At 44.6% G+C, this 72,089-nt stretch overlaps 1 protein-coding gene across 3 annotated transcripts; it reads left to right on the top strand.

Moving 5' to 3' along the window:
- The first annotated feature begins 11,951 nt into the window (after positions 1-11,951).
- On the top strand, positions 11,952-31,694 carry LOC132828241 (uncharacterized). 3 transcript variants are annotated; one of them, XM_060845203.1, is made up of 6 exons: positions 11,952-12,207; positions 15,540-16,315; positions 22,100-22,246; positions 23,845-23,909; positions 26,221-26,481; positions 30,852-31,694. In XM_060845203.1, exons 2-6 carry the CDS (start codon positions 15,559-15,561, stop codon positions 30,894-30,896), a joined length of 1,275 nt encoding a protein of 424 aa, XP_060701186.1. In that variant the 5' UTR covers positions 11,952-12,207; positions 15,540-15,558; the 3' UTR covers positions 30,897-31,694. The 3 variants fall into 3 exon arrangements, with proteins under 3 accessions (XP_060701186.1, XP_060701187.1, XP_060701188.1); XM_060845204.1 differs by having other exon boundaries at positions 30,855-31,694; XM_060845205.1 differs by having other exon boundaries at positions 23,848-23,909.
- The last annotated feature ends 40,395 nt before the right edge of the window (positions 31,695-72,089 follow it).

The raw sequence follows: 72,089 nt of genomic DNA on the forward strand, positions 1-72,089 counted from the left end.
TACGATTGGAAGCAGTAAAATGTTGGGTAGCTGTAGAGTTCAGCAACAGGGAAACCGAATGTGGAACAAAAACCGTGCATGGATGACCCAGCACAAGGAGGGGTAGACTTTTGAACCATTACCAAGGCAGCTGCCACAGTGCGCAAACATGCCAGTATTCCCCTCACAACAGGTGGCAACTGGACAGAGTAAAAGGCTACAGGGCACCAGACATCCCCACGCATTTGTGTCAGAATTCCAGAGGCCCCCTCCCTCTCAGCAGCATTTAGTTGTAACAGCTGTGAATAATCCCAAAGACCCAAAGCAGGTGCAGAGCTCAGTATAGATTTCAAATGTTCAAACGCCTGTGTCATTTCAGGGTCCACATAATTTCGATGGCTTGTTAGATGAAGACGCTGCTCTCAAAGATGCATCAATCTCACAAAGAGCAGGAATCCAGTGATTCACCATCCCCAGAAATGACATAACTTGAGTATTGAATCGTGTATCGCTGGACATCGGAGTGCATCTGGGAATATTAACAAACAGTGAAATTCACAACTAATCTTGGAGGAACTGTTGGGTGAAGTTCACAGCACAGAATCAGGTAAGTTAATTGTTGTTCAAAGTTTGTGTGAAGATTTGTAGCTCGAGTGCTTGTTGTAGTGGTTCTGTTTGCCGAGCTGGGAGTTTTAGTTGCAAACGTTTCGTCCCCTGGCTAGGAGACATCATCAGTGCTGTGGAGCCTCCTGCGAAGCGCTTCTTTGATGTTTCTTCCGGTATTTATAGTGGTCTGTCCTTGCCGCTTCCGGGTGTCAGTTTCAGTTGTCCGCTGTAGTGGTTGGTATATTGGGTCCAGGTCGATGTGTTTGTTGATGGAGTTTGTGGATGAATGCCATGCCTCTAGGAATTCCCTGGCTGTTCTCTGTCTGGCTTGCCCTATGATAGTAGTGTTTTCCCAGTCGAATTCATGTTGCTTGTTGTCTGAGTGTGTGGCTACTAGGGATAGCTGGTCGTGTCGTTTCGTGGCTAGTTGGTGTTCATGTATGCGGATTGTTAGCTGTCTTCCTGTTTGTCCTATATAGTGTTTTGTGCAGTCCTTGCATGGTATTTTATAAACTACATTAGTTTTGCTCATGTTGGGTATTGGCTCCTTTGTTCTAGTAAGTTGTTGTCTGAGCGTGGCTATTGGTTTGTGTGCCGTTATGAGTCCTAAGGGTCGCAGTAGTCTGGCTGTCAGTTCTGAAATGCTCCTGATGTATGGTAGTGTGGCTAGTCCTTTTGGTTGTGGCATGTCCTCGTTCCGTGGTCTATCTCTTAGGCATCTGTTGATAAAGTTGCGCGGGTATCCGTTTTTGGCGAATACCTTGTATAGGTGTTCCTCTTCCTCTTTTCGCAGTTCTGGTGTACTGCAGTGTGTTGTAGCTCTTTTGAATAGTGTCCTGATGCAGCTTCGTTTGTGTGTGTTGGGGTGGTTACTTTCATAGTTTAGGACTTGGTCTGTGTGTGTTGTTTTCCTGTGTACCCTTGTGGTGAATTCTCCGTTCGGTGTTCTCTGTACTATCACGTCTAGGAGTGGGAGTTGGCTATCCTTTTCTACTTCTCTCGTGAATCGGATTCCTGTGAGTGTGGCGTTGATGATCCGGTGTGTTTTTTTCTATTTCCGTGTTTTTGATGATTACGATGTTTTGTGCCTCACTACACATTTTACATTCAACAATCAGATATACGAACAAATCAACGGAACACCCATGGGATCACCAATCTCGGGACTCTAGCAGAGGCAGTTATGCAAAGGTTAGAACAAACAGCCCTACCACAAATTCAACCCAAACTCTGGGTCAGATATGTCGATGACACGTTCGTAATCATCAAAAACACGGAAATAGAAAAAAACACACCGGATCATCAACGCCACACTCACAGGAATCCGATTCACGAGAGAAGTAGAAAAGGATAGCCAACTCCCATTCCTAGACGTGATAGTACAGAGAACACCGAATGGAGAATTCACCACAAGGGTACACAGGAAAACAACACACACAGACCAAGTCCTAAACTATGAAAGTAACCACCCCAACACACACAAACGAAGCTGCATCAGGACACTATTCAAAAAAGCTACAACACACTGCAGTACACCAGAACTGCGAAAAGAGGAAGAGGAACACCTATACAAGGTATTCGCCAAAAACGGATACCCGCGCAACTTTATCACCAGATGCCTAAGAGATAGACCACGGAACGAGGACATGCCACAACCAAAAGGACTAGCCACACTACCATACATCAGGAGCGTTTCAGAACTGACAGCCAGACTACTGCGACCCTTAGGACTCATAACGGCACACAAACCAACAGCCACGCTCAGACAACAACTTACTAGAACAAAGGAGCCAATACCCAACATGAGCAAAACTAATGTAGTTTATAAAATACCATGCAAGGACTGCACAAAACACTATATAGGACAAACAGGAAGACAGCTAACAATCCGCATACATGAACACCAACTAGCCACGAAACGACACGACCAGCTATCCCTAGTAGCCACACACTCAGACAACAAGCAACATGAATTCGACTGGGAAAACACTACTATCATAGGGCAAGCCAGACAGAGAACAGCCAGGGAATTCCTAGAGGCATGGCATTCATCCACAAACTCCATCAACAAACACATCGACCTGGACCCAATATACCAACCAGCGGACAGCTGAAACTGACACCCGGAAGCGGCAAGGACAGACCACTATAAATACCGGAAGAAACATTAAAGAAGCGCTTCGCAGGAGGCTCCACAGCACTGATGATGTCTCCTAGCCAGGGGACGAAACGTTTGCAACTAAAACTCCCAGCTTGGCGAACAGAACCACTACAAGTTAATTGTTGTTTTAAGTCTGTCCAATAGAAAGGCTGCAGTAGTGAGCATTGTGGATTCTTTCTTGATTATATGTTTTTGAAGATAAGTCTATTGATTAAACTTAAAATATAAGCCATAGCTATTAATTTAACCTGGGGCAGGGTTTTGTAGAGGAACAAGATGGTGTTATTTTCTGGGTCTGTAGATTGTGAAGGAGCAAATATGGCCTTTGCAGTGACATGTACTTCTTGTCAGATGTGGGAGTTTAAAGAGAGTTTAAGGGTTACTGCGGATTATATCTGCCATAAATGCTGTTGGATGCGAATCTTATCAGATCGAATGGATCAGTTAGAGAGACAGTTAGAAGCGATGTGGAATTTGCATCAGCAACAGTATGTGATGGATGGCAGTTATAGGAAGAGGGGAAAGTCTCAGATACAGTCACATGGATGTGCTAACTGCAGGAAGGGTAAGAGAGATAGGCAGTTAGTGCAGGAGTCTTTTGTGGATATACCCATTTCAAACAAGTATGCTGTTTTGGAAAATGTAGGGGGTGATAGATTTTCAGGGTAACGTAGCACGAACAGCCAAGTTTCTGGTATTGAGACTGGCTCTAATGCAACGAGAGGTACATCAGCTTCCAAGAGATCAATTGTATTAGGGGATTCTGTAGTCCAAGGTACAGACAGATGTTTCTGTGGCCAACAGAGAAAAAGCAGAATGGTGTGTTGTTTCCCTGGTGCCAGGATCAAGGATGTCTCAGAGAGGGTGCAGAATGTTCTCACGGGGGAGAGGGGCCAGCAGGAGGTCATTGTCCATATTGGAACCAACGACATTGGAAGGGATAAGGTTGAGACTCTGAAGGGAGATTACAGAGAGTGAGGCAGAAATTTAAAAAGGAGTCCTCAAGGGTAGTAATATCTGGATTACTCCCAATGCTACAAGCTCATGAGGGCAGGAATAGGAGGATAGAACAGATGAATGCATGGCTGAGGAGCTGGTGTATGGAAGAAGGATTCACATTTTTGGATCATTGGAATCTCTTTTGGGGTAGAAGTGACCTGTACAAGAAGGATGGATTGCACCTAAATTGGAAGGGGACTAATATACTGGCAGGGAAATTTGCTAGAACTGCTTGGGAGGATTTAAACTAGGAAGTTGGGGGTGGGTGGGATCCAGCGAGATAGTGAGGAAAGAGATGGATCTGAGACGGGTACAGCTGAGAATAGAAGTGAGACAAACAGTCAGGGCAGGCAGGGACAAGGTAAGACAAATAAATTAAACTGTATTTTTTTCAATGCAAGGGGCCTAACAGGGAAGGCAGATGAACTCAGGGCATGGTTAGGAACATGGAACTGGGATATCATAGCAATTACAGAAACATGGCTCAGGGATGGGCAGGACTGGCAGCTTAATGTTCCAGGATACAAATGCTACAGGAAGGATAGAAAGGGAGGCAAGAGAGTAGGGGGAGTGGCATTTTTGAAAAGGGATAGCATTACAGCTGTGCTGAGGGAGGATATTCCCAGAAATACATCCAGGGAAGTTATTTGGGTGGAACTGAGAAATAAGAAAGGGATGATCACCTTATTGGGATTGTTTTATGGACCCCCTAATAGTCAGAGGGAAATTGAGAAAAAAACTTAGAAGGAGATCTCAGCTATCTGTAAGAATAATAGGGTAGTTATGGTAGGGGATTTTAACTTTCCAAACATCGACTGGGACTGCCATTGTGACTGGGACTGCCATAGATGGAGAGGAATTTGTTAAATGTGTAGAAGACAATTTTCTGATTCAGTTTGTGGATGTACCTACTAGAGAAGGTGCAAAACGTGAGGAGAAAGTGAGGACTGCAGATGTTGGAGATCAGATCTGAAAATGTGTTGCTGGAAAAGCGCAGCAGGTCAGGCAGCATCCAAGGAGCAGGAGAATCGACGTTTCGGGCATGAGCCCTTCTTCAGGAATGAGGAAAGTGTGTTCAGCAGGCTAAGATAAAAGGTAGGGAGGAGGGACTTGGGGGAGGGGTGTTGGAAATGTGATGGGTGGAAGAAGGTCACAGTGAGGGTGATAGGCTGGAGTAGGGTGGGGGCGGAGAGGTCAGGAAGAAGATTGTAGGTTAGGAAGGTGGTGCTGAGTTCTAGGGATTTGACTGAGACAAGGTGGGGAGAGGGGAAATGAGGAAACTGAAGAAATCTAGGTTCATCCCTTGTGGTTGGAGGGTTCCTAGGCGGAAGATGAGTTGCTCTTCCTCCAGCCGTCGTGTTGTTATGGTCTGGCAGTGGAGGAGTCCAAGGACCTGCATGTCCTTGGCGGAGTGGGAGGGGGAATTGAAGTGTTGAGCCACGTGGTGGTTGGGTTGGTTGGTCCGGGTATCCCAGAGGTGTTCCCTGAAACATTCCGCAAGTAGGCGGCCTGTCTCCCCAATATAGAGGAGGCCACATCGGGTGCAGCGGATGCAGTAAATGATGTGTGTGGAGGTGCAGGTGAATTTGTGGCGGATATGGCAGGATCCCTTGGGGCCTTGGAGGGAAGTAAGGGGGGAGGTGTGGGCGCAAGTTTTGCATTTCTTGCGGTTGCAGGGGAAGGTGCCGGGAGTGGATGTTAGGTTGGTGGGGGGTGTGGACCTGACGAGGGAGTCACGGAGGGAGTGGTCTTTTCGGAACGCTGACAGGGGAGGGGTGGGAAATATATCCCTGGTGGTGGGGTCCGTTTGGAGGTGGTGGAAATGACGACAGATGATACGATGTATATGGAGGTTGGTGGGGTGGTAGGTGAGGACGAGTGGGGTTCTGTCCTGGTGGAGATTGAAGGGGCGGGGGCTCAAGGGAGGAGGAGCGGGAAGTGGAGGAGATGCGATGGAGGGCATCATCAATCACGTTTGGGGGGAAATTGCGGTCTTTGAAGAAGGAGGCCATTTGGGTTGTTCAGTATTGGAATTGGTCCTCCTGGGAGCAGATGCGGCGGAGACAAAGGAATTGGGAATACGGGGGCAGGGTGGGAGGAGGTGTAGTCTAGGTAGCTGTGGGACTGCGTAGGTTTATAGTAAATGTCCGTGTTGATTTGGTCGCCTGAGATAGAAATGTAAAGGTCTAGGAAGGGGAGGGAGGAGTCTGAGACGGTCCAGGTAAATTTGAGGTCCACCTCCACCTTCACCTCCTCCATGATTTTCACTTCCCTGGTCCTCCACCTCCTCCATGATTTTCGCTTCCCCGGTCCCCAACGCCTTATCTTCACCATGGACATCCAGTCCCTGTACACCTCCATCCCCCATCATGAAGGACTGAAAGCCCTCCGCTTCTTCCTTTCCCGCCGTACCAACCAATACCCTTCCACTGACACCCTCCTTCGACTGACTGAACTGGTCCTCACCCTGAACAACTTCTCTTTCCAATCCTCCCACTTCCTCCAAACCAAAGGAGCAGCCATGGGCACCCACATGGGCCCCAGCTACGCCTGCCTCTTCATAGGATATGTGGAACAGTCCCTCTTCCGCAGCTACACTGGCACCACCCCCCACCTTTTCCTCCGCTACATCGATGACTGTATCGGCGCTGCCTCGTGCTCCCTCGAGGAGGTTGAACAGTTCGTCCACTTTACCAACACCTTCCACCCCGACCCCCAAGTCCCTCCTCCCTACCTTTTATCTTAGCCTGCTGGACACACTTTCCTCATTCCTGAAGAAGGGCTCATGCCTAACACGTCGACTCTCCTGCTCCTTTGATGCTGCCTGACCTGCTGCGCTTTTCCAGCAACACATTTTCAGCTCACATAGTGTCTAGACAGTGCTAGTTAGTAGCTGATAAGCAAGTGTTAGTATTACAATAGATTCTTGTAAAAGAAGAACATTCCCATGCTGGGAAAGAGTTCACTGTCAAGTGTTAGTACAGCTACAAGATCGACCACCTCACTGAGCCTGGGAATGTACAAACTTAACAAACAGACACTAATATGAGATTTAAAATGGATTCCAAGCTTTTAGATTAGACTCCCTACAGTACAGGAACAGGCCCTTCAGCCCAACGAGTCCACACTGACCCTTTGAAGAGTAACCCACCCACACCCTACTCTGTATTTACCCCTGGCTAATGCACCTACCACTATGGACAAATTAGTATAGCTAATCCACCCTAACCTGCACATCTTTGGATTCTGGGAGGAAACTCACACAGACACGGGGGGAATGTGTAATCTCCACACAGACAGTTACCCGAGGTCGGAATTGAACCTGGGTCCCTGTCCCTGTGAGACAGCAGGGCTAACCACTGTGCCGCCCCAACTATGCCTTTTAATATGTGGCAAGATGACTGCTTTGATTATAACAATTCTCCCACACTTGGGTTTCAATTTCTGCCTTCAAATCTTTCAAAGTTTCTGGAGTCTCCTTTTCTGTAATACAGACAAAACTATTGAGGGCTGAATTTTGAAACAATCTCTTCCCAACAGTGATGGGTATGTAATTAAATGGATTAGCTGAAATTTCATAATTTTGCCATTACATATGTTCATATCTTTGATCAGCCCTGGGAGCTGAAAGGCTGCAGTCATTTCCTCTTGTTCAGTGTTTCAGCTGTGGCCTGTTCTTTTGTCCTTTGGTTGCTTGTCGTAGCTTCCACCCTCTGAATATTCCTGTCTGCTTGTCAGTAGTTGTACTTTATTACAGCTCTTCAGCACTCAATCACAGTTCCACTTCTGACACAATGGTTGGAATTTTATAGGACTCAGAGTGATATGGGCTAGGGGTGGGATTTGTGACAGAATTGGATGAGAAGTGGTAATGAGGTCCATCTCAATGTCAGAAGCAACTAGTACCATCGTTTCTGCTTTTCACAAGCAGTGTGGCTAGATTCCTGCTGGGCAATGACGATTGCTTGTCAAACGTCTTAAGATGGTAGAAATTGTTTCATCAATATTCAACTTCTTACCTTACCAAACTCATAAAATAAACGTTGGGAAACCTCAAACTGGAAACTAGAGTAAGTTCCTGGTGGATTAAGTTCTCCACAAAAACTTCTCATTGTTGTCTACAACCAACACCACAGCCCAGGGGATGATCCAGATGTACCAACTGCACCCATCCCTCTTCCATTGACATTGGCATGTGACAGTCGGTAAGCCCTCACAATTATCCTGGCACCTCATAGACTGGCAGGATGCTTAACAAGCACAGGTTTGCATTGTATGATGCACTGGTGACTGGCATTGAACTGAACTGAACTGAACTGAATTGAATTAGCTTTATTGTCAAATGAGTACAGTGAAAAGTTTACAAGTCACCACTTATGCTGCCATTTTAAGTACAAGGGTACCTAGGTACAGAATCTTCAGTACAAGCTCTTGGGGAAAAACATTAGGAAGTTTTAAAAAAAAGTCCAGCATTACAGATTGTAGGAATAAACTAGAAAATAGAGAAACAACATATTCAGACCATTCCTTCCAAACCACCCAGTCTGCACTGGGCCTTGTTTCCAGACCACCCTGGAATCACCTCGACACGGGGAGACAGCTCTAGAATCACCTTGACATGGGGAGACCGCTCTGGAATCACCTTGACACGGGGAGACAGCTCTGGAATCACCTCGACACGGGGAGACAGCTCTAGAATCACCTTGACACGGGGAGACAGCTCTGGAATCACCTTGACATGGGGAGACCGCTCTGGAATCACCTCGACACGGGGAGACAGCTCTGGAATCACCTTGACACGGGGAGACAGCTCTGGAATCATCTCAACATGGCGAGACCGCTCTGGAATCACCTCGACATGGCGAGACCGCTTTGGAATCACCTCAGCACGGGGAGACCGCTCTGGAATCACCTCGTGGTTGGAAGCCCACACTGAGGTCATGGGGAAGTATGGAATTCTGCAGCAGGGACACCGAGCACAGGGATAGGTAGCAGGCTCAGAGACTGGACCAGATTGTATTTCCATATTCTTTGTTTCCTCTCTTACTGTTCCCTCATTTAGTGCCTGCCTGCCTGCTCACAGTATCCCGGTCTTGCCTTATCATGTCAATGGGTGCTGTCACAGGAACAGGCAGTTTGCCTTGCTGCTGGGTATCCTCAGTCTATGGAGTAGTCTTCCTGCTATACAGCAATGTGCTACATCAATCTCACCCACTGCTCTGTGTGCCAGTAACTTACACACAAACACACTGTGGGCAGCAAGCAGTTAGCCATGTCTTAGTGAGATCTTTTTGCAGTCCATGCCTGTCAGTCAGGGGGTCCAGCCTCAGTACGTTATGGTCAGCCTTTGATACTAGTCCTGGAGATTGGCCACAGTCAGTTTGCTGGCTGCATAGTGCCCAGCCTGAGGGGAGGGCTAACCTCAGAGAGATATACAGACACCAGTCAGGGGGCTGGGTACATTCTATCTGGGGCTGTCAGGTCTTGTCAATCAAAGGTCCACAGTCCATTCATCTGGTCTATCCACAGAAAACAAGGTGAAAGAGGGAAGAGGATAGGACGGTCATTGAAATAGCATGAAGCCTTGGTAGCTTACTGTTCAGCACTGGGGTGTTCAGACTCTGGGGAAGGGCACAATACAATCGTGAAGACAGAGACAGCAGAATATGCAAGAGGTGTTCTGATAAGACCTGGCTGGGAAGGGGATAATGGGAGGGCTTGGAAGGGTTGCCCACACTCAGCAGCTGCCTGACTTCAGGGGAGTTTGTGGGTGGGAGAGGCCACTGAGAGACCACACCAGGCTTAGTCACCAGGCAAACACTGGGCAGGTGCAGCCTCGTGTAGACAAGTCAGGAGAAGACTTTGGGAAGTGGGTTTAATGGGATGGGTTTAATGAGTTCCTGGATGTTTGACAATGCCACCTCTCGATGTTGCCTGGCTTGCTGTGTTCTTCCAGCCTCCTGCTTTTCTTCAAAAAGAGACAAACAAATGTATGTGGGGTTAAAGGACAAACTTTTATAAATAAGCTGAGAGTCACATCCAAGCTATTGTCACCCGAGCCACAACAGAGTGTCCTGAATAAATCCCGGTCTTCCCCTCTCTCTCTTTCCTTTTCGTGTACGTACTCCCTGGTTCTGCCTTCAGATGGGGGGGCTCCTCAGCAGGTGGGGTTCTGGCCCTTGGGGGTTTGTCTTTGTGACCCATGGGGGGAAGGTGTGTCTGGCTAGGCCCCTCATGGCAAGGGCTACCTTGCCAGGGGCTGGTTGACTCTCTCAGCTGGGTGCCAACCAGCATTGCCCTTGTTCCTTGTGAAGAATGGGGACCTGAAACCTCAGCGTTCCCTGTCAGCCCTCTGTCCATCACCTTCACCCACCCCCCCCACCCCACCCCCCATCACCCACCCCCATGGCCAAACCTTCGGTTCTTGAGGGCTCCTAGTTGGAGTGTTGACATGTGCCCCTCTCCAGCAGACCTGAATGGGGGCTGGGACTGACTCTCCATGGCACTGCCAACCTGTCCATGAAAGCAATCAGACAGTCACCCAGCGTGCTGCAGCTTCTGGGCAATGAAGGCCATTTAGCCAGACATGTCTATCTGCTGCTCCTATCCCTCCCTGGCAAGTCCCTGATTACTGACCCCAAAGGGTCCTCTCCTACCTGCCACTGGGCAGGGTTCAGTCTCTGGCTATGCCAGCTGCCTGGGCCACACATTCCTGATGAAGAGCTAATACTAGAAGTGTTGACTCTCCTGCTCCTCAGATGCTGCCTGATTGACTGTGCTTTTCCAGCGCCACACTTATTGACTTAGTTTCTACCTTGTCCAGCCGTGGAGCTGTCACAGTGAGCGTTCACCAGACTGTTATCACACAATGTCTAAATGAGTCGCTCCCACCGAGGGGTCTGAGCTGGAGAGGTGCAGGAGATAGCCTTGGCAATGCTTCCTCTGAGGCTTCAATACTCTCGTCCTCAGAGAGTGCAGAGGGCAGTTCTGGGGGAGAAACAGGCCGAGAGAGAGAGGGCAGGTGCCACAGCCAGTTGGTGTGTAATGATTGAGAGTGACAGCACAGTTAATTAGAGAATCCCTACAGTGTGGAAACAGGCCATTCAGCCCATCAAGTCCACACCAACCTTCTGAAGAGCATCCCACCCAGACCAAGTACCCACCCACCCTATCCCTGTAACCCTGCATTTCCCACGGCCAATCCACCTAACCAGCACATCTTCGGATTGTAAGAGGAAACCAGAGCACCGGAGGAAACCCACACAGATACTGGGAGAATGTGCAAACTTCGTACAGTCGCCCAAGGATGGTATCCAACTCTGGGCCCTGGCACTGCGAGGCAGCAGTGCTAACCACTGAGCCATCGTGCCACCCTGTTTACTGTTTGACACACCTGGTCTGCTGTGTGTAGGTACATATTAAATGCCCCCTCAGCGTCCTGGTAACATGGGCTAGATCACCTGCTCCATTGCATGTGCTGACTTGAGAGGCAAATAAAATCTGCATTTCCAAGAAGAAAAATTTGACACGGATTCCTATCGGAAATATGGATGCTTCGAAATTCCGGTGCAGAGATTGGGTTTGGTTCTGTACATTCTGAATCACCAATGTTTGTTGCCATAGTAGTACCTTGTGTCAGGGACAAGAATGAACATGTTGGCACTGCCACCCAAGGAGTTGAACCAAGTTGTCCACCTTCAATCTTGAAACACACTGATTTCCTGTGTCTCAAGTCACAGTTCATGGGTGTCAAAGATCCGAACCTTATCTCCCAAGTGTCCTGCTCAATATTTACCCTTTGCCTCATGGATAAGGTAACAACCCAGTTTGTTACCACATTGCTCTCTGTGGGATCTTTCTGTGCACCAATTAACTGAATCAGATACAACAATGAGGAGCAGATGTAGGTCACTCAACCCCTCAAACCTGCTTGTTTCCAACATTAAACAGTGCCTGTATTTCAGCCAAGCAACATTGATTAGAAGTGCTCTGGGATTTCCTGAAGTTGTGAAATGAAGTTGTCCTTACGAAGGTTATAGAGTGGGTTAAGGAGGTGAGTTGTGCTGTGTAGCTGTGATATAGATTACACCCTCCCATTTTACTGTGGCCTGTCCCTTTAAGGCTTTCCCTCAGCTGCGAACGTGTTCTAAATCGCGAGGTGAAAAGAGACTGCTTCCTTGTTTGATAAACAGAGTCAAGAAATTCATGTCAGCTGATTTACAGGAGACCGAGTACAATACAGACTAGTCAGCTGAAAATGTAATTGAACCTTTACCTTGATTACATATTTATGACTAATCTTCATCAGTCCATTGAAGGGTGTAGTTTGGGCACACATTTGGAAGAACCCTTGTTTTATTGCCTGCACTTGATGGTGTATATATATCGTATGCAGCTCTAGGATACTGAGAACAGCTCTTCTACTTCCAAAGGCTTGTCCTGCACCTCTCTACTATTAACAGGTAAGCTTTAGTGATTTAATCTGCTCTGGGGACAGTTTGCAGTTACACTCATAGTGGGTACAGTTGCTCTGGTCAGTCAGTAAACCCGTCAGTATTTACACCTCCTTTTGCACCTCTCAGCCCTCTGGGAACATCCAATGGATTTTTACTCAATGATCCCAGCTGCAAATGTGACCAGAGGAAAAATAGAAATGGCGCTTTCTTTAAGTTTAAAAGTATTTTTCTCAGCAAGTGCTGACTTTCTCAAACTGGAAATAGAAAGAGAAAATAGAAGCAGGGGTAGGCCATTCATCCCTTTGAGCCTGTTCCATCATTCAGTATGGCTGATCATTCAACCTTGTTCTCACTTTCTCTCACACCTTTTGATACCTTTAGCCCTAAGAAATACTTCTAACTTCTTGGAAACATTCAACGTTTTATCCTCAACTGCCTTCTGTGGCAAAAACTTCCAAAGGTTCACCTGTATTTCTGAATGAAGAAATTTCTCATCTCAGTTCTACGTGGCCAGTCCTTATACTGTGACCCTTGTTCTGAACTCCCCAGTCATTGGGATCATTCATCCTCCTTTCACCCTGTCTAGTCCTGTTGTAATTTTACATGATTTTATGAGATCACTTCTCATTCTTCTAAACTCCAATGAATACTACCCTAACAGGTCCAGTTACTGTTCATGTGTCAGTCTGGTGCATTCCCTCCATGGATAGAGCATCCTTCCTCAAATAAAGGAGACCAGGAATGCACAAAATACTCCAGGTATGATCTCAGCAAAGCCCTGTACAAATGCAGAAAGATATCATTGCTCCTGTACTCAAATCCTGCAATAAATAACCAGCATTCCATGGGTGAACCAAATAAGCTTCGAAGTTATCCTGATGCACTCCTTGGTAGGATTAACATTCATCAATTGGATTGAGTTGGCTATGAACTGTTCAAAATGGCAACAACCTATTCAGCAAGTTCCACTATGCATTAAGTAACACCTTCTTAATGATGTAGCAGCACAGATCTAAAAGGAAAGGAAACAAATCCTGGTTTCCAGACCTCACTACCCTTTTAGGACATCCTGCTGTAAGATCTCTGGACAAAACCTGGCTTGTTCAGACACATTGATTATTGGCAGAAACTTACATTTCAGTGGAAATCTTCTCAAACTGAAAGACAGCCACCATCAATAACACAAGCTCCACTTTCTCTCCATTTATTGTACCTTTTCACATGCTTCATTTTCCCTCCCATCACCTCCCAACTTTCTCGTCTCCTGCCTCAGTCCAAGTATCCACTCTCTCAACCCGTTCAACACACATACAAGGATATCTGTGAACAAATACATTAGCAGCAAGACTTGGCTACTTGGCCCTCAAGCACGCTGTATGATTCAATGATCCTGTGTACCTAAGGTAACTATTCACCTCTTGATTATGAAGAAGCTATGTACCTCTGTTTAAAAAACAATTTATGACTGGCAAATGGACAGTGGAGACAGAAGCCCCTGAGCAGGGCATAAGGTGCGCTTTGACCCTGTGTTAAATTGTTTGGAAGTTATGGCCCAGATTTTAGTTTGAGAGGAATGATACTGTATTGTTCTGGAGTTAAACACAGGGATCTGAGGGCTGTCAGTGTAATGAACAGCAAGCATCATTCCTTCATCACTGACCACAACATCCAGGTCTTTATGTCCAAATGGTACATCAAGTTTATCAAACACTCACACAAAGCTTTTCAGTTGTTACAATGCACAATTATTCAGCCCATCGTGTTTCTGAACGCATATCTCCACCTGGCACCATTCACTTGCTTTCTCCAATTAATCCTGGACAAACTCCCCTCTCAGATAATAAGCCCGGTCCCTCTTGAATGCCTTGATTGGACTTGGCTGCAGCATTCTCTCAGGCAGCACATTCCAGACCCTAACCAGTCACCAGATTTCCAAAGATATCTATCATGTCACTTTTGCTTCTGCCAATTATTTCAATTCCTTTATCCCTCAATCTTGACCCTTTCCTGAGTGGGAACAGTTTCTGTCTATTTTGGTGGTATTTGTTTTGGTGAAAACTTTTGCCTGAGTGGTCAGCATAGAAACCAGTTTGTGTGTGTGTGTGTGTTATGGTAGGTTTAAGGGTCTAGAGGTTTGGTTCCCTTCATCGTATAAGTGAAAATTGCCTGAAATTGACCATGAACTAATGCAAAAAGTCAAGGAGGTTCAATGATAAATAATATCGTTGGCGGTTTGAGTTTCTGTGATGTTTTATACTTGTGCTGAAACTGGCTTGTCACCACACCACCCAGTCTAACTTTAACCATTCCAACAGCTGGCTCTTGCACCTGCCTACACTGGAGGAGCCTCATCATATTAAGCTGTTCCCTTGGTTCAAGGGCATGAATAAGCACATTTTAACCCTTTTTAAATGTTAAAAGTGTTTTAATATTCCAAGTAACTGCTTCCCGTACACAGCATCAACTAATAGTTCTGTTTAGTTCCTTTAAAACAGAAACAGAAATTGCTGGAGAAACTCAGCAGGTCTGACAGCACCTGTGGATAGAGAAAGCTTTGAGCCCAGTGACCTCTCTTCACAACAGTTGTTTCCAACTGTTTAAAATCAGGCTGTTCACAATCACCGCCTGGGCACACTGATTCAAATGCCTTGGTTTTGTGATGTACCCAGTTTTGCCTGTATTTAGTATTTCAGTGTAACAAGACATATTCTGCCTGCTTATACTGTGATGTGGATGTGCTGATATTGGACTGGGCTGGGCAAAGTTAACAATCACACAACACCAAGTCATAGTCTAAATGTTTATTTGGAAGCTCTAGCTTTCAGAGTGCTGCACCTTCATCAGGTAGCTGTGAAACAGGATCATAAGACACAGAATTTATAGCAAAGGTTTACAGTAAAATGCAACTGAAATGATACGTTGATTAAACCTAGATTGCTGTTAAGTCTTTCATCTTTTAGAATGGGTTGCAGGTTTCAGTTTATTAATATGTATATTCTAGAAATTCTTTAAAGTCCCATTCTTGAGATAAATTAAGGTTTATTAAAAAAAAGTGACATCTCAGTTCAGACAATGCATTAAAGGTGTGAGGTTAGAGTTTGTCTATATCCCAATCTTGAGTCAGACTGGTTCTATTTCCAAAGTAGGAATTTATAAAATATTACACAGCTTGCGCTGTCTTAAAGAAGCTATTGTGTCTGCAATTATTGATGGGAAACAGAAGAAAATATTGTTTCTGCAAAATTGATAGATTTTGAGCACTGTGTAGGTCTGGCTGATTGCCATGAAGCACATTTAAGAAATATTGTTCACATATGTTGTATTTTCATTTTACAAAGGATCCCTGACACTGAGCTAATGGAGCCAGTGCCTGAAGCTGGTGTCATTGGCTGCTCTGGTCACTCAGAGAATCTTCTCAGCGTGAATATGAATGGGTTGAAACCTCGCAGAGTGGTGGAAGTCCATATCATGCGCAGCTTGAGTCTAAGAGAAGCTGATTTGAGAGGGAAGGAGCTGAAGTGGAGATCACTTCCAACAAAGATGCCACAAGGAAGTCTCAGCCGCCCGGAAGGAGCTGGGTTGCGTGAGTCGGGGACAGTAGGCAGGAAGAGTGAAAGGAAGCAGGCTGAAACAGAAAGCCTAACACATCGAAATGACGGCCTCCCTCCAATCAATAACTCTTTGAGCACTGACACGGCTGTGGTGAAGGAAGCTGGCAAAGAAAGGAACAAGGACGCAAAAAGAGGGAGGAGGTCTCAAACGTTCTTCGGGAAGATCACCAGCCTCCTTTGGAGAAAAAAAGGTGATGAAAAGAAAGAGGATGGATGTACAAAATCCAAGGAGCTTGGTGCTCCTCAGGCAGAACATACTCCTGAAGAGAATGGGGAGCAGTTACTCAGTGAGAGCCAGAGGACACCAGGAGACCAGCAGATCAACCCTCACAAAACCAAGGTCCGGAGGAAAAGCAGCTTGCGCAGAGTTTTCTCTTTTAAGAAGAATAATTCAGAAGTGAAAGAATTTGGATGGGGAGGTCCAGGAGCCAGCAAGGTTAAAGCAGAACATCCCAAGCAACTGGCTCTGAAGGCTGTGTGCAGGCCCAGGCTGAATAAAACAGGTAGGACAGATTGACTGATTTTCCAGCTGGATAAATATCCTGGAGCCAGTTATCCCATTAAGCAAATCAGGCTTTTTTTCATAACTTCCTCCTGCAACATGAACATGTCTGTGCAAATCATTATCATTTGTTCTTCTTCATTCAAGCTCATTTCCCGACCTACTGTAAATGTCATTATTTGTTTTGTACCTGGCTCCTCAGGTATATCTCTATGATGGGAATTTTGACAGAATCAAAATTACTTTTAGATTAGATTACTTTAGATTAGCTTATTTACAGTGTGGAAACAGGCCCTTCGGCCCAACAAGTCCACAACAACCCGCCGAAGCGCAACCCACCCAAACCCATTCCCCTACATTTACCTCTTCACCTAACACTACGGGCAGTTTAACATGGCCAGTTCACCTCACCTGCACATTTTTGGATTGTGGGAGGAAACCGGAGCACCCGCAGGACACCCACGCAGACACGGGGTTTGAGAATGTGCAAACTCCACACAGAGAGTCGCCTGAGGCGGGGTATGATCCGGGTCTCTGGCGCTGTGAGGCAGCAGTGCTAACCACTGTGCCACCGTGCCGCCCATGAATTTTAGTTCCATACATTTCTGAAAAAAGTCAGTTTGATATTAGAAGCCAGCCATTCAGCCCCTTGAGCATGCTCTGCTACTCCATTCAATCATGGCTGATCTGCACCTTCTCTCGATTGGCTGGGTTCCATTAGTGCCCTTACCTGCTGAGGACTTATCCATCTGATTGACCTCATCGACCCACACTCTCCAGCCTTTATAGGAGTGGGGGCGTGGAGAAAGAGTTCCAGGTTTACATTACCATCTTTCAACTCATCTTTGCGGTGTCTGTCAATCTCTATCAAACCAGCCACACCTACTGCTGATGTCCCCCAGATGGAGGGGTTACTGATTGCCATCCAGGAAGGGGGAAGGATATACTTGTTACACACTAAGGTCTGTACAAGATGCTCTCTCAGTTTTGGTGATGTCAATCATATAATCAACCTGAGCCTTTGATGGGAGCTGGATTTCTGAGTAAGCCATAAATTGTTTGTATATTCACATGACCAGGTGTTAATTTGCCTCCAGCAGGGTATTTTACCTTGAATAATCCCTCATAATATAAGGCACTGGGCATGGATACCTTGGTATTCAAGAATCTAACAAATATTTGTCACAACGAGCAGATTATTGTATTACTTTCCTCAGGCATATAAGTTTCCAGGTTAACATTAAGTTATTGAGTTACACAGAGCCACATTCTTCCAGTAGAGTGTCATGCTTCAAGTGATCCAAGGTATGATGGAGTATGAGACTTCAAGTCATATGCCATGATGCAGTGGTGATGTCATATTTCTTATAGGTACATTGACTGTGAGACTTAATAGAACAGGGGCTAACAGCTTTAACAATATTATTCACTGCAGCTCAATCCTATCCTCATGGCTTTCACACATGCACGTCAAAATGTAGAGCAAATAAATACAAATCATCAAACTGTTTCTCCTGTGCAAGGGTGAATGCAAAGAAGCAATTTGATTCAACTCAATCAGCACACCCCTCTCTAGAGGTCTCAGTGTGTTCAGAAAGTATGTAAAATATTGATAGAATAATGTTCAAGATCCAATTGTCCTGAAGCTAGAACCCGAGTTTCTGTGGCCATTTGCTTTGGTAATCAGGATGCATTCTGGGTGACACCATCGACCCTTGGTCACCCCTTTGAATTCCAAAATTAGCAGCTACCTAGTAATGGACTGCAGCAGTCACAAACACACAAAATGCACGCATGTCTCAAAGTGCCTGGCAAAACACAATCATGGGCCAACTAATTGGGAAAAGTAACACCTGTAAATAGAATTGGTGGGGGACTCCTTCTCCATCCAGACTGTTTCTCTCCTGCATTTGCTGCTGACTGGCTCACTGAAGGGGGTCACAGGAAGAGGAGGCGATGAAAAGATGATGGGGAGAAACAGAGAACAGGATTTTACAGGCTATTAAAATAAATAACAAAATCCTGGCTATGTCCGGAAGTATGGAATCCAACAGAAAGGAGCTATTGATAATTAACAGAACCATCATTAGAGTGTATGATTTATCATCAGCAGTTTATAGGTACCACAAATTGAAAGGATGAAAAAGTAATGGCCAATGAGCAATGTAGGTTCATTGGAAAAGTAAGATGGACAGAGGGCAGACTAAGGAAGAGAAATTTCAGATGTTTAGGTTTTTTTCACCAAAGCTGAGGTGAGAGATGAAGGAAGGAAGTGTATGTGAGAGTGAGAGCAAGTGTGAGTGTGCGACTGCGTGTGTGTGAGAGTGACTGTGTGTGTGTATAACAGTGACTCTCTCTCACTCCCTGACACACAATGTCACTCACAGAGTGTGTGTGTGTACAACTGTTCACACTTTACTGTCATCCCCTCCTTCTCCAAAGACCTGGTGCAACATCGTGGGCCGAAGGGCCTGTCCTGTGCTGTAACGTTCTATACATTAGGCTGTGGAGGAAGCTCCAGCCAGAGGGGCAATCTGCTTTCTCACTAGTTTAGTAAGAAGTCCTCCAAAGCTAGCTCAGAGTGGGTGCCCTGGAGATGAACACAGGACCATGGATGTAGGTTTGCTTGCTGATCTGGAAGGTTAACTTTCAACTCAGCGAGCTAACCTACATCCAGAACCTCAATCTGAGCAATAAATCTTCTCAAAACTCGCTAACAAGGAGCTTTAAGGTCAGGCCTGATCTCCATTCCTTCACTTGGTGCCTAGGATTTGTCTTTAGCTTTACTTGTTGACTGGAAGAAGGAAAAAGGATTAGTAAGCTCTAGGACATGGTACTTTCTATAGGTCATTGATGACTGATTTACAAGTGATCAATTTGATGCAGTTTTTGTTCAGCAGGTTGTTCATGTTTTCTTCATCCATTCATGTTGAATGTTGTGCTAAACCAGCACTAACACAACAGCAGCTGAAGGAGACTAAGAAGCTCTTTAGAAAGTCCCTTGTACTTCTCAAAGGCTGGCCAGTGGGTTTAAAACAAAGCAGGAAATGTTGGAAATGCTCAGCCTGCCCAGCAGCGTCTGTGCAAACATGCACCGACGTCAGTGAAACTGTTTCTTTCCCCACAATGCCTGTTGAATTTGCTCTTTGCTTTTCAGATTTCCAGCCTCTGCAGTACTTTGCTCTGCTATTGTATGTTCGATACTGGGCATTGGCACATGTGGTCAGTTTTGGTTTAAGATAAGCAAATCCTTATCACTCAAATCAAAATGTGATCTTTCTGCTAACAAAGTCCACTTGTGTGAGTAGAAGCCACATGCTATGATAAGTGAATTGGTTGGTGCTAATTTACTGGAAGGTTTTGCTGTTATTAAACTCGAAAAGGAAACAAGGAGTCACGTACTCATTAAATATGCCACTGTTAGTTCAAGATATTCTCATTTGTAGATGAGGTTATTGTTTGCAGCACGTGTGCAGGTCAAGTGTATTGGTTGTTGCTGCTTGGATGTTACATAGGGCCAGCTTTGAGGAAATTGCATTATATGATTGACCAGGTAGTGTGTAATTATCTGAAGCAGTGGCTGTAAAGTTTATCATACTGAACCTGAGTTTTTGATGGACTTTATAAACATAGTTAAAAATCACACAACACCAGGTTATAGTCCAACAGGTTTAATTGGAAGCACTAGCTTTCGGAGCGCTGTTTCCTGTCCCTGCACTGTTACGGCTGGTTGTCCCCCAGGGATGTGGAGTCATAGAGATGTACAGCACAGAAACAGACCCTTCAGTCCAACTTATCCATTGCGACCAGATATCCTAACTTAATTTAGTCCCATTTGCTATCACTTGGCCCACCTAATGAAGGGGCAGCTCTGCGAAAGCTAGTGCTTCCAATTAAACTTGTTGCCAGCATCTCCAAATCTTTTATAAACAAAGACATTGGAAACAGAGATAAAGGGTTTTTGGCAAATCTGCAAAAAAAGGTTCAACACCAACTGAGACTCTGGTTCCCAATTCCTAACATCCAAGACTGTGAGGAGCAGTGAGAGTAAAAAATGAGGTCTGCAGATGCTGGAGATCACAGCTGCAAATGTGTTGCTGGTCAAAGCACAGCAGGTTAGGCAGCATCTCAGGAATAGAGAATTCGACGTTTCGATCCTGATGAAGGGCTTATGCTCGAAACGTCGAATTCTCTATTCCTGAGATGCTGCCTAACCTGCTGTGCTTTGACCAGCAACACATTTGCAGGAGCAGTGAGACCCATAATTTCACTTCCTGGCCCTTCTTTAGAGAAATAAACCTCCGGACTTAAGGGTAGAATGGATGAATGGAATTCATTGGATTGCTCTATAGAGAGCTGGCATTGACTTAATGGGCCATGGCCTTATTCTGTGTCCATTCTCAGAACTGCAGTGGTGCAGGAGAGCTCGGTATCATCACATGGAAACTTGTACTATCCTTTTGGACCAGGTTGCCAAGGGGCAGCATGTCATTGAGAGACAGGGTGGGGTGGCCAAGAAGATGACATGTTGCAGCTGTACAGGATATTGGTGAGGCCACTTTTGGAATACTGCGTTCAATCTGTGTGGAGAAAAGATTTACAAAGATATTGCCGGTATTGGAGGGTTTGAGTTATATGGAGAGGCTGAATAGGCTGGGGCTGTTTTCTCTGGAGCTTCTGAGACACATGGTTGATCTTTATAGGGGTTTATAAAATCCTGAGTGGCATAGATAGGGTGAACAGCCAAGGTCTTTTCCCCAGAGTAGAGAAGTTCAAACGTTTAAGGTGATAAGGGAAAAATATAAAAGGGACCAAAGGGTCAATGTTTTTACACAGAGATTGGTGTGTGTGTGGAGTGAGCTGCCAGAGAAATTGGTGGAAGCTGGTACAATTACAACATTTAAAAGGCATCTGGATGGAAATGTAAATAGGAAGGGTTTAGAGGGATCTGGGCCAAATGCTGGCAAATGGGACTCAGATTAATTTAGGATATCTGGTCAACATGAATGATTTGGACTGAAGGGTCTGTTTCTGTGCTGTACATCTGTATGACTCTATATCCCTGGGGGACAACAAGCAGTAACAGTGCAGGGACAGGAAACAAACATCTTTTGCTACAATTAGATAGCAAAGAATCAGACGAAAGCTGTCCCAAACTGCCGGATGGCAGTGGGCAGGTACTGGAAGGTGGGATGCTCAGCTCTGCTGGAGACAGATGGGGAAAGATAAGGAGGGAATGTTTTACCTTAATCACTGAAATGACTCGAAGAGAGCTGTCTAGACACTGGCAGCACCAGCAACTGAATCGAGCGCATTCAAACCTGGAATTCCAGGAAAGATGGGAATGGTTTAGGAGGCAACAACATATTTGGGACTTTGGAAAGGAAGTGGAATTCTGAGATAGGGCAGCAGTTTGAAAAAATAGTGATGGGGTCTGGATCATTATCACGTTCCACATTTATGTTGATGTGAATGAATGCTTTTATTTAAACTAAATCTCACAAAATCTGCTCTAAACTGTTCAAATCTCAGCTGCTCGCACATGTAATGAAACTAAACGCTTTCTGACATGAGAAAGCATAGATTTGAAATATTCAGCCATGTGCTGTACCTCTGTAAATGACAGTTTGTGTCTTTGCCTACCAGAGATGTCCAGTCTGACAGACAGCAGGAATTGTGCACTGAGCTCTCCTGCAGCTTGTAGTTGTGCCTTTCACACTGTCTTCGATCACTTTTGTGAAGTCACCTTGAGACCTGAGTGTACCCTCTGTGTGTTCTGTTCCAGCCCGCGACTCTGAGTCTGTGTACGAGCAGGTGTCCGAGGAAGTGGATCGGATAGTTCAGACTCTTGAGTCCAGTGGAGACAAAGAGAAGTGTCTGAAGGAAACACATGCAGTTGAAGAATTGGAAACAGATGGGCCAAGACAATCCGGTGAGTATTGACAGCCATCACAACAGGAGTTAGGCTATTGCTGCACAAACATCCCCTTGTACTGACTGGGTGATTCATTCACCAAAATGAACGACGTGGGCAAAGCCTCCCTCTGTGTAATATAGAATAGAATTGTAGCTGAAAATGTGTTGCTGGAAAAGCGCAGCAGGTCAGGCAGCATCCAAGGAACAGGAGATTCGATGTTTCGGGCATAAGCCCTTCTTCAGCTTATGCCCGAAACGTCGATTCTCCTGCTCCTTGGATGCTGCCTGACCTGCTGCGCTTTTCCAGCAACACATTTTCAGCTCTGATCTCCAGCATCTGCAGACCTCACTTTCTCCCAGAACAGAATTGTAATCAGCTTTAAATGGGATAACAATTCAGTGACACATTGCCAGGTAGTTTGTCCAAATACCGAATTATCTTCTGATTATGGCAAGAACAGGGGTAACAAAAGCTTTGAAAATGTGGACCGCTGCTCAGATTTGTGCATTGACTGCTCTCTGGCAGAGGACAAAAACCAAAGACCCTGGCGCTGCTCCTGACCCAGGCCCCGGCCCTGACCTGGTCGCGGTGGTCCCAAACCTACCCTAGCACAGGAGTCTCACATCCCACCTCAGCGCAAGGAGTCCTCTAAAGCTTCAGAATCCAGATATTGGGCCCCCAGTGTACCCCACCTCCCTCCATACCTGTTCCAGAGTCAAGGCATGTCATTAAAGGCACATCCAGCTGAAAGTCATATTTATTTCTACCCAGGCTATTGATAAAAATCAAATAGCAAACGCTTTCCCAGGTGCCACTGTGCTTTCAGTGCCTAGGTGAAAATATCCTTTCCTGTCAGTCTGTCATGTTCCTTTGCAGCATGTCTGTCTCACTTAATTATAACCTTTCAGTCGTGTGCTGTGAGTAGAACTCCAGTGTAATGCAGACGGAGGGCTGCACTATTGGAGGTGCCATCTTTTTGTTGAAATGTTAAATCAAGAACATTTGCCTGTTTGAGTGGATGCAATGTATCCCGAAGCACTATGTCGACAAGCTAGACCCTTAGTTTCGTGTCCTCTCCAATGTTTAACCTTCAACTAATATTCTACCTACATTTACAAAGAGAGAGAATATGTTGAGAGGGCCACAGAGCCCTCACCTTTATTCTGCTAATTTGAAAAATAATTGATAAAGGTGAACACAGACATCCTAAAACTGAAGGTATAATAAATAGTTGGGCTCCATTAGCTAACACAGTTACACCAGTTCAACATCTGCACTGCTGAGGTGTTCCCTGGGGCCTAGCTTCTTGGTTTGCCTCAAAAGTGATGATGGTACAGTCTTAGGAGTGTAACTCACTTTGTTGGCTAATATTTCAATCCTGGTACTCCATTACAACAGGAGATTTCATCTCCTTCAACTGTTAAATGAGATTTTCTATAAAAAGGGAATATAAGATAAGGAGATTTTCCATTAATTATTGGATAATATGGCTCACAATATGGATACTGGGCAGGATGGGAGTAAACAGGCCTGAGATTTTGGTCTAATTCTCTTTACCTGAATTCATCCCGAATGGTCTTAGTGACATCCTGCCTTTTTTCTCTTTCTAACAGTAGATAACTCCATTTCCAAAATTATTACAATACTCCAAAATGTCGGTGACCGTGTTGATACAGAGGTAAGAAGCAGGAATTTCTTCTGTTCATTTTCTGGGAGGGCTAGTATTTATTGCCCAGCACCATTTTCCTCTGGGAAAAGGCAGGAACTGTTCTTGTACTGTGGCAGTCCGTGTGGTGAAGATGCTCCCACTATGCTGTTTGGAAGGGAGTTCCAGGAATTGTGATTCAGTGGCAATGAAGCAATAGCAATTATATTGTGAAGTCAGGACAATGGGTGATGTGGAGGTGACAGTGATCTTAATGTACTTCCTATCCATGTCGATGTCAGGAGAGGTCATGAAAATGAGGGTTATTACTGAAGAAAGCTTTCATACAGTATTGACCTGCGGCACAGAAGCTGTGTTGACCTGCTACAAAGCAATGTATGATAAGGCCTTTCGATCAGAAATAGGCCATTCAGCCCATTGAGACTGTTTTGCCATTCAATCAGATCATAGCTAATCTGATAATCCTCAACCCCACTTTCCTGCCTTCTCCTCAGAAGTCTTGATTCCCTTACCGATTTATAAATTGTCTATCTTCGCCTTGAATATACTTAATGACCCAGCCTCAACAGCTCTCTGTTGTTTTAAGAAAAATCCATAAATTCACAACCCTCTGAAAGAAGAAATTCCTCCTCATCTCTTTCTTAACTGACCTCTTATTCAGAGATTATGACTCTCTCAGATGAGGAAACAACCTTTCCATACCTATCCTGTTCTTTCTTTGGGCTGATATCCTTTTTCCCAATCCATCCCAGGTCAAGTTCTGGCCCATCAAAGTCAATGGAGAAATCTTCCCAAACGTGGAACATTTCCCATACCTGGGAAACCTTAGTCATTTAAGGCAGATGCTGATGTGGAGATTTAACATCACGGCCAATCTGCAAGTGCTGCTTTTGGACATCTAAGAATGAGAGTCCTCAACAGTGACATCATGATCCTTGAGTATAAGCCAGTCATTCTTTATACTCTTATATATATCTCCAAAACATGAAACACATATAGACACCTTCTTAACACCCTGGAGAAATACCATCAACAGTGTTTGAGACAGATTCTCCACATTAGCTGGGAGGATAGGCATACTAACTTCACATCCCTGAAGCAGCCAATCGCATCTGTATATGATCATCCAAAACCAGCTTCGCTGGACCAACCATGTGCTTGATGCCTGAGTTCCAATTGCCAAAGCAAATCATCTTCAACCAGATCAAGGAAGGAACTCAAATAAAAGGAGGATGAAAGAAGTATTTCAAAGTCTTCCTGAAAATTCTCGTCAACATAGACATTAATGAATGGACACCCTCTTTCAGAAGAAACCAACTTGGAGGAAGCTCCTGTATGAAGGGCACTATTCTTTGAGAACATCCTGTCAGTAAGAGGATGGACGGAAAAGAAGCTGGCGAAAGGAATGTCAATGATCTCAGGGGTGTGGACCACTTCCACCTCCTGAGAACAGCTGCCAAATGAGCGTGTGGAGATGGAGCTGTTAGATTGGGCTCATCAAAGCCCACACCTAGAGACATAGAATTTCCTCAGTGGACAATCAGACTTGTTAGTGAGTGATTGCCAATGATGATCAAGCCTTTCAAGTCCTCTAACAATCTTAATTGCTTCAATGAAATCAATTCTCATTCGTTTATATTCCATGAGTAGACATCCCAATCTACTCAAACTCTCTTCTTATGGCTGTCCATCTGTACCTGGTCCCTGCCTGTAAACTTTGTTTGGACTGCTTCTGATGCCAGTATATCCTTCCTTACATAAGGCAACCAGTACTGTTAACAGCTGTACTCTTAGTTTTAGCAAAACCTCCCTATTTTTATACTCCATTCCCTTTCAAACAAAGACCAACATTCTATTTGCCTTCCCTATGAGCTGCTGAACTTAGATACTAATGTTTTGTGGTTCACAATTGAAAGCATAGATCTGATACGCACTGACCCTGGAAAATTCCTTGGCTGGGCTGAAAGGAAGTTTTTCCTCTTAAAGATGAAGTTGACCCAATATTTCCAAAGACGGTTTCCATTATCAGAGTGGACGGAGGAATGTGAGAAGAATTATACAAAAGATGTGATTGTGTCACAGCAACAGGTAGTAAAGATTGAATGACAGAAAATGTGCCAAAAGCTGATTTTTAAAAAATAATATATGGACACATTTGTATAACAGGAGAAATATTTTGTATTTGCCTGTCTTTTGCTGTATATGTAATTATTAATAACTTTGCTTTGATTAGCTTATTATAAATTAAGATTGTTCATGTAAAATCTGTAGTTTCAATCACAAAGTCTCACTGAGTTCCTGATTTCTCATTTATCGCTGACAGCTCCAAGGAGATGTGTTGCTTTCCACATTCTTCCAGACCATCAGCTACAATTCCTTCAAAGAACTGGCAGATCAATACATCCAAACTGAAGTGAGGAGCAAAGTGACCCAGGAGAACCCCGACCTGGTCAAGTTTGCTTTTACCCTCGATTTTACTGCGAAGGTAGCGGGGCTGTGTACCCATCAGATCAAACAGATTACCGGCTTCGGGAGCCAGTATCTCCGGGAGACTTGTTGGCACCTGCCCAGTTTTAGTGTGCAGGTGGGTGCTAACTACATCTTGCCCAGTCAGAAAGATGGAAGAGCTGTGATTATGAGGGGGCAAACCGTTCAAACTGGTTAGGGTCATGTTACTGAAGCCATTATGTATCATAAAGCTACTTAAAATGTAAAAGCAGGACATTCAATCCAATTGTTCTACTATAGAGAGAGAGTTCCTCAAAATTCCTTTTCACTGTAATTTCCTGTCCCCATCTCCGAAAGCTCCCAAACACTTCATTCCCTTTGTAAGTATCAGGCCTCTCCCTAAATGCATTAGCTACTCTTTGTGAAACAAACTCTCCGAAATATTCCCTGTCCTTTGTTGTTGGCAATCGTATGTTTATGTTTCATTTATCTTGAATTCCATCCTAAGTTTCCCCACATTCATTCTGTCAAACCTTTTTATAGCTTTAAAGATTTCTGCTCGATCACCAGTTTCCCAGAGACCACCTTCTCAACCTGTGTGATCTTTCTCAGTTCCCTGGGAATCTTTCCACATCTGTCCCCAGTGCTGCAGTTTCCTCTTTTGTTTGTGATGTAACAAATGGGATTGTGCAATATTCAAATCGGAGTCAGCCAATGTTCTGTGTAAATGCTATTACCTCCCGGTTTTGTGTCCTATTCCTCTCGGAATGAATCCCAGTATCTTTGTTTCGCTTTTGTGATCTTACCAATTTGTGTAAACACTTTTCACAATCCATGACTCTGTTTGAAGGTGTCCTCGCTCTACCATCATGTTTTATTTTATACCTTCCCAGGATGAAGTGATTATTAATAGCTCCCACCAACACAAACCATTTCATTCTGCTATACTGAACTTCCTTTGCAATGTCTTCACCCTTGTATAGACCAGTTTATAGTTCCTACATCTTTCTGTAGTCTCCCCACACTATTAGGTAAATCCCTGAATTGGTATTATCTACACATTTTGACATATGTCCAAATTGTGAGGTGTAATTTATCGTGTTAGTAATTTTGGTCGAATAACAATTACTCTTCAGGGACTGACCAATTCTGTGGGTTAGTTTATTTCAAACAGTAAAAGTTATAAAACAGACATTACAGCAAGCCAACTGATTTGTGTGTGTGAGCATAGAACATAGAGCAGTACAGACCCTTCAGCCCATGCTGTTGTGTCGATCATTTATCTTAATCTAAGATCAACCTAACCTACACACCCCTCAATTTACTGCTGTCCATGTGCTTGTCCAGCAGTCACTTACATGTCCCTAATGTCTCTTGACTCTACTACCACTGCTGGCAGTGCATTCCACACACCCACCACTCTCTGTGTAAAGAACCTCCCTCTGACATCTCCCCTAAACCTTCCTCCAATCACCTTAAAATACTGACCCCTCATGACAACCATTTCTCCCCTGGAGAAATGTCTCTGGCTATCTACACTATCTATGCCTCTCATTATCTTGTACACCTCTATCACGTCACCTCTCTTCCTCCTCTCCAGTGTGAAAAGCCTGAGCTTACTCAACCTCTCTTCATAAGACAAACCCTCCAATCCAGGCAGCATCCTGGTAAATCTCCTCTGCACCCCCATCTATATCCTTCCTATAATGAGGTGGCCAAAACTGGACACAATATTCCAAGTGTGTTCTAACCAGGGTTTTATAGAGCTGCAGCAAAACCTCGCAGCTCTTAAACTCAAACCCCTGTTAATGAAAACCAAAACACAATACGCCTTCTTAACAATCCTATCAACTTGGGTAGCAACTTTGAGGGATCTATGTACATGGATCCCAAGATCCCACTGTCCCTCCACACTGCCAAGAATCCTGTCTTTAACCCTGTATTCAGCATTCAAATTTAACCTTCCAAAATGAATCACTTCGCATTTATCCAGATTAAACTCCATCTGCCACTTCTCAGCCCAGCTCTGCATCCTGTCAATGTCTTGTTGTAGCCTGCAACAGACCTCGACACTACCTACAACATCACCAACCTTTGTGTCATCGGCAAACTTACTAACCCACCCTTCCACTTCTTCACCCAAGTCATTTATAAAAACTACAAAGAGCAGAGGCCCAAGAACAGATCCCAGCGGGATACCACTGGCTACCAACCTCCAGACGGAATACCGTCCATCCACTACCACTTGCTGTCCTCTTTCAGCCAGCCATTTCTGTATCCTAAGGCACATTTCCCTGTTCCCATACCTCCCAACTTTCTGAATGAGCCTACCATGGGGAACCTTACCAAGTGCTTTACTAAAATCCATATACATTATATCCATTGCTCAACCTTCGTCAATTTGTCTGCACACAGACAGACTCACAATAGGATAATCCCCCAGGCAGAGTCACAGCACTATATACGCTCATAGAGCACAGAGACACCTTTAAAAGTGAGCAGACGGCAGTGGTGAGTGAATTTCTTTGGAAGCTTTCTTTTCTGATGTCACTCCTGAAATAATTCAATGGAGGCCAGGATCCCGTCACCTAGTCAGCCTTTATTTATACATTCATAGTACTTAACACTGATCCTGAGTGTTAGCTCTGAGTGAACAGAATGTCTGACATTGCTGTTTATCTGTCAGCCAGGATGCCCTGATTGGGGCTGTTAATCTGGTCGAATCAGGGAATTCATTTTCTGAGGTCCACCTAGCTAACCTTGTTTGGATCACGGAACTACATCCACCTGATCAAGTTCCCTCAGGATCTTCTATGTTCCAACTGAAGTCACTTCTCACTCATCAGAAGAATACAGGCCTGGCCTGCCTAGCCTTTCTTCAGATGAACTCATTTTAGGTATTTGTCTGGTAGTGTTATTGATAAATAAGATTTGATAAGTATCCTGGGGAATGCTCTTTATTTCTTCTGATGCTGATCCATGTTCTGTGTGTTGAGATGCCACACAACAGACAAAGAACACTGATCGGAACTGTCCCACCTTCACATAATGACCCGATTTGATGTTTAACATCAGGGAAAATGTCCTTTTGAACAGATCTGTTCCTTGTTCAAATGAGAGGGTTGAGGCCTCAGGCCAGGCCTCAATTCCAGCTAAGAACACCTGCCAGTATCTCCAAAGGTCTCTAATCCACCCCAAACCTTGGCCCCAAACCCATTCCCTGCACTAGGCCCCAGACTTCACCCCAGGCACATGATCACCCTCAGGCCTGCAATCCTTCTCCCTGAGGCAAAGGCGAGCACTGCAGATGCTAGAGATTAAAGTTGAGAGTGTGATGCTGGAAAAGCACAATAGGTTAGGCAGCATCCAAGGAGCAGGAAAATCCATGTTTCAGGCAAAAGCCCTTCATCAGACCTACTCTGCGTTTCCAGCACATCACTCTCAACATCCTTCTCCCCTGAGCTTGGCCTTCCCCAGAATAAGCCTCTGGGATCATACTGTGAAAAGCTAGAGTTGTTTCTTTTGTTTTGGAACATGGTTGTTGTTAACATTTTCTGCCTCTTGCCTAGTGGTGATGGGTATTTTTCTGAAAATGTCAGTAACAGCTTTGATACAACTGAGTAGCTTGCCCGACCATTTCTGAGAGCAGTTTAAGAGCATGTGCCTCACTGAGGGACTGGTGTCACACATTGATTCAATAGGAGTTGGGAGGTTATGTTGAGTCTGTACAGGACATTAGTTAGGCCACTTTTGGAATATTGTGTGCAATTCTGGTCTCCCTCCTGAAGGAAGGGTTCAGAACTGATTTACATGGATGTTGCCAGGGTTGGAGGGTTTGAACTATAGAGAAAGATTCAACAGACTGGGGCTGTTTTCCCTGGAGCTTTGGAGGCTGAGGGGTGACCTTATAGAGGTTTATAAAATCATGAGGGACATAGATAGAGTAAACAGACAAGGTATTTTCCCTGGGTTACAGGAGTCCAGAACCAGAGGGCATAGGTTTAAGGTGAGAGGGGAAAGTTTTAAAAGGGACTAAAGGGGCAACTTTTTCGTGCAAAGGGTGTTGTGTCTATGGAATGAGCAGCCAGGGGAAGTGGTGGAGGCTAGTACAATTACAACATTTAAAAGGCATCTGGATGGGTACATGAATAGGAAGGGTTTAGAGGGATATGGGCCAAGTGCTGGCAAATAGGACTACATTAATTTAAGCTATCTGGTTGGCATGGATGAGTTGGACCGAAGGGTCTGTTTCTGTGCTGTGTATCTCTATGACTCTGTATAACTGGCTAATAATGAAAGTGTTAGTGAATCTGTCTCACCATTACTGAGATCAGCTTCTTACCTCCAAATGTTTAACATTGATTTCAGATTTCCAAATAACTGCAGTGGAATTTGAATTCCAACCTTCTCCAGATTATTAGCCTCATAAAGTATGTTCTGTAGATGGTTTTGTGACCACATCATATGACCACCAAACCCACTTTGTGCAATTTTCTACCTTTTCAGCAGGAAACAGCAAACAACACGGAGAAAATTCCAAGTCCAGATTGAAGAGCGAAGGTCAAATCAAAGACTGATTTTCTTGCCTGGGGATGGCCACCACTTCCTGAAGCTTTAGACTAAATCAGCACTCAAACATCCTGACTTAGAAATGTATCGCCGTTCCTTCACTGATATATTTTGTCGCTGAGTCAAGATCCAGGAAGTCCCTCCCTAACGGAATTGTGGGTGGTTCACCGCTACCTTCTGCAGGACGGTTGGGGATAGACAATAAATGCTGGGCTCACCAGTGACTCCTACATCCTGTTAATAAATCCCTCTTTAAAGAAACTATAGTTTTGGATAAGATTATCAGTCTTTTACTGTTACATTGGCAAGTGGAATCCACAGATGGGTGACAAAATGTCTGTACGAGGAGCTGCAGTTAGCCTGGTCTCTGCACTGCTGCCTTCCACTGAGGGAGCCAAGTGAATGGCCTTCCTGTGGTAGACTTGGCTGGGAACAGGTAGATCCCGGCTCCAGAATGTGTCTTTAATCTGAGAATAACCTTTGATTTGTTCTGAATGGATCATTGGTAGAGTCTTCCAACCAACCCTGACCCTCTGGGGATCAGAGCAGAAAGGAAGTGGTAGATATTGGCAGAATTACAATGTTTAAAAGGTTTGGAGGGATATGGGCCAGGAGCAGGCTGGTGGGACTAGTTTTGTTCAGCATGGACTGGTATGGTCCGAAGAGTCTGTTTCTGTGCTGTAAGAGTGTGACTCTCTGATCTGCAGAAGTTCCATCATTGAGTTTGTATAAAACAGACAACAATAGATTTCTAAGTGAAACGGAAATCAAAGGAATATGAGGATGCGGGTGTGGAATGGTGCTGAAGCAGGTCTGTTTGAATGATAGAGCAGGCCTGAGACTGATTGGCCTACTCCTGCTGCTATTACCACTGTTTTATCATTCCATCTCCATGCACGCTGTATTCTGAGGTTAGAAACCTTGCACTATAATGTTTCTGGTGAAATGTCTGTCTGTTCACGTAGTATCTGCTGTACACGTGTTATTGGTAGCTACACAGTTCCCAAAGCCAGCTGAGATATTTGACAGGCTGCTACCTGAGAGACTGCTCATGTGGAAGGATTAATTTACGCTGCAACACTATCCCAGAGCAGGTGGTATGCCTTTGTATGAAATATTGCAAGGTTTCCAAAGCACAGCAAACTGTGAAATACAGGGCAGTCCCATGAGCAAGCTGACCTGACCTGGTTCCTTATTTATTCAGTTAACCACAGGACATCCCAACTCTGTGACCAGTGCTGTTCTTTATTGTATGCACACAGGTGTTTTGGGAGCAACATAGGTTTCATATTTACTGATGTGCTTATATTGGGTTATTTATAGCGTTTGGAGGTTTTAAAGGATAATGTTAGAGTGCTGTTGGAGGTGTTACTGTGAGTGTCCGCAGGTACATGGCATGTTTGCAGAAGGAATTCAGACTTGAAGAGTTAATTCTGTTTCTATCTCTCCACAGATGCTGCCAGACCTGCTGAGTTTCTCCAGCAATTCCTGTGTTCATTTTATTTCAGATTTCCAGCATCTGTAGAATTTGGCTTTTAAGTGGTTAGTTTCCTTGTTCTGTTTGCAGTGAACAGACTCCTGTACCGGGGTAATTAACAATTAAGAGTGAGGGAAGAAATTGCAGTTGATTAAAATTTATGAACGGGTGCTTAGTAGATTGTGGGAAGACTTTTCGAGGAAGTATCGTGATTTTCTGAAGAATGGTCCTGTTCAAATATATGATTGATCAAGGTGGGAGGGCAGCTATTTCTGTTATTCAGCATTGATGCTTAAAAGCCTTCACATCTACTAAACCAAATAAAGGTTTTTTAAAAAAATCAGATTCAATTTTTAAAGCTTGAAATAATGTCAAACATCAATCCAATTCTAATGTTACCATCCTCAGCAAGAATAATATTTTAGCTCACTGCTAATGTACAGGGGCCTTCTGGAAACATAAACAGCAGTACAACTGAAACACCGATTTATTGTTGACTGCACTTTGAGGTAGCTCCCCATGAACTGGAACGTCAGGTACTGAACAGTTGAAAGTCCCAGTTTCAGTGAGATCCCAAATACTCCTATAATTTCAAAATGTAATGCAGTTTCAGGCACTTTTACACCCACCAGGCTGCTTCAGGAGCAGGCGGATGGGGATTTGTGGCATTAGATTTTCAACCTGTGGCAGAGCAATGATTGTGGGACGCAGCGTTCCGACAGTGCTGGCTATCCCATGATCCAAAGCACGACGTTGAGTTTCTGGCAAGGGTCTCAAGAGGCCAATTTTCAGATGTGCGAAGTCGATGACGGCCATTTCTGAGCTGGCTGTTGTTTTGCGGTTTGGGATAGCACGGGGATCAGAGGACTAGCAGCCTGGACAAATGGCTGAATGGTCATAGAAAAGGATCAGAGTGGCTCAGTATGGACACTCCTTTCAGGGCCAGCAATTGACCTCAAGAGCCACATCACTTGAAGAGTCCAACAGTGCTCCAGACTGCTGCCAAGTAACTAATGCCAGTCTCTTCACTTATCCTGACCTACAGCTTGTAAATCTCCTCCTAGTCTCTTCAGCCCATTAACAGTGGCTGTGTTGTTCACAACTTTCACCACAGCTACAAAGTCTGCACTGAGAGCTAGCCTGAGCAGAAGAAGGGTGTCACAGTTCGGGTTCCAGTGGAACCACTGACAATCATTGTGAAAGTCAGTGCACAAATATTTACTCAGAAAGCAAAACACTGGCAGAGCTGGAAGTCTGAATTAAATTTTAAAAATGCAGGTCATGCAGCTCCTGAACAAAGAGATTCAGAGTTAACGTTTCAGGTCACAATTTCTTTCATTTGGTGAGAGGTCATCAGGACCTAAAATGGTTTCGTTGACTGACCTGCTGAGCTTTAACAACAAGTTGTGGTTGATGTACATGAGTGATGAAGCCTGTGTAAAGTTTTGCAGGTCTGTAACTTATGCTGCTCCTTAGTTGCCAGCTCACTAATTATCTTTTCATAAACAAATGGAAACAGACTTTTTTCTGCTCATTTATGTCACTGTGGGATCTTGCTGTGTATTGATTGGCTATGGTATTTTCCTTCTGTTAAGTATTTAGCTGGCTGTGAATTAGAATTTACTCAATGAATGTTAAATATTTTGTAAAGCATGTCCCAGCTAAGAAATACGTTTTTCCCAGCAGCAGTGTCCCTGAAACAACTCTAGGATAAGAAGTTCATTTTAATTCATTTGCAGAATGTGTATGTCGCAGGCTGGGCCAGCATTTATTGCCCATCAGTTAAAAGTCTCCCACATTGCTGTGGGTCTGGAGTCAAGTGTAGGCCTGACCACAGAATGATAGCAGTTTCCTTCCCTAAAGGACATGAGTGAACCAGATGGGTTTTTACAACAATTGATACTGGTTACATGGTCATCATGGGTGGGATGCTCTTTGGAGGGTCATTGTGGATTTGATGGACTGAATGGCCTGCTTATACACTATAGGGAGTCAATGATTTTTAAAAAAGTTGAATCTGCCATGTGATATTTGAAGCCAAGACCCTAGAACATTAGCCTAGGGTTCTAGGTTAATAATCTAATAATATTACTATTACACCATCACCTCCTCACTATGTCACTTTCGGCTGGATGTGAAGGATGTGGTTCAGGCCTCCTCTCTGATTTATGGTTATTCAATTACCTACACTGTGTCAGCAGAACCAGTGTGGACCAATCAGGAGTGTTTATACCTCAGGACCTTGATATAGAGTAATAGAGATGTCCAGCATGGAAACAGACCCTTCTGTCACTGTGTCATCAAACAACACATTAATGATGTAACTGAGGCCTGAGTCATCCTGCATCCACAAATAGAACATCCCAGATTCACTTTACAAAGGGTTATTTTCCAGTATTATTTTTGACTGAATGTTTAAAGCCATTGGAAAAGTGAATAATTGGAATTCTCCCAATACAATTGCTAATTGTTCCCACCTTGGTGCTGGAATGAGCTTGATTTAAATTAGCTGCAGGAAGGAGCAGCAGAGCAGTGCCAAGGGAAGCAGCAATGATTGAGCTCTGCTTTCAACATTGTCAGTGATGGGAGCCAAATCTTTGACATACACCAAGCTTTCCAGTCAGTCTTCCTTCAAACCTAAAGGATACAGATAACTATCAGTGTCAGACCTGGCTCGGTTTGACTGCTCTCACCAACTGCCAAGCAATGCCTTCTCTTTCCTCTTCAGCACCATTACTTCTGGTGCCGTCACCAAATCCTTGCCCTCGCCCCTCTACTTGCTGCCCCTCACTGACATCACCTGAAGACAGTGTCAGTTTTCACATGAACACTGAGGGCACACTGTGTACCTCACCAACACTGCTGCCTTTCATCACTTTGCTCCTCAGACAGAGGAGTTATGGTCATGTTACTACTGTCTTGCCTTGACATTTAGTGCAGATACAAAGAAAGGAAGTTTGTCACGGCTGGCTGCAGGTCTCAGTCAAGTCAAGTGGAATTGCTTTTGCTCAGTGGTTTTCTACACAGTAAGTCAGGGGCAGCCTTCAGTATGCAGCCCTGTTGCTTGGACACGGTCAGTCAGCTGACTGCAAAGGCAGAATGCTCTCCTGATAAGGGGTGAGGAACTCAATGTAAGGCAGCCCTTCATCTTTCTGCCCTAATGGGCGCAGGTTTACTCCTGGAATGAGAGAGAAGAAGGTACTATGGGAGATAAAATTGGGAGGCCTGCCATTACTGTTGGGGCAAAAGGGGAGGGACCCCAGATGAGTGAGTGGGCAGCAGAGAGGGCATGCAGGGTTAGTGATGTCAAGGGTTGGTGGAAGTGAGAGTGAGTGAGGGAAGATGTTGCAGGTAATAGTGAGAGGGGTAGAGCCTAAGCCCTGGGGGGAAGTGAGTGCAAGGCCAGAAATAGAATGAGTGTGAGGTATTGAAGAGAAGATAGTGGCACTTACACTGTGGGAAGCCATTGACCGTCTTCCTACTGTGCTGATGACTCCAGATGGATGAAACTGCACTGACCAGGTAGTAATCATGACCAAGTTGGGTTCACTTGGTGTTGTGAATTCTTCTGCTGGTCCTGAGGGAGGACGTTAAACTTATGAGTCGGGGGAAGGGAAAGGGAAAGCAATAGGGAGTATGGAGTCAAGTCGAAAGATAAGCAGCAGGTTAGCACGTGTGTAGGGTTTAAGTTCAAGGCAGTCTAGGAATGAAGTAAAAAGGAAGGATGACTTAGGTAGAGATGATGAAAATCTTGAGGATAAGAAAATTAGCATTAAGGTGCTTTACCTGAATGCTCGAAGCATTTGAAACAAAGTAGATGAATTAACAGGTAAAAAATGAGGTCTGCAGATGCTGGAGATCACAGTTGAAAATGTGTTGCTGGTTAAAGCACAGCAGGTTAACCAGCAACACATTTTCAACTGTGTAACCTGCTGTGCTTTAACCAGCAACACATTTTCAACATAGATGAATTAACAGCACAAATCATCGTAAATGATTATGATGTGGTAGGCATCACGGAGACGTAGCGCAGGGGGTTCAGGACTGGCAGTTAAGCATCTAAGGATTTATAACTTATTGAAAAGACAGGGAGATGGGCAGAGGGGTGGGGGTGCCCTGTTAGTTAAAAATTAAATTAAACCTATGGTCTGAAATGATGTAGGGTCAGATGATGTGGAGTCTGTGAGGATGGAGTTGAGGAACCACAAAGGCAAAAAAACCATAATGGGAATTATGTACAGATCACCCAGCAGTGATCAGGACCAGGGGCACAAGATGTACCAGGAAATAGATAGGGCATGTCAGAAAGGCAAGGTCACGGTGATCATCGGGGAGTTCAATATGCAAATAGACTGGGTGAGTTATGTTGCTGGTGGATCCAAAACAAGGGAATTCATGGAATGCTTACAGGATGGCTTTTTGGAACAACTTGTGATGGAGCCCACAAGGGAGCAGGCTTTTCTAGACTTAGTGCTATGTAACGAGCCAGACTTTATAAAAGATCTTCAAGTCAGGGAAGACTTAGGAGGCAGTGATCATAATATGGTAGAGTTCAGTCTGCAGTTTGAAAGAGAGAAGGCAAAATTGGATGTAATGGTGTTACAGTTGAATAAAGGTAATTACAGAGGCACGAGAGAGGAACTGACAAAAATCAACTGGAAGCAGAACCTAGTGGGGAAGACAGTACAGCAACAATGGCAGGAGTTTCTAGGTGTAATAAGGACACATAGGTTCATCCCAAAGAAAAGAAAGATTACCTGGAGTGGGGGGTGGGAAGGGGGGGATGGTGATGGTGGCATTACGCATGGCTGATGGCTGATGAAGGAGCCTATAAAGTGACCAAGAGCACGGGGAAATCAGAAGATTGGGAAGACTACAAAAACAAACAGAGGCTAACAAAGAGAGAAATAAGGAAGGAGAGGATCAAATATGAAGGTAAGCTAGCCAGTAATATTAGAAATGTTAGTAAAAGTTTCTTTCAATACATAAGAAACAAACGAGAGGCAAAAGTAGAGATTGGCCTGCTCCAAATCGATGCAGGAAGGCTAGTGATGAGAGATAAGGAAATAGCTGAAGAACTTAATAAATGCTTTGTGTCAGTCTTCATAGTGGACGACATGAGTAATATCCCAACAATTAAGGAGAGCCAAGGGGCAGAGTTGAGTATGGTGGCCATTACAAAGGAGAAAGTACTTGATAAGCCAAAAGGTCTAAAAACTGAGAAATCTCTTGGCCCGGATGGGCTACATCCTAGAGTTCTGAGGGAGGTGGCTGAGGAAATAACGGAGGCATTTTTCAAAAATCACTGGCATCAGGGAAGGTCCCAGATGATCGGAAAATTGCTGTTGTAACTCCTTTGTTCAAGAAAGGATCAAGACAAAAGATGGAAAATTATAGCCTAACCTCGGTTGTAGGTAAAATTTGAGAATCCATTGTTAAGGATGAGATTTCTAAATTCTTGGAAGTGCAGGGTCAAATTAGAACAAGTCAGCATGGATTTAGTAAGGGGAGGTCGTGCTTGACAAACCTGTTGGAATTCTTTGAAGAGGTAACAAGTAGGTTAGACAAGGAAAACCGGGTGGACGTTATCTATCTAGTCTTCCAAAAGGCTTTGAATAAGGTACCTCGCGGGAGGCTGCTGAGTAAGGTGAGAGCCCTTGGTGTTCGAGATGAGATTGACGATTGGCTGTCTGACAGAAGGCAGAGAGTTGGGATATAGGGTTCTTTATTGGAATGGCAGCTGGTGACAAGTGGTGTCCCGCAGGGTTCAGTGTTGGGGCCCCAGCTGTTCACTTTATATATAAATGAACTGGATGAAGATCTGGGGGCATTCTGGCAAAGTTTGCCGATGATACAAAGTTAGGTGGACAGGCAGGCAGTTCTGAGGAGGTGGGGAGGCTACAGAAAGATTTAAACAATTTAGGAGAATGGTCAAGAAATCGCTGATGAAATTCAATGTGAGCAAATGCGAGGTCTTGCACTTTGGAAAAAATAACACAGGCATGGACTGTTTTATAAATGGTTAGAAAATTCATAAAGCCAAAGTACAAAGGGATCTGGGAGTGCTAGTACAGGACTCTCTAAAGGTTGACTTGCAGGTTGAGTCCATGGTTAAGAAAGCAATTGTAATGTTGTCATTTATTTCAAGACAGTTGGAATGTAAAAGCAGTGATGTGTTACTGAGACTTTATAAAGCTCTGGTCAGGCCCCATTTAGAATACTGTGTCCAGTTTTGGTCCCCACACCTCAGGAAGGGCATACTGGCACTGGAGCGTGTCCAGCTGAGATTCACACAGATGATCCCTGGAATGGTAGGTCTAACATATGAGGAACGGCTGAGGATCCTGGGATTGTATTTGTTAGAGTTCAGAGGGTTGAAGGGAGGTCTAATAGAAACTTCAAGATAATGCATGACTTAGAAAGGGTGGAGGTTGGGAATTTGTTTCCTCCAGGTGGGGATACTAGGACTTGTGGGCAGAGCCTTAGAATTCGAGGGGGTCAATTTTGAACAGAAATGAGGAGACATTTCTTCAGCCAGAGAGCGGTGGGCCTGTGGAATTCATTCCCATGGAGCGCAGTAGGGTCTGGGATGTTAAATATCTTCAAGGCAGAGATTGATGAATTCTTAATCTCGCAAGGAATTAAGGGATACGGGGAGAGTGCTGGTAAGTGGCATTGAAATGATTCAGCCATGATCGAATGATGGAGTGGGCTTGATGGGCCAAATGGCCTTACTTCCACTCCTATCTCTTATGATCTTATGGACATCCCAGGTCTGTGCCATTCTCTTTGGCAAGAACCTCCAGAACCTTGCCCACAAAGCAGGGGACTGATTTCCCCTCATCTGCTGTGTCTAGAACTAATTCCTGGGCAGGACAGCTCTGCACTGACAGTGCTTGTTCAAGAGCAAAACAGGATTTCGAAGATGGCACCAATGCCAGGGATACCCAGTGGATTTGGGATATTTGCCACGTGGGCAGTTTCTCTGGGAATGGCACATCGTAAAATGGATCTGGAGTTGGACTGATGTTGTCTTGGGGAATGGCAGGTAGTCAATGAAATGAGTTTGATAAAATACAACTCGAAAACTCACTGGACCTCACGGCAAAAGGCCCTCCGTAAAATTTGAAGCAATGCACTCTTGACCAAAGGAAAGGTAAGGTTCAGTCTCAAAGGCTCAGTTTTTCCATTTTGAGGTGAAGTATATTTTTGAATTAGATTCAAGTCCACCACTGTCATGGTGAATTTTCTGAAGCAGTAATCTGTCTGTCTCTCATTAATTGTGTAACCAGCCTGTGTGTGGTGTCCATCATGTGCAATCATGAAGGATGAGAGTCAGACATTGCCAATGTGGATGGGGCTTTGACACATTCACTTCACTGTTTAAAACCCCCGTCCACAGCACCCCAGATGCTGTAAACTTTCATACAGAGGTCTTGCATCTTCATTTCCAAGGAAACTGACCAGATAGGAAAGTTTGACTCACCAACAGGGACTTGAAGGTGCTGGTGGAGACAAGGACAGGGCTGTCTCTTTGGCAAAGGAGACTGTGCTACATGAACCAGTCAGCCTGGACTGAGATAGCTGCCCAAGGTCAGTGCAGTGGCCAGGGTGAGGCACAATGTACAGCAGAGCAGGAAGAAGGTCAATAACCTTCTGCACTCCACAAGAGTATGTGGCACCATCTTCTCTCTGCTTCTTCACACTCACAGCACCACCATTCGGTCAGACTCTGCCACTGCACACAAAGGCAACAATGCTCAGTATTGATCTTGTCCACTCACCAGCTCTCACCCACCTCATTCTCCCAGGTCACTCACCTTTCCCACTGTCTGTGCTTCCTACCCAGTCACTGGGGCCACCTCAGCTCCCCCTCCTGCATCACCATTGACTGCTGCTGCATCCACTTCTATCAGACTCATCTCATCCCTTTGTCCTATGGCAGGAGATGTCTCAATGCAGTCTGACTGACCTAGCTGTAATCTGTCAGACTGACTGGGGTCCAGTCCCTGCACTAGAAGGACACACACTCTGGAAGTACCTTAAAGTGGCCATCCCTGGGATTGAACAAGGCCTTAGCTGAGTGTAGTTCCCTCTTGACCCCACTAAAGCAGAACAAAACAAAGTTAGCACTGAGCTTCAACATGAAATCTTGAAGGACTGACATGTTGTGAGAGTTACTGAGGTTAGTGGCTTGCCGACGGGGAGATGTGGGAATGAAGGTTGGGGATAGACAGGGTTTCTGAATCTTAAAGGGAAATTGTGATGAAAACAGAGTGAGTTGGTGGCCCAGAGACACTGCCGTTGCCAGGTAACCATGCTGAGTTTCAATGTTGGGGATTGGCGCCATCTAGCTTCTTGTGGCAGAATAGGTGAATTGGAAGAAATTAATTGAGTTGAATCATTAACAAGACGCAAATACATAGAGTCATAGCGATGTACAGCATGGAAACAAACCCTTGATCCAACTCATCCATGCTGACCAAATATCCTAAATTATTCCAGTCCCATTTGCCAGCACTCTGAACCCTTCCTATTCATATACCCAATCCAGATGCCTTTTAAAGGCTGTAATTGTAGCAGCCTCCACCACATCCTCTGATGGCTCATTCCGGACATGTACCACCCTCTGCGTGAAGAAGTTGCCCCTTAGGTATCTTTTAAATTTTTCCCCTCTCATGCTAAACCTATGCCCTCTGGTTCTCCACATCCCCAGGGAAAAGACTTTGTCTATTTATCCTATCCATGCCCCTCATAATTTTGTAAACCTCTATAAGGTCTCCCCTCAGCCTCTGACGCTCCAGGGAAAACAGCCCCAGCCTGTTCAGCTTCTCCCTGTAGCTTAAATCCTCCAACTCTGTCAACATTCTTGTAAACCTTTTCTGAACCCTTTCAAGTTTCACAACATCCCTCCTATCGGAGGGAAAACAGACCTGCACACAATATTCCAAAAGTGGCCTAACCAATGTCCTGTACAGCCGCAACATGATCTCCCAACTCTGATACTCAGTGCTCTGACCAATAAAGGAAAACATACTAAATGCTTCCTTCACTATCCTGTGACTGCACTTTCAAGGAACTATGAATCTGAACTCCAAGGTCTCTTTGTATAAATCCTGCCCTGATTTGCCTTTCCAAAATGCAGCAACCCACATTTAACTAAATTAAACTTCACCTGCCACTCCTTGGCCTGTTGGCCCATCAAGACTTTGTTGTACTCTGAGGTGCCTTCGTTGTACACTACACCTCCAATTTTGGTGTCATGTGCAATATCACTAAGCATACATGGAGATAATGCAGTTGTCATTCAATAATGAGATTCTGAACATATGGTTAAACATCACGAGGAGAATCTGAAATTGTTCTCTTGACATCAAGAGTGTGATTTTTTTTCATTTTCATCATATTTCCCATTTCTCACTACGACACAGACACAAGGGAGCAGAAAATTCCACCTCAAGTCCCTTTCTTTTTTAGTGAACAAGCTCATTGCGTCCATCATATCCAATGAAAGTTGTGTTCGGTGACTCCATCCCACAGTTGTTGAGCTGAATATTGGACAGGAAATGTAGATTCCTTTTAGTGAAAGATGTTTTTCTTGAGGGAGTGTCTGGTGATACTGAAACTAAGAAGGTATTGATTACAGACCAGTGAAAATGCAGCAGCATGCTCTTTGAGGTGTTAACTCTTTGAACAAAGCAATTAATCATTTGTTTAAAATGTCCTCCTCTTTGGCTCAGTTTTCGTTTTAGTCTGATGACGTTTCTGTGAATGTTAAATTGAAAGGCTCTATAGAAATGCACGCTGCTTGGCAGAGTGGGAATGAAATGTGACAGTCTTCCTTGTCAAAGCAGAAAAGACACACAGCAATCTCTGAGAGTGTTGAGCTGCCTGAGGGCCTTGAATTGCTTATCGATGAACCTAAACTCTCGATGAGCCAGTGTTTCAACCTTGAGCTGCTTCCCCTTCAGCAGTAAGTAATGGCCATTTATTATTTTCTGTTTCAGTTGAGGGTGACTATGTGTTGGGCTGCAATATCCAATCCCTCTGTGTGTGTATCCATTAAGGTCTAAGCCCTAGGCTTCAGCTGCTTCATCAATGACCTTCCCACCATCATAAGGTCAGAAATGGGATGTTCGCTGATGGTTGTACAACGCTCAGCACCATTTGTAACTCCTCAGATACTGAAGCAGTCCATGTTCAAATGCAACAAGATCTGAACAATGTACAGACTTGGGCTGACAGGTAGCGAATTGCATTCACACTATGCAAAATGCTAGACTATGACTATCTCTTAAAAGAGAGAACCCAGCCATCATCCCTTGGCATTCACTGGTGTTCTTATCACCAGATTCCCCACCATCACATCCTAGGGGTTACAATTGACCATTAACTGAACTGGACTTGTGATTCTACAAGAGCGTGAGTAACTTACCTCCTGACCCCTCATATGCCTGCCATGATCTACAAAGCACAAATTAGGTGGGTGGAAAATGCAAATTTATAGGGATAGGGTAGGGGTTTGGGTCTGAGTGGGATGCTTGTTGAAGGGTCAGTGTGGACTTGATGGGCGAATGGCCTGCCCCCAGACTGTGGGGATTCTATGTTTCTATGATTCTAAGTCAGGAGTGTCATGGGATATTCCCCACCTGCCTGGATAGGTGCAGCTCCAACAACACGCAAGAAGCTGACACCATCCAGAACAAAGCAGCCAATTGTTTGGCACCATTTCCATAAGCAACCATTCCCAACCATCCCTGACACTCAGTAGTAACAGTGTGTCCCATCTACAAGATGTACAGCAGAAACTCACCAAAAATCCGGAATCAGCACCTTCCTAACCCACAACTACCTCCATCTAGAAGGAACAGGACAGCAGATACATGGGAACACCACCAGCTGCAAGTTCACCTTCAAGCCACTCCCCACACTAACTTGGAAATACATTATGTGGAGGAGCCATGTTGGACTGGTGTGGACAAAGTTGAAAATCACACAACGCCAGGTTATAGTCCAACAGGTTTATTTGGAAGTACAAATACACAATCCTTTATCCAAAATCCCAGAATCTAAAATGCAAAGTTTTCTCGTGAAGGTTTTTTTCCCCACAACAAGGTTGTTTGGCATGTAAACAGTGAACCCAACTCCACACCCACTCAACCCCCTTCACTCAGATGTGAGGTGGGTGGGCGTGGCCCAGCACTGGCAGGCCTCAATTCTGTCTCAGTGCTTGTGGTGCTCACAGGTGCATCTGCTGTTCTATAAGACTGTTTTTATTTCACTGTGAAGCTGTCACTTATTCTGAAATCTGAAAAATTCTGAATTCCCAAAACCAGGCCCCGAGGGTTTCGGATAATGGATTGTGTACCTGTACAAGCTTTCGGAGACTCTGAAAGCTAGTGCTTCCAAATAAACCTGTTGGGTTATAACCTGGTGTTGCGTGATTTTTAATTTTGGAAATATATCACCATTCCTTCAGTGTCACAGGGTCAAAATCCTGGACTTCCCTCCCCAAGGGAATTGTAGCTCAACGTATAGGATGTGAACTGCAGCAGTTCAACAATGCAGCTCACCATCACCTTCTCAAGGGCCACTAGTTGCAGGCAATAAATGCTGGCCCAGCCAATGAATGAACAAAGAGTAACAATCTCCATGTTCTCCATGTTCTGTGTGAAACAACGCATTTGGACATTAATACAAGAGTGGTGCATTTATCCTCCTGGATATCACTGCCATTTCGTGAATGATGAGGATGTTGGAGCTGCACAGTGCTGAGAGGAACCTGGTCAAGCAGGTTTGGAGCTCACCTGATTTTAGTTCCTTGGACTAAAAAAGCAGCAGCTCCTTCATTAGGGGGGAAAATATCCAACATCATCCCACTCTGTCCAGTGCAAGCTTGTGAATCACTCCCATCAGACAGGCCTAATTGTTTATTTAAGTTCCTATGCCTTTCAACTTGCATTCATCAGACAGGGAAATTTTGGGATTTGGAAAGTTGACTCAATTTTTCAGGGGCTTGTGATCACTCTGGGAGTGGTGAGGTTTGATTCCAAGTCATTCCCACAGTGAGTTGTGAAAGTCAAAACTATAAAATGTGGGATTCAGACCTTGAAGTCCCAACATTTTTGACACATTTTTAGAATTGGAGTAAACATTTGTTTATGGTGAATAAGCTACGACTAACATTTTTTAAAAAAATCCATTGCCCTATAAAACAAAATAAAAAAATTAGATTAATGAGAAGTTAAAAAACACTCAAGTTATAAAATTGTTTAAATCAGCTGTTGTTAAAAAGAATTAGACTGCCGCTGATAGTGAAAGTTGAAAAAATGTTGTGGCTTTTGCCTTAAATGCTCTTATAATGTCATTATTAATAGGTGGCTGTTTTCCACAACCTATCATTATCTCAGCAGGGGGATCCTATGTTCATAGTTTGATTGACAACTAAAAGAGGTTATTAAAGGATTCACTGTATTTGATGTGTTCTTATGAATGTGATTGTTTGATTTTATGGGGATTTGAGGAGATTTTGTTGTTTTAAATGAGCTTTAATTAATAAGATTCATTTTGCTATAGTAAGGCCTCAAATAGACATGAAGACATCTATTTATTTTATCCAGGTGTGGCTTTTAAGATTGGGCCATTGATGGATACTAGGTAAATTTGTATGGAAGAAACAAGAGTTTATCTGGGGTATCAGTGCAGCAATCTAACGTTTAAAAAAAAACCCAAGATTTTGTTGAATTGTGTCATGGGAAAGGATGTAATTTACAATGACCCACAGTGAGTGGTGGTGTGTAGACCATTAGAGCATTCTTTGTGCACAGCAAAGGTCCACGGGGAGGATCTCAATGATTACCTCATCTAATTGTTTTTTTGATGGTGTCAAAAGTGGGAAAAATGTTGATGAAAGCGCTAAACGAAGATTTTCGGGTTTGTTAATCATGATCGACTCCATTCCTGCAGTTTTTATATTAGCTTCCTGCTGTCTGAATCCAGCTCCTGTCAGGCACACGCACTGCTCCCTGACAATTGTGTTAATTTTGAAAAACAAATGAAATACTGTAATGAGCTCATAAGTGCAATCTCTTTCAAATGGGACAATGAGCACATAAATAGATTGTAGATGGTCATTTTCTGCTTTTGTAACATAATTATTGTTCAACCAAAGATTTTGCAAAGACTTCAAGCAAAGTTGTTTTGAAAAGTTTCCATCACTGTCTCCACACAGTGACGTTTTATCCCTGATGCTTCAGTACTGTTGAACTTTGATTGTATTCTCTAGTGTTTACCATTATCTTGATAGGCAGTAACTCTATGTAATACAAGTTATTCCTTGCCTAACATCTTTTGTGGTTGCAAATAGTAGGTCATGGTTCTCATAAACTCTGAAAACTGTCTTTTTATGTTTACTGCACAGTTAGAGCAGCTGAGTTCCTATAATAAATAACCCAGCAGTTCTTATCAAATTCTATCACCATTAATATGTAACATAGAAGACAGATTACAACATCCCTCCAACATAGCTCTTGTTGATCATTCTCTCGACGTGCACCCTTATCCAGTGTGTTCACTTATCCTCACAATGTTCCTTTCAATCAACAAGCCTCATTGACCTTGACTTTAGTTGAATCTATAGCACGGTAATCTCCGATTCCTCTGTGCAAAAGCACTTATCTTGCTGTCTACCCTAAACCTGTTACTGTCAGTCCTGGACCATCTCCTCCTGTTGTCGTCCTTGTGACAATGGGAAATACTGTGGAGTTCATTATCACAAAGCTCAGATGGTTAAAAAACACAAAATATTCTTGATCCATCTCAATGGCAAAGCCTATTGATAGGCTAGTTAACCACAGTCATTAGCCTAATATTACCAGAACAAAGGAAATTCTGATAAATATGTCACAGAAAGTCAGCTTATGCTGTTTAAATTGAGATAGTAGTAATAATGTGTACAGTGTGATGACAAGATGGAAGTAAACTTTGTACAGATTGTTCAACATCAATGTGCATTTCCCATTGTGGCCTCCTATTCCATACCCTATATTGGAAACAATCAGCACTACAATACTTCCTTGGAAAAGCAATGCCTCGAGTAAAAAATTCTCAAACTTGTTTTTAAATCCCATTCGAATTAGACCCTACTCCCATTCCTGTAAAACACTCAAATTTACAAAAATACAAAGCTTTTGTTATTTCCATTCTCTGTATTTTATCGGCAGTTGTGCCTCTAGATGCTAAAGTTGTGAAATTCTCTCCCAAATCCCCGTCATTTCTAAGTATTCTCAAAGAAACTACAGTTATCACTAAGATTGCAGTGAACTGTATTTGGTTGAAATGATTTGTTTTTAGTATCAATAACCTAGGTAAAAACAATGAATTCCTGATGAAGCGCTTTTGCCTGAAACGTCGATTTTACTGCTCCTCGGATGTTGCCTGAACTGCTGTGCTTTTCCAGCACCACTCTAATCTAGTATCAATAACCTGACCTGTGTACTGAGAGAAAATTTTGACAGCAGTCAGGGACACCATAAGCTCGATCTTCTGAACAAGGTACAATCATAGTCAAATTGCCAGCCTGTTCTTTACTTTCCCAGGTCCTGAGTTCCATATTTCTGCCCTGAACTTGTGGTTCAGGCCTCTTCAGGAACATGCAGTGTACCTGATTGGGGAACCTCTCAGCATAGTGCAGGCCCAGTGCCAGAGGCCAATCCACGCCCCCAGTGACTGCTGTATGCTCAGGATTTACAGGTATAAGGTCCCTTTGACCAGGAGAGAAGTTAATTGGGTGAGGGAGTGGGGTGGTATATGGATGGGTTGATGAGTGGTTAGGGTGCTGGGAAGGTAAGGGGGTAGAAGGTGGGTGGGGAAGGGAGGTAGTGGTGGATAAAGGTAAAGAGTGGCAGTGAATCTAGGGGTCAGGTGGTAGGTGGGTGAAGGGGTGCAGGTGAAAGGTCATTGGGTCAGGTACAAAGAGTTTGGGTCAGGTAAAGTTGTGCTGTGTGTTCATATCAAGTTCATCTCGATTTCGAGAAGGCTGTAAAGTCCTAACTCTTTCTGTGCGACTATTCAGGTAAATCAGTCAGAACCCTCTGAAGCCTTTGACTCTAACTCAGAGACTGGGTTCTTTCTCAGAGGATTGTAGGTGCCAGGTAATTGCTGATTAGTTATTACTCTTCCTGGGCACTTATTGGGTGACAAGTGCTTAAGGACCTGCAAGGAGTCCCATAATGTGTCTGTCAGGGTATGCCTGGAGACTGGAAGGTCTGACTGGATTTCCAGCACAGAGTATTGAGATTTATTGGCTATCTGCCAGTATTGGGAGGGAACCTCCATGTAAGAATATCACACATGAAACCATTGACACAAGATTGGTGTTTTGACTGAAGTATAGTTGTATTTTATTGTGTACATTGGCAGCAGTGTGCCTAATATACGTGATAATAGCACTGATTGAAAAATAGAACTGACAGAATGTTAACCCCTTTTTCTATAAATGGCCACGAGTCCTGGGATGTACTCTGAGCTTGGCTCCGTTTCCAGCACAACCTTTTGCCAACTCTCAATATTTTGCTTCACAACCTTGGTCCACAGACCTTTGCTCTCCAGTTCATCCATGGAAACATGAAGCTGCTGCATGTAATCACTGTCCCTTTCATCTTTAGCAGAGAAACAGAGATAACCTCCTGGAAAATGGCAAAACACTGATCAATCATCTTTTTTGTCGAAATTTCCAGTAAGTCCTCTTCCAATTAAATGTACCCTCCTCCCAATGTGGGAAAAAGGGCACGTCATCTACTTTAGTAAGACATTAGTATCCAAACAGCAAATTGTGACATTACATCAATTACACCGAACTTGTCAATGGGACTTATCAATGGGTAGCTCGAAGAGGTGAGGGGTTGAGAGAAAGAAAAAGAAATATTTGAATTCATAGGAAGCAGCTTCACCTCAGTGCGATCCTCAGTTATATTCTAATCCACATTCACATTGTGCTGGACAGTATTCATAAACATAACATCATATTCCTGAAAGAACATATGCTGGACAGAGTGCCTGCCTGTTTGACCCATTATATGAAGGAACCAAAAGAGATATCTTAGGACCATAGAAAGCTTATAGCACAGGAAGAACCCACTTATCATGTCTGTGCTGACTGAAAGAAAACTTGCCACCCATCGTAGTCCTGTCTTTCAGCAGCTGGTGTGTAGTCTATGGGTTACTTGTTTTTGGTGTTAATCCAGGTGTGTAAATGGTTACTGTCTCCACCAGCAAAGGAGACCGTGAATTCCAGATACCCACCAGCCTCTGGATGAAAGGGGTTTTCCTCCTGTTCCCTCCACCATCACCTTCCATCTGTGCATCTGGCAAATGGTTTCTCTCCTCATTATTTTGTGCAGCTCAGTTATGTCATCCCTCAGCTATCCCTTTTCTAACAAAAACAACCCTAACCTTTCCTTGTTACTGCAGTTGTCTAGTCCTGGCAACATTCTTGGGAATTTCTTCTGGACTATCATTCGTGTGATTATGTCCTTCTGTAATGTGGTGGAAAGACCTGTGCACATAATCTCAGCTGTGGCCTAATCAGTGTCCTATATGGTTCCAGTTTTACACACCTGCTTTTATATTCTATACTTCATCCAATAAAGGAAAGCACTGTATATACTGACTTTATCTCCCTGGCTACCTGTCCTGCACCTTCAGGGACCTGTGAACCATGAACTTCATGGTCTCTCGCTCCACCTCTCTCAAGTCTCTTTCTTTAGTCTTGTGTATTCTCTAGCTTTGATTGTCTTCCACAAATGTATCACCTCACTCTTCTTCAGATAGATTTCCATTTTCCACTTTTCCACCCATTAAACTGAACCATTGGTAAGATCCTGTAATCGACAGCCACCCTCCTCATGGTCACCTATGTGGCCAATTTTTGGGTTGTCTATATATTTCCCAATCATGCCTCCCACATTTAAGTCAAAGTCATTAATATGAACCATAAACAGCAAGCAGCCATAACTAAGCCTGTGAACACCAATGGAAAACCATCCATCACTGTGACAATTTTGGATCCAATTTGCCATATTCCCCTCTGCCCCGTGGGCTTTGATTTTGTGGTCAGTTTGACATGTGGAATCTCTTCAAATACCTTATTAAAATATATGCAGCCAAGATCCATTGCACTACCCTGATCAATCATCCTTCTCATTTCCTCAAGAGGTTTTCATAGGCGCAGTTGGTAAAAACATAGTCCGGAAGTCTCTTGATTCGATTGCCTGTTTATGTTCAGTTATGGATTTCAACCAAGGTGGCTGTGAGGCATCTCAAGTTTACTGCTGGCGTTGTGACATAGGCTTAGTGACATAGACAAAGATGACAGCACTCCCACTATTAACAGTTCCTCACTCTGTAACCCCGAATAAAAATTTATTTACATAAATATTGTGTCATAGGGTCAGAGACCCTTCAGTCCAATTCATCCATGTCCCTAAATTAATCTAGTACCATTTGCCAGCACTTGGCCCATATCCCTCTAGATCCTCCCTATTCATATGCCCATCAATGTTGTAACTGTACCAGCCTCCACCACTTCCTCTTGCAGCTCATTCCATACACGCACCACCCTCTGCGTGAAAAAGCTGCCTCTTAGGTCCCTTTTAAATCTTTCCCCTCTCACCTTAAACCTATGCCCTCTAGTTTTAGACTTCCCTAACTATAGAGCCTTGACTATTCATCCTATCTACCTCCTCATGATTTTATAAACCTCTATAAGGTCACCCCTCAGCCTCCAACATTCCAAGGAAAACAGTCCAGCCTGATCAGCCTCTATGAGAAATGCAAAGGATTTATTCAAACTGCTATTTTCAGGTCATCATAACTGGCAGTGGTACCAGATGAACTTGTTTAAAGTTGTTCACCACTAATTTGTTTGATGTATCCCTCTAGAGATGGGAAAGGTTAGAAAGCAAAGAACCTAGATGATCTGATATTAGGACAGGGTGTTGCCATTAGATTAGGTAGTGAAAGTTGTTAGGGCAGTTTGTTAGAATCATCTCAATTTGTATTTAGTAATGGGGTAGATTTTTCTATAGCACCATGTTCTGATGGAATGTACAACTTGTTAGAATTGTTCACTTCACCTTCAGCAGAAAGAAGTTTTGACAGCGTGAACCGCCAACAGCACGATGAGGAATTTAGGACCGTGGGATCTGAGTGAACGAGGGAAATAACAGGAGATCTTCTCAACCCTCAATAAGATTTAAGAATTGGAAAATAAACAGAGGAGATGGTGAATAATAGTTGTAATATGGCTGAACTAGAAATACCAATGATATGGATTCAGATCCCACCTGAATAACTGGTGAAATTTAAACTCAATTGTTAACAGTGAAATATAAAGTGAGTCTCAACCATCATCATAAAATCCCATTCAATGTTCTTGAGGGATGGAAATCTACTGCCCTTACTTGATCTGGCCTACATGATGATGTGTTGATCCTTAACTGCCCTCTGAAATGGCCTAACAAACTACTCAGTTAAAGGGCAATTCGGGATGGTCAATAATACTGGCCTGGCCAGCAACACTCACAGCCCATGAAAGAATAAAGAACGACAGATAAACAACAGAAGCACTGAAAAGCAGGAGATTAGAATGGGTGAATTCAATACTGACTTTGGAACAGAAAGAGGGAAAGAAAGAAAGGTTAGATTCAGAAACAGGAAGCAAAAGGAAGAATAATTAGAGTGATGGAAGAGTTATAAGTAGTGAGTCTCTGCGACAAGGACCTAGATTTTCACAATGGAAATCTCCCACATTATGCAGATAACAGAAGTGCCTGAAAATTAAAGTCCTTTCTGTAGAACCTGTCACCTATTATTTTGTCAGGGGTGAAATTATGGACAGTGAACCCTTCCACCATATGCATTTTGGATGTGTAGATACCCATATAAATCAGAGCAATTACCAAAAGCAACTATCAAAGGTGTCAAAACCTACTGTTTTGGGAAACTTTCAAGTTTTCAAGCCATTTAAACAACCTGCCCTTTAAATCTTTGAAAATTATGCCTGGATTGTTAAAACAAATCATTGTTAATGCTCGTTTGTTGGCATAGGTCCGAAGGCTTTCATTACACAATGGGAGCTGGTGACCGATTTCTCAACTACTCAACATTACAACACGATGCCTGCTGTTTCTTAATTGGATTTAGATTTCCCGATAACCCTCAATTACGTAAGATAATCAGAGGGTTGGCAGTTTGGACAGGGAGAGACTTTTTCCTTGGATGGTGATGGCTAGCACGAGGGGACTTAGCTTTCATTTGAGGGGTGATAGATGTAGCACAGATGTCAGAGGTAGCTTCTTTACTCAGAGAGTAGTAGGGGTATGGAGCGCCCTGCCTACAACAGTAGTAGACTCGTCAAACTTAAGGGAATTTAAATGGTCATTGGATAGGCATAAGGACAAGAATGGAATAGTGTAGGTTAGACTGGACTTCAGATTGGTTCCAGAGGACAACACTACATCATGGGCCGAAGGGCCTGTACGGAGCTGTAATGTTCTATGAATTGACAACTCCAGATGATTCTTTTTCTTGAATTCTCAGCCCAAAGACAAATTACAAGCCCTGCACAATAATCTCTGCTGTGGTTAGTATAAGGTGACACCACCTTATGTCCTGCATCCAGTCCATGTCTTTTATTTGTTCATGAGACGTAGGTGCTATGGTAACATACACTTTTATGTGTAACTTGTGGCCTGGAGCTATGGACAGTGATGGTATGGGCACCATTTTCATCCAAACACATGGCTGATCAGGAACATCTTATTGCCTGCTATTGTGGATAGTAGAAGGGCTTAGAAGTTGCTATACAATCTGTTGGCTACATTAAAAATGCACCTTCATTCTATCAAGTCCTGGAATGGGACTTAAACCTCAAGCTCTTAGCTCACAGGTAGGGTAGCCATCTGGAGTATCAGAAGACCTTTCTCCAACTGGTTGTAGATTCCTTGAAGTGGGATTATGAATTCCACTGTATGTTCTTAGAAATAATTATGCACTTAAATTAAATGGTTGCTGTTGTAAGCTATTATAAAGCTAAATAATCTTCAGCTGTCTCATCAATGACCTTCCTTCCATCATAAGGTCAGTAACAGGCATGTTCTCTGATGATTGCACAATGTCCAGCACCATTCACAACTCCACAGATACTTCAGATTTCTTCAGTTGCATGGGAGATTAGAAAATGAAAGGTAAATGAGGAGATAGCCTTTGCAAGTTAGGGACGGGGCTGATTGTTGTCAGAAAGCAAAAGGAAGGGGCAGATTGTGTGAAGGAACCATGAAAGTGGAGTGAAATTTGACAATGGACCAAAGTTAAAGGCTTTGTATCTTAATACATGAAGCATTCAGACTAAGGTAGACAATGTAACGGCACAAATCGATGTAAATGCACAATGGAAATAGGATCAAAACTGGGAGCTTAATGTTCAGGGAGACGTGAAATTTTGGAAAGACAGGAGGAATGGAAAAGGTGGTGCAGTGACACGGTTAAGAGAAGAGCTGAGGACAGTAGTAAGATACAACCTAGACTCAGCTGATGTAACGTCCATTTGGGTAGAAGGTAAAAAAACAGCAAGGGAAAGAAAAAGGGTCACTGGACTTGGAACATTAACTCTATTTTCTCTGCACAGATGCTGCCAGACCTGCTGAGTTTCACTAACAATTTTTTGTTATTATTTTCTAACCAATTTTCTGAGCAACGTGAGAGTTAAAGTAACAATAAGATGAAAAATGACCAAGTGAGCAGGTCAGAGAGTTCCGAGACATTATAGAGCTGGAGACAATAAGGGAGCGATGGGTTTGGAACCTGAGATTGGGGAGGTTTTGGGGCATTGGGAGCAGTCACAGGTTGGTGAGTAGAGAGTTAATAGATGAGCAGATTTTGCTGGAAATTAAAGAATGAACATCAGACATTTAAATAACTGGAACTTTATGAAGGATGGAAGCTGGGAAATCTCACAAGCAATGTCTGGAATGGGAAGGAGGTATGCTTTATAACGGAACTGAGGGGAAGTCGAATATTCAGCTTCAGATCAAATCAAACATAGTCCTGTTATTTTATTCTATTTTCTGCTCAGTTTGAGACAACAGTTAAGTGGATATGGAAATGATGAGAAGAGAAAAGAACTTGTAAGGATGCCTGTAGTCTTTTCAGTGTTGTATTAGAGCTGCTTCCCAAGACTGGCTATCAGGTATTACAGATACAAGAAAGAGCTTGAAGGAGACAGAGAGGAGCCTCAGCCCAATCTCTTTGGCATAATTCTGATCTCATATTTGTAGGTGCTACCCAGGGCCCAGCATGTAGATATGGAGGATATTAGTCCTTAGATGGTTCCAGAGTTAATGGGTGTTGAATGTAGGATTCTCTCATTGTAATTGGATAGGTGAGAGTGGAAACAAGTGGGGCAACTCCAAAGAAGATTTCTTGAAGGACAGATATTGCAGCAGGATGTGTGATCCACCATGTTACAGCATGGAGGCAAACCTATCTCTGACTTTGCCTTGTCTGAACCTGTTCAAACCCATGTGACTATGCATTCCTTCACCTCCTTCTGTGTTGAAGTTTACATGTTACTGCACCAGTATTTGCTGTATAGTCTTACATACAGAAGGCTTTCTGCTCACCTGGCTTTGTGACTCTCAGCAACTCAGGAAGAACATCCAAGACAGTAGTCCATAGGACAGAGCACCAGCAACTACCACTAAATCATAGGCATCTGAAACATATTAAAAAGTAAAACTCCAAACTGTCAGCACACTATTGTCCCCATGATAAAATAATCAAATTCTAAAACAAACTATTCAATACATTCTCAGTGAAGAACGTGACATTGCAGCAATTATGGACTGCTAGTGCTGTCTGCTACCCAGGAAGGTGTTCTTTGGTCTGTTGGCCCAAAAAGGGTTAACTAATCGACATGACATGAGGCTACATGCTATCGCCTTCATCCTGCTTTGATTTAGAACTGAAATGAATGCAGCTCCCACTGTGGTTTCTAATACTTGGAATGAATTCTACTGCAACTTTTGAGTAAATTCTTGATCTAATGTGCAGGCCTGAAGTAAAAGCAAACCAGGGCCGATGCTGGAAATCCAAACCAAACACGGAAAATGGTGGAGAAACTCAGCACAAGGAAGAAGTGGAGCATTTTCAGACCATCCTGATTGGGTACAGACGTGTACAGGGATGTGGAAAAGGAGAGGTACACACTGACCTTTCCCATTCTGATGCTGAACAACCCATAACTCAGCAAAGGACTCAATTTCATCTCTTTATGCCCCCACCTCAATGTATTTTTCCCACAGTGTGACAAGATCCACAAGATGCTAGGGTGGCAGAGTAGGCTCCTCTCCAGCACCAGGCCAGCGCCATTCTTCCATCTCCTTTTCTTTCTTCTTTTCTCTTTAATCTTCATTGCTTTTGTCTTTTCTGAAGTGAAACAAGGCAGCATCAGTGGGACCAGGTGGCCCAAGGCAGCAAGAGTGGGAATAGGAACAGGCTGCAAGGTGATGACAGCAGGAAGCCTGGGGAGGCCGGTGGTGGTGAGAGTGGGAGCAGGCAGCCTGGAGAGGCCGGTGGTGGTGAGAGTGGGAGCAGGCAGCCTGGGGAGGCCGGTGATGGTGAGAGTGGGAGCAGGCAGCCTGGGGAGGCCGGTGATGGTGAGAGTGGGAGCAGGCAGACTGGAGAGGCCGGTGGTGGTGAGTGTGGGAGCAGGCAGCCTGGGGAGGCTGGTGGTGGTGAGAGTGGGAGCAGGCAGCCTGGGGAGGCCGGTGGTGAGAGTGGGAGCAGGCAGCCTGGGGAGGCTGGTGGTGGTGAGTGTGGGAGCAGGCAGCCTGGGGAGGCCGGTGGTGGTGAGAGTGGGAGCAGGAAGAGACTTCCTGTGGCAGCAGCAGTAGCAGGAACAGGCTGCAAGGCGGTTGGAGCATGTAGCCCGTGTGGTGGCTGGGAGGGATTGGGAGGGGGAATGAGATAGAACCTGAATTGGAGGAGGTTCATCTCTTGTGAGGAGTGCGAGCCCAACATGGCCAGGCATGTATGGGCTGTGATGTTGAACTGTTAACTGTGCTTCTTTGTTCTTTGCCTGTTTAGTAAGAAGGACTGTCATATCCAACCTTTTAACTTTGTGTTCCTTATTTTCTGTTTTGTAACTAACATTCTGTACCTAGATACCGTTGTATATAAAATGGTGCCATAAATAGTGACTTGCAAACTTTTCATTGTACTCATTCGAGTTCATGCCAAAAAACCAAAACCTAATATAGAACTCTTTTCCATTGCCTTCACCTCTGTGTCCACTTCTTTGAGTAGGGGCCCCCACCCCATCTCCAGTACTCACCCTCCCCCTGGTCTTTCACCAGCAGTTCATTGAGAACTGCTACCATGCACCTTAATGTCACTGTTCGAAGAGTGGGGGGCTGGAAAAGCACAGCTGGCCATGGATTATCCGAGGAGCAGGAGAATCAACGTTTCAGGCATAAGCCCTTCATCAGGAATCCTGATGTCTGAAACGTCAACTCTCCTGCTCCTCAGATGCTGCCTGACCTGCTGTGCTTTTCCAGTGCCACACTCTACGACTCTGATCTCCAGCATCTGCAGTCCTCACTTTCTCCTCTTTAATATGACTGTGCCCCTAACCCCCTGTCTCCCTCTGAACTTGCTGCATTCTGTTCTTTCAGGTTGAACCCCTGGCGGGTTGTCAGACCTGTCGATAAAGATACTGCTGTTGTCATTACTATCATTGGATGTAATGATGTAAAGATGTATAGGGAAGTGAGTGAGCAGAGAAATGTGCTTCAGAAAGTAGAATAACATCAGAGGCCTAGTTTAATTGGTTTGAAAGTGGACACACACAAAAAAATAAATATAGGTCAGTTATTCTAGTAGGAAATATAAGAAATAAGAAATAGGCAGTGGGAAAATAGAGTAATACTTAGTGAAGTAACTCCACGAAGGCTAGTTTTCCATCAACAAGTCACCCTTTATTTATGCATGCATGGTACATGACACTGAGTTAACTCCCTCAGAGCCAGATTCTATAGTGAACAGAACCCATGACATGCCTGTTTATTTCTGTCAGCCAGGGCTCCCTGATTGGACCAGATTAACAGCCCCAATTGGGGAACTCACCTTCTGTGAAGTGCAGGCAAATGTGAGGACTGCAGTTGCTGGAAATCAGAATCTGGATTAGAGTGGTGCTGGAAAAGCACAGCAGGTCAGGCAGCATCCGAGGAGCAGGAAAACCGACGTTTCAGGAAAAAAACCCTTCATCAGGAAAGGGCTTTTGCCTGAAATGTCGACCTTCCTGTGAAGTCCACCTGACTGGCCTCTTTCCAATCACCACACCGACATGAATCAGAAACTATCACAAAAATAGTTTTCGTTGATTTTGAAAAAGGCAATGTCATATTTGGTCAACTTTGCTGAATTAAGGTTAAGCATTTTCGCTTAAGTGGATGAGTTGAGGAAGTGCTGCTGGGGGAGAGTGGGAGGTGGGGTGGGGTAAGTGTGGGGTTTGGGGAGATTGGGAGTGAGGTGGGAGTGAGGAAGTGTGGTTTTGGGGAAAGTGGGGTTGGGGCAGACTGTGGGTTGGGACAGAGTGAGGAGTGAGGTGGGGGGAAGAATGGGGATGGTGGGAAAATCAGAGGATTGATTTGCTTTCAATTTTGGTTTAATTTATGATTTTTATCATTTATTAAGCATTGTAGAAGTTGTAAAATTGAAAGAAATCAATTATGGTTATTATTGATAACATTTTTGTTACATTTACTCAGTGTTATCATTGTAGTTGATACTGTAGAAACACAGAAGGAGTTTTTATTTCACTCAATCTTAAATATTTCTTCACTTTTACGTTGTCCCTTCAATTGATAAATTATGATGTTTATCTCATTAGTAAAACAGATATTTTGTTCATAGCTCGGTGACATTTAACCTCTCAAGGTAAATGAAAAACATATTTACAATCAGTGAATCTTGTGAATGAAATGTCATGTGATTGATCATCATCATGTGGTTGAATGACATCGAGTCAAATGTCATAAGATCAAGTCTCCAGAAATATGTCAGTTCTGGAACTCGTATTATAAATCTCAGTATTGACCAGCTGGGCTGAATGGCTGTAAATCTGGGACAGGTTTGTTACCTGAAGACACAGGGAGTCGTTCACCTGGAACAATCAGACACTTCTTCAGATTCTGATACAGCCCTTTGGATTCAGCTATTTTCAACATCCCTTCACTGCCATCTATTCCATGGAAATTCCTAAATCCCCGTTTCTGCAGCTAAAGAAAACAACAATGTTCAGTGGACTCGATGCTTTACAGCTTGCTTTATATTACAGTGCAATACCAAGGCACACAAGGCTATGGGACAAGTGCTGTACAATGGGATTAGAATAGTTAGATGCTTGCTTTTGACTGGCACAGGCTGGCACAGCCTTTTACTGTGCCGTGCACCTCCATGACTTTATGTTATTGCTGCTTCCTCCACATCTTGGTACTGTTCCTTGTTAACCCTGGAACATGGATACCTACAAATACTGCCTCTGAGGGTACTCACATTTAATGTCTAGATAAGGCTCCTCCACGCCTGACGTACTATACAGCTCCTGTATTTCCAGCTGTATGTTGCTGGTTACTCTGTATAACCCTGTAGTGTGGTGCGAAGGCTCCTCTTTCTTGTAATCTGACATCTTCTCTCAATCTCTCTTACTGTTGTCAGAGTCACTTCAGCTACATCAGTATCAGATAATCAAATCTAAACTCTTTTATTGTATCAACCTATTCATGAATTGATAGTGCTGCAGGACCCCGGAGCTCCGCTATCCATGTTGCTGACGTTTAACTTGAGTTCAAGTCCTCTTTAGGGCATGAGATTGCTATGTAGTACCTTGACCCTGATCTAATATTCAATGGCTGATCTATATTTTAACTTCATTTCCTCACCTTCCTTCTCTAACTCTTAATACCTGTGCTGAATATGCATCATATTTATGAAATTTGTAACTGGTCCAGCCTCAGTAGATTTTTGGAAGAGAGAGATTCTGATTTTCACCAGCCTATGTTTGAAGGAGTTCTTCCTGACATCACTCCTTTCCGACTTTAATTCTTATCCTGAGTTTTCCCACCAGAGGAAACAGTCTCTCTCTCTCTCTCTCTCTCTCTATATTTACTATCTCAACGAGGTAATCTCTTAATCTTCTAAACACAGAGGGACTAAGATTGAGCCTATGTTCATAACCTCGCCTCTTTTGACCTGGTATCGATCACTAATTACATTCAGAGAGCTCCTTTCATGTGATGGAACTTCATGAAGAGAGCCAACTTGGCACCTCTATAACCTGTGTCACAGGGGAGAGGGAGAGTGAATCAAATTTCTTCTCTTCTGTCCATAACAGAGGTGGATTTGAATGTCACGTTCTTGTCTCATTTCTTTCCTGTTTGAAATGCACCATTATGAATTCCCTCTCCCAACCCTCACCCCTCCCTCATCCTTTGTCCATGAAGTTCAATTTCGAAATGACCAACAACAACTTTCCTTTTAAAAATGAAGAAGGCGTAGTTCTCCATTTCTGTGACTTAGACTCCACTGGTGATTCTTGAAGTGACCTGTTTTGGCAGAGCTCCGATGCAGGTGGATGCCATTAAAGTCAAGGGGTTTGAAAGATGCTCTTGAAGGAGGCTTGGTGAGTTACTGCATTGAACCTTATCGATGGTCCACACTGTTATACTGTGTAGGCAAAGACCTGTTTTGTCCTGGATGCTGTTGTATTTCTCCTTGTCTGGAGTGTTGTTGGAGTTGTACTCATCCAGCCAAGTAGGGAATATTCCACTGAACTGACTTTGTTTTTAAGACGTTGAACAGGATTTAAGAAGTCATACATGTTCCTTGCTATGGAATTCTTATCCTCTGCTCAGTTTTTTTGTGAACACAGGATTTATATAGTCATTCCTTTCTGTTTCTGGTTTCATTCAGTTTCTGGTCAATGATAACACCGGGATGGTGATAGGGGGGAATTCAGTGAAGGTGATATATTGAATGTCAAGGGGCAGTATTTAGATACTCTCGTATTGGAGATGGTCATTGCCTGGCATTTGTGCGATCTGTGTGCTATTTGCCATTTGTCAGCCCAAGCCTGGATATTGTCTAGGTCTTGTTGCATTAGACTGCTTCAGTACCTGTGGAATTGTGAATGGTCATCAGTGAATAGCCCCAATTGGATGGTCATTGATGAAGCAGCTGAAGATGGTTGCACCTCAACATAACCCTGAGGAACTCTGCAGAGATGCCAAGGAGATGAGATCGCTGACCTCCAACAACCACAACCAACTTCCTATGTGCCAGGTATGACTCCAACCAGCAGAGACTTTGCCCCCTGATACCCATTGATTCTAGTTTTACTAGGGCCTTGATGACAATCAAGGATCTAGTGCAAGAGGCGAAAATTGGAGGGGCAAGTATTTATGAGGATTGCAGATCTAAAGGAGATTAAAGGTAAGGACAAAATGGCTGGACACATTTAAAACCGAGATGCTCAAGGAGAGGAAATTAATGTAGACCAATTAGCAGAGGGAACAATGGTGAATGTTGGCAGTGGATTGTTGGATGAGATTGGGTTTCAGGAGAGTTGAAGTTGGGACATCAGTGAGGAGAGCATTGGAATTGTCAAATCTATCATCTTTCCAGTATTGTGGAGGTTTTAGGTGTGAGTGGACTCCTCCCGCTGACTGTGGGGAATAAGTGATAAGGGGTTGGCAATTTACAAACAGCACAGTGTGGAGGAGACTTGGAAAAAGTTTTACTCAGAGGATTGTGAAGATATTGGGACATATCAGTGAACTGTTTAAGGTAAACTGAACGGTGACCAGCATCAAATAATCTAAACAGTTCAGTTGCAGGTCTGCTGAGGATATTCTGGCTAATGCCAATGCCAATCCATATACACTTTGCCTGGGTCCTGGGCAGAGCTCAGCAGACTCAGACCTACTGGGTCACCGCCATCTTGAATCTCCAGGTGTGCCGAAGTGTATGCCGGAAAAAGTAAAAGAATTTTTGGATACTCTCAAATAGACTGATGGATTTGAACTATATAGATAATGACTTTAATTTACTCCCTTTTGTTGTTTTCTTCCTTTTTCCCCCTTTCTCTTCTTTATCGTTCCTCGGTGGAGAGAGTTTTTCTCTTTCTTCTTTCTTTGGATTCTTATCTATAACTTGCTTGGTTTATCTGATTGTTGGGGGATGTTTCTGAGTTGTTTTTTGTTCCTTAATATTTGCTGGGATTGTAATTTTATAATTTTTATTTAATGTTGCTGATTTGTTAAGATTGCCTCGGTAATAATATGGAGGGTTTGGGTTGGTTGCCCACTTTTAACTCTTGTATTATAAGATGTTGACATTTGTTTATCTTACTTTGTAATGTCTAGGCCAAGGGCATGGCTATAGCCGAGAGCTGGAAGTGGGAAGGTAGGAGTGCCTCGTGTGGACAAAGGGGAAAGTCTCCCTTTAAATATGTCTTATTTTATTTAGGAGTAGTTCTTAGCTGTTTTGATTTAGTTGTTTTAAAGGTTGTTTTTACATGTGAATTGTTTATGGTCTCTACTCAATGCCTCTTGAGTGGGGTTCTTTCTCCAGGGGAGGTCTCGGACTTGCTTGAACGATCATGGCTAGTCATTCGTTTAAAGATGCACCTGGAATGTCAAGGGGAGCCACTCACCAATTAAAAGGAAAAAGATATTATCAAATCTTAAAAAAGAGAGGGTTGATGTAGCTCTTCTACAGGAGACACATCTACTTGATAAGGAGCATTCGGAGCTGCAGCTGGGTGGATTTGGTCAGGTGTTCTTTTTATCTTTTAGCTCAAAAAGTAGGGGAGTGGCCATTCTTATCCAGAAGAATCTTCCCTTCCAAATGCCAAGCCAGATAAAAGATGAGTCCGGACGGTTTGTATTACTTAAAGCTCTAATATATGGAGAGGAGTCCAGGATTTTGAATGTTTATTGCACCCCTGGCACATCCTTTTAAATTTGTAACTGATGCGTTCTCTAAGTTGATGGCTCTTGGGATGCATCACACAATTATAGTGGGGAGATTTTAATTGTATTATCGACCCCAAGGTGGACAGGATACCTAGGAGCTCCGCATATCCTAGGGTATAGCTCTGCAATCTAGGCAGCTGGGTGGTCTGAATAGGAAGCTGGGACTGGTAGATGTGTGGAGGTGTCTTCACCCTGAGGATAGAGATTTTACTTTTTATTCTAACCCACACAAGTGCCACACCAGAATGGATTTTTTTTTGTCTCCTTGACCTTCCTGAATTCAATATTGTTTTGTAAAAAAAGGTAATATAACTAATTCTGACCACACAGCAGTGTATATGGAGGTTAAGACTAGTGATGATGAGATGGGTTCCTGACACTGGCATATGGACCCTTTCCTACTGATGGAAAGTAAGTTCATAGAATATTTCTTGCAGAAATTAAAAACTTTCTGGGATATCAATTCAGGCACGGCCAGTAACCCATCGGTGATGTAGGAGACTGCTAAGGCATATACGTGCAGCTTGGTTATCTTATATTCTGTGACTCAGAAAAGGGAGAACAACAGCGTCTGCTCAAGGCTCGCCTGAAGGCAGCTGAGTCAGTGTATGCTGATAGGCCCTCCATTACTAAACTATAGCGGATTAAAGCCCTCAGGGCAACTTTGAATACCGCACTTACTCAAACAGCAAAGAGGGAGATACTATTTCTGAAGCAGAGATTATTTGAATACGGAGATAAGCCGGGCAGGTATCTCACATACCGTGACAGAAAGTAAAAGGCTCCCCAATCCATTACATCCATTAGAGAGGTGCCCTGACTTGTGCTCCTAAAAAGATCAAGGCAGCCTTTAGAAAGTTCTATTTCGAATTGTACAAGTCGGAGGGCTGTGAGGATAGAACGAGGAAGATGGAATCTTTTTAAAAAAATCAGGCCCTCCCTGGCCTAACCTCGGAGCAGGTGTCGCTCTTGACAACCCAGGAAGTACAGGAGGCAGTGAGGCAGCTTCAGAGTGGCAAAGCGCCTGGACCAGACGGATTCCAGCTGAGTTCTATAAAGAATTTATAGACAAATTGGCCGGGCCACTAATAAATATGTATAATTATTCACACAGTCAGGGTAACCGCCCACCTCCTCTGAGAGAAGCAAATATCTCTCTCATTCTTAAGAAAGGAAATGCCCCAGATGACTGTACCCCGTACAGACCTATCTCCTTATTGAATGTGGACTGCAAAATTCTCCCAAAAATGTTGGCACTAAGACTGGAGAGGGTTTTACCATTCATTATAAATGAGGATCAGGTGGGGTTTATTAAGGGTCGCCGTTCAACTAATAACATGAGAAGAGTGTTAAATATGATACAAGCCTGCCAGCAGGGGGTGATACCGGGATTAGTTGTCTCCCTCGATGCAGAGAAGGCTTTCGATCGGGTGGAATGGTCATATCATTTTTATACTTTGGAACGGTTTAGTATTGGAGAGGTCTTTACCAAATGGGTTACAGTTTTATATAATGACCCCAAAGCAGCGGTGATTACCAACGGTGTAAGATCGGATAGGTTTAGTGCTGGCTGAGGTTGTCATCAAGGATGCCCTCTCTCACCACTACTATTTACACTAGTGATTGAGCCACTGGTGGAAGCTATACAAACGGACCCTAACATGACGGCCCCAGAAGTTGGACCGGGTAAGCATAAACTCACTCTTAATGTGGACAATGTCCTTCTTTTCTTAAATGACCCATCGACATCTGCGCCCTGTTTAATTCAAGTGCTTAACCTGTTTGGTATGTTCTCAGGTTACAAAATTAATTTTATGAAATCAGAGGCCATGCCGCTAGGAGGTCTTACCAGCCTATCCAATTTTCCAGATCCCTTTCGGTGATCACTGGGAGGCTTTCTTTATTTAGGTATTTTTATTACCCTAATGTTTGGTCAGCTATATTCAGCTAATTATACACACTTACTGGAGAAAGTAAGGCAGGACCTTCAACGCTGGGAAGATCTCCTGATATCCTGGCTAGGCAGAGTAGCTTTAGCTTAGATGAATACTCTACCTCACCTGAATGTGATAACTCACTTGGATGAATATTGGACATGAAATATCAAGACACTTGGATTTGATACACTGTATGTTGTAGGTAGTTACATCATGGAGATCCACATGTAAACCAGTCATGATTTAAACACTCAAGGGAGTGGGAATGTTTAAAAAGAGTTCAGAGGTCAATAGTTTTTTCTGTCTCAGTCTGCTCGTTTGCTGCTGCTTTTCAAACTGCAATCCACTTCAAACCTGGTGGTCACCTCTGGATCTTAAGAACATAAGAACGAGCAGCAGGAGTAGGCTATCTGTTCCCTTGAGCCTGCTCCACCATTCAATAAGATCTTTTTGTGGACTCAGTTCCACTTACCCGCCCACTCACCATAACCCTTCATTCTTTCACTGTTTAAAAATCTATCTTTGCCTTAAAAACAAGGTGGCCTCAAATTGCTTCATTGGGCAGGGATTTCCACAGATTCACAACTCTTTGGATGAAGAAATTCCTCCTCAACTCAGTCCTAAATCTGCTCCTTCCTATTTTGAAGCTACTTCTTTCTAGTAACAATAATAATGGTAATAATTATCAGTCAATCTCCATTGATAATAAATTACCATCCTTCTATCTGATGAAGGATCCCTCCATTGCGCTGGAAGCTGGAGTCGGAGCTAGGGCCAGGATTTCTACCTCAGCATGCTCCTCAGCAAAGGGGGAGGTGATGGTGGGTGGGATTTAAAAATGGGACTGAGAGTTCTGAACGAACGGGTGGTTTCAATAATGAGGAACATGAGACGATCAGGGAAAGTGAGTGATGAGTTAGTGAGAATCGAACTTTCTGTCATCATGAAAATGAACTGAACAGTGTTTCAGGGATAGAAACTTACCGTCTTGGAAGATTGACAGGATTGAGCATTAGAACTCAACCAAGGTTCAGATAGGAGTGAGATATACAGAGATTTATAAAACAAATTAGCTCAAGGGCCGTTCACCCCTAATAACATAGATTCCACTATCACTGATCAATCCTTTCCCAGCCAATCATCATCTCACCATGGGAGAGTGTCTCCTTTAGCAGATGGTGTTTAAGATAGTCATGAACTGACAATAAATGTGAAGAATTTTTATCCCTCCATCTGAGCAGCTCTGCCAAAACTTTACTTCTGTTGCAATCCCAGCTGCTCTGAGAGTGACTAGACTCTCTGTTTAATGGACAGCAACCGTTTGGACTGTCTCGTTCAATATTTTTTCCAGCAGTTTGATGTATTCTTCATCTTGCCAGCTCAGATCTAGCAGGATACAATCAGAAAAGAGAATCCCTACAGGGTACAGGTAGGCCATTCAGCCCATCGGGTTGAAATTGACCCTCTGAAGAACATCCCAGCCAGCCCCAACCACCCCCTCCTCCCTACAACCCTATCACCCTGCTAATGGCTAATTCACCTAACCTGCACGCCCTCCAACTGTGGGAGGAAACCCACGCAGACACAGGGAGAACATGCAAACTCCACACAGACAGTCACCCGAGGCTGGAGTTGAACTCGGCTCCCTGGTGCTGTGAGGCAGCGGCGCTAACCACTGAGACCGATCTGGAACATTGCAGCGAGTTTCTGTTGTTTTGGTTCAGTCATTCCACATATTGAGTTTTGCTGGGCTAATAGTTTATGGTTATTGGTCATTTCATTGGGTTAAGGTGGACATTTCAACACACGATGTTAATTAATTATTATCTTGGAACCAAGAAACATTTGCTTCCTTGAAGTTACTATATTTATAAATTATACTTATAACTTGTATTATACTTATAATTATACTTATAAATTGTATTTAGAAATAGTGCTGCAGTCACTGACTTGGCATAACCTCTTGCACTTGAATGTTTTAGTTACCCAGGAGCCAACAACAATATTCCGATTGCCTGGATACAGGCCGAGCAGCTCCGTCCTATCCCAGGGAGACACCTTCCAAACTCGGAGTCGAGTGCAATCGATTGGAACCACGATAGATGGAAGAGGAGAGGTGGCACCATTTCATAGGTTCCAGGTTCACACAGGTATGTCCCAAAGACCACGGTCACCTCAACCCCACACCAACCAAACAATCAACACCTACTGAAACCAAATGGACATTTACATCAATTCTTGAACTTACCGGACAGTTTCCTGCGAACTGTTGGTACAAAAGCAAAATCGAAGAATTTATCAATAATGCCAAAATGGCTGCTATTTCAGCACAGATGTAGCCCGTGAGGTCAGCCAGTCAGGATGGGACAGGATATAGGAAAGCCCAGCAGCAGTGGCACTGAAGCGAGGCGAGGCAGAGGCTGGGGCTCATAAGGGGGCAGGGGCAAAGGCCGGGAGTGAGTGTAAGGGAGAGGTGTGTACCCAGAGAGGGAGTGATCGGAGATGACTGCACCAAGATTGGGAGAGGGAAAGGGCCTGCACCGGGAGTGGGAAAGGGGCCTGCACCAGGAGTGGGAAAGGGGCCTGCACCGGGAGTGGGATAGGGGTCTGCACCGGGAGTGGGATAGGGGCCTGCACCAGGAGTGGGATAGGGGTCTGCACCGGGAGTGGGATAGGGGCCTGCACCAGGAGTGGGATAGGGGTCTGCTCCAGGAGTGGGAAAGGGGCCTGCACCGGGAGTGGGAAAGGGCCTGCACCGGGAGTGGGAAAGGGGCCTGCACCAGGAGTGGGATAGGGGTCTGCTCCAGGAGAGGGAAAGGGGCCTGCACCAGGAGTGGGAAAGGGGCCTGCACCGGGAGTGGGATAGGGGCCTGCACCGGGAGTGGGAAAGGGCCTGCACCGGGAGTGGGAAAGGGGCCTGCACCAGGAGTGGGATAGGGGCCTGCACCGGGAGTGGGAAAGGGGCCTGCACCAGGAGTGGGAAAGGGGCCTGCACCGGGAGTGGGAAAGGGGCCTGCACCAGGAGTGGGATAGGGGTCTGCACCGGGAGTGGGAAAGGGGCCTTCACCGGGAGTGGGAGAGGGGCCTGCACTGGGAGTGGGAGAGGGGTCTGCACCAGGAGTGGGAAAGGGCCTGCACTGGAAGCAGAAGTCGGAAAAGGACCTGCACCGGGAGAGGGAAAGAGACCTGCACCAGGAGTAGGATTGGGAAAGGGGCCTACACCAGAAGTGGGAGTGGGAAAGGGGTCTGCACTATGACTGGGAAAGGTGCCTGTACTGGGAGTGGGAAAGGAGCCTGTACCAGGGGTAGGAGTGGGAAAGGGGTCTGCACTGGGAGTGGGAAAGGGGCCTACACCGGGAGTGGGAAAGAGGCTTACACCAGGACTGGGAAAGGGGGCTGCACCAGAAGTGGGAATGGGGCCTGCACTGGGATTGGGAGAGGGGCCTGCACCAGGAGTGGGAAAGGGGCCTTCACCGGGAGTGGGAGAGGGGCCTGCACTGGGATTGGGAAAGGGGCCTGCACTAGGAGTGGGATAGGGGCCTGCACCGGGAGTGGGAGAGGGGCCTTCACCGGGAGTGGGAGAGGGGCCTGCACCGGGAGTGGGAGGGGGCCTGCACTGGGAGTGGGAGAGGGGCCTGCACCGGGAGTGGGAGGGGGCCTGCACTGGGAGTGGGAGAGGGGCCTGCACCGGGAGTGGGAGAGGGGCCTGCACCGGGAGTGGGAGGGGGCCTGCACTGGGAGTGGGAGAGGGGCCTTCACCGGGAGTGGGAGGGGGCCTGCACTGGGAGTGGGAGAGGGGCCTGCACCGGGAGTGGGAGAGGGGCCTGCACCGGGAGTGGGAGGGGGCCTGCACTGGGAGTGGGAGGGGGCCTGCACCGGGAGTGGGAGGGGGGCCTGCACCGGGAGTGGGAGAGGGGCCTGCACCGGGAGTGGGAGAGGGGCCTGCACCGGGAGTGGGAGGGGGCCTGCACTGGGAGTGGGAGAGGGGCCTTCACCGGGAGTGGGAGGGGGCCTGCACTGGGAGTGGGAGAGGGGCCTTCACCGGGAGTGGGAGGGGGCCTGCACTGGGAGTGGGAGAGGGGCCTGCACCGGGAGTGGGAGAGGGGCCTGCACCGGGAGTGGGAGGGGGCCTGCACTGGGAGTGGGAGGGGGCCTGCACCGGGAGTGGGAGGGGGCCTGCACTGGGAGTGGGAGAGGGGCCTTCACCGGGAGTGGGAGGGGGCCTGCACTGGGAGTGGGAGAGGGGCCTTCACCGGGAGTGGGAGAGGGGCCTTCACCGGGAGTGGGAGAGGGGCCTTCACCGGGAGTGGGAGGGGGCCTGCACTGGGAGTGGGAGAGGGGCCTGCACCGGGAGTGGGAGGGGGCCTGCACTGGGAGTGGGAGAAGGGCCTGCACTGGGAGTGGGAAAGGGGCCTGCACTGGGAGTGGGATAGGGGCCTGCACTGGGAGTGGGAAAGGGGCCAGGAGTGGGAGTGGGAGAGGGGCCTGCACCGGGAGTGGGAGAGGGGCCTGCACCGGGAGTGGGATAGGGGCCTGCACTGGGAGTGGGAAAGGGGCCTGGAGTGGGAGTGGGAGAGGGGCCTGCACCGGGAGTGGGAAAGGGGCCTGCACTGGGAGTGGGAGAGGGGATCTGCACTGGGAGTGGGAAAGGGGCCTGGAGTGGGAGTGGGAAAGAAGCCTGCACCAAGACTAGGGGTGAGGGGAGAGGGGTGAGGGGCATACTGGGAGTAGGAATAGGAGAGGCCAGGAGTGGAACCAGCCAGTCTTCATTTGTCTATATTGTGCATTAGATTTTTAAATGAATGAAAAAGATACTTTTCCCGAACACAGACTCCTTGCAGCACCATGAGACTGGCTGCTGCTGGGGAAAATTGATGTCTCCAGAGATCTGGGTGTTCAGGTCCATTGTATCCTGAAGATGGCAACGCAAGTCAATAGGGTGGTCAAGAAGGCATACAGCATGCTTTCCTTCATCGAATGGGATATTGAGTACAAGAGTTAGCAGGTCATCTTACAGTTGTGGTTTGGCCACATTTGGAATGCTGCGTAGAGTTCTGGTCGCCATATTACCAAAAGGATGTGGATGCTATGGAGAGGGAGCAGAGGAGCTTCACCAGGATGTTGCCTCGTATGGAGGGGGTGAGCTATGAAGAGAGGTTGAGTAGATTAGGGTTATTTTCATTAGAAAGCTGGAGGTTATGGGGGGACTGAGGTCTACAAAATCATGACAGGTATAGACAGGATGGATAGCAAGAAGCGTTTTTCCAGAGCGGGGGACTTAATTACTAGAGGTCACAAGTTCAATGTGAGAGGGGAGAAGTTTAATGTGTGGAAAGATGGTGGGTGCCTGAAACACGTGGTAGTAGAGGTGGGCACAATAGTGTCATTTAAGGTGTATCTAGATAGATACATGAATGGGCAGGTCGCAGAGTAGTACAGATCCTTAGAAAATAGGCAGCCGGTTTAGATAGAGTGAAGGCTTGGAGGGCTGAAAGGCCTGTTCCTGTGCTGTAATTCTCTTTGTTCTTCTTTTCTATCATTTAACAACACCGACAGCTCTCTCTTTGTGAATGCTGATCTTTGCACCATCTGTAGGTGACTGATATGAATCCTATCTGGGTTAATTACAGCAGGGGTTAGAAAGTGCTGAAGAACCCCAGCTTGTTTGGTGCCAGGATCGAGGATGTCTCAGAGAGGATGCAGAATGATGTCATGGGGGAGAGGGGTCAGCAGGAGGTCATTGTCCACATTGGAACCAATGACATAGGAAGGGAAAAGGTTGAGATTCTGAAGAATGATTACAGGGAGTTAGGCAGGAATTTAAAAAATAGATCCTCGAGAGTAGTAATATCTGGATTACTCCCAGTGCTACGAGTTAGTGAGGGCAGGAATAGGAGGATAGAGCAGATGAATGCATGGCTGAGGAGCTGGTGTATGGGAGAAGGATTCACATTTTTGGATCATTGGCATCTCTTTTAGGGTAGAAGTGACCTGTACAAGAAAGTTGGATTACATCTAAATTGGAACGGGATTAATATACTGGCAGGGAAATTTGCTAGAGCTGCTCAGGAGGATTTAAATTAGTAAGGTGGGGGGTGGGACCCAGGGAGATAGTGAGGAAAGAGCTCAATCTGAGACTGGTACAATTGAGAACAGAAGAGAGTCAAACAGTCAGGGCAGGCAGGGACAAGGTAGGACTAATAAGTTAAACTACATTTATTTCAATACAAGGAGCCTAACAGGGAAGGCAGATGAACTCAGGGCAATAGTTAGGAACATGGGACTGGGATATCATAGCAATTACAGAAACATGGCTCAGGGATGGGCAGGACTGGCAGCTTAATTTTCCAGGATACAAATGCTACAGGAAGAATACAAAGGGAGGCAAGAGAGGTGGGGAAGTGGCATTTTTGATAAGGGATAGCATTATAGCTGTGCTGAGGGAGGATATTCCCGGAAATACATCCAGGCAAGTTATTTGGGTGGAACTGAGAAATAAGAAAGGGATGATCACCTTATTGGGATTGTTTTATGGACCCCCTAATAGTAGAGGGAAATTGAGAAACAAACTTGTAAGGAGATCTCAGTTATCTGTAAGAATAATAGGGTGGTTACGGTAGGGGATTTTAACTTTCCAAACATAGACTGGGACTGCCATAGTGTTAAAGGTTTAGATGGAGAGGAATTTGTTAAGTGTGTACAAGACAATTTTCTGATTCAGTGTGTGGAAGTACCTACTAGAGAAGGTGCAAAACCTGACCTACCCTTCGGAAATAAGGCAGGGCAGGTGACTGAGGTGTCAGTGGGGGAGCACTTTGGGGCCAGCGACTATAATTCTATTAGTTTTAAAATAGTGATGGAAAAAGATTGACCAGATCTAAAAGTTGAAGTTCTAAATTGGAGAAAGGCCAATTTTGACGATATGAGGCAAGAACTTTCGAAAGCTGATTAGGGGCAGATGTTCGCAGGTAAAGGGACGGCTGGAAAATGGGAAGCCTTCAGAAATGAGATAACAAGAATCCAGAGAAAGTATATTCCTGTCAGGGTGAAAGGGAAGGCTGGTAGGTATAGGGAATGCTGGATGTCTAAAGAAATTGAGGGTTTGGCTTAGAAAAAGAAAGAAGCATATGTCAGGTATAGACAGGATAGATCGAGTGAATCCTTAGAAGAGTATAAAGGAAGTACAGTATATTTAAGAGGGAAATCAGGAGGGCAAAAAGGGGACATGAGATAGCGTTGGCAAATAGAATTAAGGAAAATCCAAAGGGATTTACAAATACATTAAGGACAAAAGGGTAACTCGGGAGAGAATAGGGCCCCTCAAAGATCAGCAAGGCGGCCTTTGTGTAGAGCCGCAGAAAATGGGGGAGACACTAAATGAATATTTTGCATCAGTATTTACTGCGGAAAAGGATATGGAAGATATAGAATGTAGGGAAATCTTGCAAAATGGTGGTGACATCTTGCAAAATGTCCAGATTACAGAGGAGCAAGTGCTGGATGTCTTGAAACACATAAAAGTGGATAAATCCTCAGGACCTGATCATGTGCCCTAGTACTCTGTGGGAAGCTAGAGAAGTGATTGCTGGGCCTCTTGCTGAGATATTTGTATCATTGCTAGTCACAGGTGAGGTGCCGGAAGACTGGAGGTTGACTAACGTGGTGCCACTGTTTAAGAAGGGAGGTAAGGACAAGCCAGGGATCTATAGACCGGTGAGCCTGACCTCGGTGGTGGGCAAGTTGTTGGAGGGAATCCTGAGGGACAGGTTGTACATGTATTTGGAAAGGCAAGGTCTGCTTAGGCATACTCAACATGGCTTTGTGAGTGGGAAATCATGTCTCACAAACTTGATTGAGTGTTTTGAAGAAGCAACAAAGATGATTGATTAGGGCAGAGCAGTAGATGTGATTTATCTGGACTTCAGTAAGGTGTTTGACAAGGTTCCCTATGGGAGACACATTAGCAAGGTTAGATCTCATGAAATACACAGAGAACTAACCATTTGGATACAGAACTGGCTCAAAGGTAGAAGACAAAGGATTGTTTTTCAGACTGGAGGCCTGTGACCAGTGGAGTGCCACAAGAATCGGTGCTGGGTCCTCTATTTTTCGTCATTTATATAAATGATTAGAATGTGAGCATAACAGGTACAGTTAGTAAGTTTGCAGATGACACCAAAATTGGAGGCGTAGTGGACAGCGAAGAGGATTACCGCAGATTACAACAGGATCTTGACCAGATGGGGCAATAGATTGAGAAGTGGCAGTTGCCCTATTCCTGATGAAGGGGTTTTGCCCGAAACATCGATTTTCCTACCCCTTGGATGCTGCCTGACCTGCTGTGCTTTTCCAGCACCACTCTGATCACAAGTGGCAAATGGCATTTAATTCAGATAACTGCAAGGTGCTGCATTTTGAGAAAGCAAATCTTAGCAGGAGTTATACACTTAATGGTAAGGTCCTGTGGAGTGTTGCTGAACAAAGTGGAGTCGCAGGTAGATAGGATAGTGAAGAAGGTGTTTGATATGCTTTCCTTTATTGGTCAGAGTATTGAGTACAGGAGTTGGGAGGTCATATTGCGGCTGTACAGGACGTTGGTTAGGCCACTGTTGGAATATTGCGTGCAATTCTGGTCTCCTTCCTAACGGAAAGATGTTGTGAAACTTGA

Source organism: Hemiscyllium ocellatum, chromosome 26, assembly GCF_020745735.1.
Source record: "Hemiscyllium ocellatum isolate sHemOce1 chromosome 26, sHemOce1.pat.X.cur, whole genome shotgun sequence".
NCBI classification, from domain to species: Eukaryota; Metazoa; Chordata; class Chondrichthyes; order Orectolobiformes; family Hemiscylliidae; genus Hemiscyllium; species Hemiscyllium ocellatum.

Coding starts and splice junctions, on each gene's coding strand:
- LOC132828241 (XM_060845203.1), top strand. CDS start 15,559: ATGGAGCCAGTGCCTGAAGCTGGTGTCATTGGCTGCTCTGGTCACTCA. Junction 16,316..22,099: donor GCCCAGGCTGAATAAAACAG/GTAGGACAGATT, acceptor GTTCTGTTCCAG/CCCGCGACTCTGAGTCTGTG. Junction 26,482..30,851: donor TGCCCAGTTTTAGTGTGCAG/GTGGGTGCTAAC, acceptor CTACCTTTTCAG/CAGGAAACAGCAAACAACAC.